General features: G+C 44.8%; 1 pseudogene; it reads left to right on the top strand.

Moving 5' to 3' along the window:
* The first annotated feature begins 31,102 nt into the window (after positions 1 to 31,102).
* Positions 31,103 to 32,969, top strand: LOC142817603 (uncharacterized; annotated as a pseudogene).
* The last annotated feature ends 39,120 nt before the right edge of the window (positions 32,970 to 72,089 follow it).

Raw genomic sequence — 72,089 nt, 5'->3', positions numbered from 1 at the left:
TTTTATTATAACCAAGATGAAATCGATGTACTGGCTGGTTGTCAGTTCTTTTAACTCAATCCTCAAAGCATGGTATAGTCGAATCTCATTATTTCGAACACGCTTAATTCCAACTTCCGGTCAATTCAAACTCATGATGAGCTCCCGTCAAAGCTATGTGTATTCCAATAGGCGAAAACGCCCGGTAATTCAAACGCCCAAGCACTTCTGACAGTTAATTCGAACATACCACACTCCGAAAATGCGCTCAGCCCCCCGCCCAATTTTGCTGCAGCACCTGCAACACCTCAACGCATCCCGCGAAGGAAATGAATGCCCGCAAAGAAAAGAAAATGCCTGCGAAGGAAAGGAAAGGCTGCGGTGAAATGTTTGCTCTCTCAAATGCCGATCTGTGACGCGCCCGTGTCAGGTTTTTGCCTAATCCGTCCCTGCCAAGTATAGACCCTCCTCCTTCCAACGCTGCGCACAAAGAGAGAGAGAGAGAAAAAAGAAAGCCGTCGCTAAACTGAATGATTGTGTGGTTGAAGGAAAGGATAAAGGCACTATCTTTTGCAGCCTTTGCCCCTTGCAGGAGCAAGGTTCTGCACCTTTAGGGGGGGGGGGGGGGGGGGGGCCTCTCATGCACCGGTGCCACACATGCTCTTTTCCCTTCCCTGCCATGTAACCCGTCTCCATTCAACGACGCGCGCGAAAGAGAGCAAAAAAGGAAAAAGAAAAAGCTGCCGTGGAGTGTTGGTTTGCTCTAAAATACCGATCTGCTTCTCTCAGTGCGGAGACGCTCCTCCTTTCTCGTCACGTGCTGGCCATGCTACGGCTGCGTGGCGGAGAGCGGGAGGCTCGGCTACCCAGCGGCCGTTGTCGTCGTCGTCTTTAAAAAGTGTCAGCGCTGGACATTTTCGCGCGCAACTTCTCTTGCCAGGAGAACGCTGAAGCCGAAGTCGAAATGCTTTGCAAGCTGCGTGCGAAATTGACTCACTGCAAGGCAAGCGTGTGATGACACGCATTACCAATTACTTCAATTAATAATGGATGTCCTGTGATTTGTAAATAAATGCAAGTCTTCTTAAACTTCCCCTTCGTGTGCTAGCTCAATGCACATGCACCACTGCATAGAAAGCCCTCCATTTATTTAGGTTTCATTAATTCGAACTTCTTTCAATTCGAACAAATTTTCGGGCCCTTCGAGTTCGAATTACCGAGATTTGACTATACTATACATATGACTGTTAATACTGCCCAGTTTATAAATGTATTGCCACTCACAGCCTACACACAGGATGCAGAACAGTGTGATGCCAGACCCGCATGCTGAAAAGTGCGGCACTGGTGCTATGTTGGAAGTGCCAACAGCATTTTTTCTTCAGCATATGTGAAAACGAACGGCTAGTGAATGTGCACTTGTGTACACAGCAACACAGCGGCAAGATTCCCGCCACTTGTTAGAGGGACACTAAAGTCAAGTAACATTTTACGCGAGAGTGAAAGCTCAACGTATAACGTCTAAAACAACAATATTATCAACAGAAATGCCCTACTTACCAAAAAACTAAGGTAAATGAACGAGAACAGATGCATCAAAATAACACATTGATTCCGATGACATCAGTTACAACCTACAATTATCAATAATAATCAAACTAGCTGTACTAAATAAAAAACCTTCCGTGCATCAAAAGACTTAATATAATGCTGCTTGTTCAATTCTGTTTGATTCACAAAAAAAAAAAAAAAACGCCAGACGTTACTATGGGGAATCGCGCGAGTGGTTCAATAGTTCAATTTTCACCTGGTTAAACTAGATAGGTCATGCAATCTAGCTTTCTAGGTGGTTCGTCTGATGTCACCGGGATCATTTTGAGAATGTCCTACTGCGGCACGTGTATTCTTGTGCATTTACCTTAATTTCTCGGTAAACAGGGCACTGCTGTTGATAATACAGTAATACATCGTTATAAGAAAGTGGGAAATGAACTAGTAGAAATAACGAAGCAATTGTAATTCGCCTTTAAATTCCCATACACGCCCGTGTATATAAAAGTTGTTTTAAAGAAGCGAAAAATTTCTCACAAATGAATATAACGAACCGTTGTTTGTTCCCAACAAGCATTTACTGATAATTTCGATATACGTCAATTCAATATGTTACAGCATGCGACGATTTACATCTCATCGCAGCTGCGGCAATTCTGAACTCGCCCCTTGTGCTGCCCCATACCCGCCTGCTAACACCCGCTTTGGTGCGAGTCGCCTTGCCTCCTCGTTCGTCAGGTACTAATGAACTGGCCCGCGCAGCAACTCGCGCGAGCATGCGCATCAGCCATCCTCCCCTCTTTTGTAGAACTCGTTGGCACACCCGCGCATCTGACCTCCTCAAAGTGGTTTAGATGTTCTCCGACCTCCTTCTCCCTTTCAGCTCCGTGCCGAGATGGCAGGAATTGTAGCTTTGTTCCTTGTCATTGGCTGTGGAATAGTGACACCACCTCTATCAGTTTCTGCACCTAGAGACGAGATGTACAACGGTAGTGTCAAACATAAGTGGAAAATATAACAATCGAGCGGAAGTCGGCAATGATGAGTCTAGCATCAAGAAAAAAGATAGTGGCCGTAGATTTTGGCAATGTCGCCAGTGAGGGTGTCGCGGGCAACCGGGCCCATACGTCGTGGAACACTCTTTTAAACGCTGCCATTGTGCCTGACTGCCACACTTTTTGCACCAACTACGGTGCTAGCACGGCGAATATCGAAGAGCTGTCAGATACGGAAATTGTGCGCACGGTGACGGGGGTGCATGACAACAGTGACGAATGTGTCGACATCCCGGAGCCTAATGCTGACGAACCCGACGTACCGACGCCTGTGCAAGCGCTGGCTGCGACAGACCTTCCGCAGCCGCTTCTTTGGTGCCTACAATGACATCGAGGACGGACTCGAATTAGCTGCTGCTGCTGAAAAAGTCATCCGCCTGAGGAAGATTCGACAAAAGTCTATTGAAGACTATTTTTCTTCGAAGTGATCTGCCAGCTGGTGTGCTGAATTAGGCTGGTGCGCTGAATTAGGCACAAAGTGTGTTGCCCTTTATTATTTTGCTAGTTTTCTGCTTTCTGACAGCTGTTTTTCTCTACGAGGCAGGCTGCTGTGATATTCAGTGGCGAGCACATTCTCTCTTGCTGGCTAGTTGTCGGTAGAAATGAATATGGGCTATAATAAGCTAATGTTATAACGAAGTATTTAAGACTCCCCCTTCAGCTTCGTTATAAAGAGGTTTAACTGTATTGTCGTTTTATCGGCTGTCATACATTGAGCTTTTACTCTGACGTAAATTTTTAGTTGACTTTAATGAAGAAAAACAATTTCGAGTACTTTAACACAGTAATAACACAGGTGTTGTTCACTGAGGTATCTTGTAGAATTACATTATGAATTACTTACGAGGTTCGGGCAACCCCACCACAGGCGATGAACCTGTGGTGGGGGTTGCCCGGGTCTTCCTTGCCTAAAAAGAATGTTTATGCATGTACATTTATTTTAAGCCACTGTCAGATATGAAACAGAGAAGTGGGCCTTTTAAGGTTGCATGAAGTGGCAAAACAAGCTTAAACTGTATTCTTAAAAATAAAATACTGTAATGGAAGCCCCATTTTGTTTCGTGGATTCAATGAGCACTACCCCATTTTTGGGCATTAGGAATTGGAAGCTATCATATGACCACAGGTTCTAACTAGCCTGAAAATTTAGGCACTGTGTTATTCATAAACATTGTTTGTTGTTAACACTTTAACTTGCCAATTGAATCGGTATGGTGCCTTCAGGTTAACCTCCTAGTTAGCTCAATTAGCAAAGTGGTCATCATCTCTTCCGAACTTGTTTCACCTCCTTTAACAGGCATGGTAAGCAGGCACCAGCTTACAATTTTATGTTAGCAAATAATGAATGTAAGCAATTACCTGATTGCTCCGTTGTGTCTGCCGCTAGGCCGTACAGTGCACCAGTGGCACGACGCTCGGCTTTTTCAAGAGTGCCTGCGAACGAAAAATTTATTTTAAAGCAAGTCATAATAAAGGCAACATAAGATCACGCAACTGGTTAAAGAGTGCCGGTCTAATTCTCAGAAAGACAAACGTCCCTAGAAATAAATTATCAACCCTAGAAAATATTGACAGCAAAGTGGCACAGCTATGATTTGAAACTGAAGAATGACACCAAAACAACCGTTTTAAAGCAATGAAACTTGAGCTGTTTATAGAACTTTTTATGGATATTTGAAATATATAATTAGTTTTTTTGCAAGCTGCATACTTTTAGTCCTGCAACGTGACAAAGCAAAAACTTCTAGCCTGCCTTCTCCTCTTTCCACTACTAACTCATAGTTCATAATATTTTAGATGAAGTATAGAATGCAGAAAGCCAATTGGAAAGTGTATACAAATTATGTAATAGACGTAAAAAAATTACAACATAGAAAGCCTCTATTTATCCTAACCTAGTAAAAGGTTACATTGAATTAATTTCTTTACTATATAAAAATACTGAAATTGAAACAAGGTAACCGCATTTCTCGTACTTTGGAACAGATTGGGCGAACTTTATGTAGATCCAAGCACCAGAAGTACCCAAAAAAAGAAGGGCACATTGCCAGAAATGGCAAATTTATTTTGAGAAAAATGAGTTGGTTAAAACTGATTGTTTATTTATTAAAAATGTAATTGAATGAAATGAGATTTCCACACAGAAAACAATAATATTTTTGTAGTGGCAACTTTCACTAAAATGCGTCAGCACCATAAGCTTATCCCTCAAAGCTCTTTCGAGCAGACTCCTTACACACTTCCCTCACAAACAGGGCCATGAAACGCTTCCCAAACATTATCTCGCAGAGCCTTGTGCGGACTGCAAGCTATGCAGAAGTTCGACAGGACTTTGAAATCTAAACAAAATCCAGTGTCGAGAAACAACAATTCTGATGCCTTTGTGGCTCTTGTGGCCGCGTTTGTGCCACGTACCGTCATACATAACGGTAATGTCATCCCCACCAACGTCTCACTGCGAGCCCTCTCGACCTCGCAAGACTGCCACAGACGACGTCTACTGCCAAATCACAGGCTTTCCAGCTCGTGGCTGTGAATGAATTATGATGCATTGGCCAAAATGCAAGCCAAATATTGCCGCAAATCAGACCAACTGCTCATAGCCTATTCCTACAGGGTGCTCTGCCACAACAGCTTTCCCACTGACAGCCCAGCTATCGCTTGAGCTACACTTTTCCGAATCCACACACGAGAAAAGCTTTAAACTGTGCTGCTTGACGAGACATGAACCCCGCAAGTAGGCTCTACATTACACACAGTGGCGGTCCCGATCCGTAACACACAATATAAAAGCCAGTCGCGGCATTAAAAAAACTGGGCAAAAGCAAGCTTCTGTTCATTTCATGCACTGAAGCAGCGCAGAAAACAGTAGTTATTTGAAGAATGAGGCCTGGCTCTTCGCCTCATGCGATCGACAATGGCGAGCGACGGCGCATTATCGGGGTCAAGGTGCTCAAAGACTGCACACTAACAACTTTTCAACAACCAACTTGTGCTCTTTAGACACAATTTTAAAGCCTTTTTGGTTGAGTATCGACATATATATCTTCTTTCGGTACAGTAAGGGTTCTATTCTTAACAGGTGAGAACAAAAATTCCAAATTTTTTAGAAAACTCTTGTTTTTCGACCCACATCTATTCTCAACAGTTTTAAATGTTTCTACATGCTTTAAAAGTTATCAGTCGTACATATTGTTAGCAGTCAGTTTCATGACCCATGGAAATGTCATGTTGCAGTACCTATCTTAATATGTGTTTCTACTATAGCTCCCACTAACTTGAGAAATCTATGTCAACATTCAAATTGGTAAAAGGCTGCAAACCTACCGGTGCACTGCTTTAATAGCACATATTTAAACGTGATCCCCATTTGGTCACTTGTCATAAATTGACACTTCGATGATCAATAAAAAAGTGACCTGTTTAAAAACACCAACAATGTGTACAAATTCCCTAGGCTGGTGCTGCAAGTCCTCAGGATACCGTATTTACTTGCGTAATTCTCACACTCCCATTATTCTCGCACCCCCCACATTACCCAACCAAAATAGGATTTTTTTTTTCCTCGAGTAATTATCGCACCCTCAGAAACTGCTGCAATAATGTTGTCTGCTCGTTCCAGCCGTCGAAGAGGATAGCGCGCCATCTGTCGCCATCTCTTAAGCATCAAGCGTACTATTAATGCACGGAGATTCAATTTAATCCAAGCCTAGCCAAAGTGGCAAGTTCGCGTTGCGGCGTGTGTTATATGTTGTGTCGGCAATCTTGTCACGTTATGGGGCAAAACTGAAGCTACACGGCTGTTTTAAAGTTGAAAGTTATTGATCATGCACTAAAAAACGCCAACAGGGCCGGCGGTAGGCCCTTTGGAGTCGACGAGTTTTGCATTCGCTACTGGTGACGGCAGCTGAAAGCCACCAATACGCGTTGGGCCTGCCGTGTGACTGTGATTGATGGTAAACTATATTGCTTCAGAAGGAAACTGGGGACGATTCTGTTAAATAGCCATCAGCCCAATACTGACACCTACGCTTACCTTTTGAGGGCTCCGGTTGGGTGAAGAACGCTACCGCAACATCCACAAGCTTTGCGTAGGGTATTCCAATACTTGATTATTTGCTTGCGCTTTTTGTGTCTCAAATAAATCTTGCCTTATGTTGAACCTCTGTTTTTATTGTTGAGGTAAATTTTAATCAGTACTGCTCAAAGCTTGCTGTTAGTTGCTGGTGTGAGAATCCCAATTTGCGGTCATTTCGTTTTCTTTTTCGCTCTGTACGATTTCGTGGAAAGTTTTCCCCGCGTAATTCTCGCATCTCCCAACTTTGCATCGGTTTTCCGCCAAAAAAAGTGCAAGACTTATGCGAGTAAATACGGTAGTTTACAAACCAGCCTCAACTCTCTGCATAAAGTCGTAAAGGGGTACTGACATAAAATTTGGCCTCGCATTTTTTTTCTTCAATGTGAGGCTAGTTATACTGAACACTGCACATTGTTTGCTGCAGCGCGCGACAGATAAATAATTCAAGCTCCTCAATATCGACCAGTTTCTATTTGAGAGCTTCGAAAATGACAACTATCGTCATCTAGCATGGGCAGCTCCTGACCACGTCGGCACAACTGTGATGCATGACTTCGATATCTTAGCGCCAAAAAACGGAGACAAAAGAAAAAGAAGTAGACATGAGCGCTAACTTCAAAAGTGGTTTGAAATTAGCACTCATGTTGTCTACGTCTCTTTCTTTTGTCTCCGTTTTTTGGCGCTAAGATATCGAAGTCATGCATCTTTACCAACCCGCCCCACTCGCCGCACTCATCAAGAACTGTGACGTACTTTCGCACGGCCTGCATCAAAAAGTCCTTGCAAACAGAAAACTGCAGTGTCACGAAATACAAAACTTTGTGCATGTTCGCTGCGTCCACGCGTTTACCACTAGCAGCCAAGGAGTACAGACTGCTGAAGTAAACATGGAAAAAAATGGCGGCTCTAACGTCATGACAATTCGTTTTATTGACTGGATTGTGGTGACATGACGGAAGCAAGAGGTCCCCGATGGGTCTCTTTTGATGGCGCCGGTACCCTCAAATTCGAAACTTGAAAATTGCTGTAAAATACCTTTCAAGCTATATTCCCTGTTGATATTCTGCAGATGATATAAGAATGTTCAAGGTATCGATCCTGCAGGCTATCTCGGGCACGAAATTTGGCGTCAGTTTCCCATTAAGTACGAGAATGATCACAAATTGTAGGAGCACACTTTCCAACCACCCCAGTCCATTACATATTGCATCCATGGCCGACATCACACAAGTTCAACTCCAGTTCGATCGTATTGATCTTACAAACGTTAAGAGTAAATTGTCCTATTTATTCTTTATAATTATTGTTTAGATTAATTGCAACACTTTATAATTTGTATGAAGAGAAACAGGAAGAGAACTATAATTCCTCAACTTCTGGCAGATGGGGAGTACAATGACAAGGGCTGTGAAACCAATGTAGAATGACATGGGCTGTGAAACCAATGTAGATCTTAATTTTTCTTGACAGCCCCGCAGGGGCGCCTGTGAAAGCAGGCGTTTGGTGTGTAGCGACACCACGGACCCGAGCTAACGGGGGAGTTTCTACTCCCTCCCACGCCTAGCCGTGCGTGGCTTTGCCGTGTCCGGGGAAAATGGGATCCTGGGGGTTGAGCCGACGCTGGGTGATTGGACCGTTAAGGCCCCCCGGCAGAGGCAACACACCCCTTTTTTTCAATCAATCAATCAATGAAACTTTATTTTTATGAATAGATATATGCAATTACAGGGATTATTTGGACCGATAGCCTAAAGTGGCTAGTGGACGGTCCAATACACTGTGCAACATAAAAAAGTGTACAGGTCAGCACTGAGGTAACAACATAAAAAAAACAAACAAACAATCATATAGTACAGATAACAAAGTAATACATTTTTCCTTCAGATATGCATACTTATTAGCTTGCAGCTAGTTTCTATAGATAGGCACTTATTAAAAAAATACAATGAAAATCGAATCAAACACACACATGCTTACATGTCTTGACTCCACAGAAAAAATGATTTACATGCCATGCTGAAATTACGTGCCGTTTTAATTTCTAGGGGGACCGTGTTTCATATTTTTGTTTCATTAAACTGTATCAGTCTTTCTCCGTAGACATTAAAACATTTGGGCAGATTGAAATTACCATTCGAAGCATGTCGCGTATTGCGTTTAGGAATTAAAAAAAGATCAGCAGGCAAAGGTGAATTTCTATTAAATATGTTATTTACTAGGGCGGCAATTTTGTAGTCACGCAACATCGGAACCGAGAGAATGCGTTGTGATTGGAAAATATTACTTACTGATTCACCATGACTTATAATTTTCAGTGTACGCTTTTGAAGTCGTTCAAGAGTTTTTAGATAACTGTTGTACGTCACACCCCACGATTCCAGACAGTAACCTATGTGACAATGACACAATGAAAAGTAGAGTGTGCGAAGTATAGCTTGTGGAAAATATTGGCGAGCTTTTATTAAAGAATAGCAGCCATAGGCTACCTTTGCGCACACACTCTGTACTTGCTCATGCCAGTGTAAATGTTCATCAAAAGTGACGCCTAAATATTTAAAACAAGGAACTTGTTGAATAGGAGAGATGTTTATTGTTAGGTTAAGAGATTCAGCGTCAATATGTTTCCTACGAGAGTGAAACACCACGTACTTTGTTTTAGTACAGTTAACAGTCAGCTGATTCCTGGCAAACCATTCCGAAATGTTCGATAAATCGGTCATCGCGTCATTTTGTAAATCTGCTAAGGAGTGTCCTGTGAAAACTAAAACAGTTTCGTCCGCGTACATCAGTGCCTTTGACCTCTGTAGGGATCGCGGGACACCATTAATATAAAGAGAGAACAATATAGGGCCCAAAACTGAACCCTCTGGCACCCCGCATTTAATATAACCGTAAGATGACTTGATGTCACCAATGACTACCTTTTGTTTGCGTGCCGATAAATAACTAGAAAAAAAATCAAGCGAGTTACCTTTTATCCCATAGGAATGCATTTTTTCCAGTAAAATGGAATGGCTAATAGCATCAAATGTCTTTCGTATGTCAAAAAATACTGCTATTGCTATGTTGTTTTCATGTAGCGCGGAATTAATATATTGCGTAAGCATCGAAACAGCAGTTGAAGTGGACCTGTTTGCAACAAAGCCGTGTTGCTGGGGACAAAGTACATTCTGTTCACCCAGGAAGCGCCTTAATTGTGACGAAATTAGTTTTTCAAGCGTAGTGTTAATACTACTCAGGACAGATATTGTTCTGTAGCTGTCCGGAAGATTCCGATCACCAGATTTGTACACTGGTATTACTTTGGCGGTCTTAAGTATACTGGGATAAGTTTTAGAGGAAAATGCATGATTAAATATATGGCATAAGGGACCACACAAAACATCAATATTCTCCTTTAAAATCCTTGATGATATGGCGTCATGGCCACCTGCCTTGTTCCCTGGTAACTTAATAATTACTTGTCAGATGTCATCCTCAGTTACATCACATAGATCGAAATTATTGGTAACAGTACAGGGTGCATTTAAATTCGGCATATGATCAGGGAACTTCCTCGCAAGGCTGAGACCAATATTAGTAAGTAATCGTTAAAGTTGTTGGCCCCGGCTTCACGTAGACGGCACCCCTGGGCTGACCCACCCAGGGGAAATCAGCAGTCGCCTTTTCCTATCTCTCTCTCCCTACATCTCCGTCTTTATCTCTTACTATTTATCTGTCCTGTCTTCTACTCTCTTCCGTTTACTTCCAAACTTCCTGGCGGCTAGGGTTAACCCTGTGCAAATAGCCTACCTTGGTCTAGGCGCATTGGGTTATAGTGGCGTTGTATGGCTGGCGTCTGCAGTTTTCAGCATCTGTAAACTTGTAGCGTCCCCTCGTTGGGCTCCGTGGTGGGTGGCCGCCAACGCTGCTGAACAAAAATAAGACCGGCATGCATGGAGCATTTCCTCAACTGTCTGATCGTACCGGCCTAAAGCGGGTACGCACCGACGACATAAACTTCTTCAACCAGCCAATAGAAACTTTTCCCCACTTCCACGTCATTCACTGTGAAAAAATCGGAAAGCAAGCCAGGACCGTATCTCCTTTCGTAGTTGCCAGGTGTCTTACTGAAACTCTCGGGGCTGGATACAAAGTAACCAAAATGGCTAGCGGAGACCTTCTTCTCGAAATTTGGGACAAAGCACAATTTGTAAAGCTAGACAGCCTCTCAACGTTTGGTGACGTGCCGATCACCGTAACACCACACAGATCCATGAACATCACTCGCGGAGTGGTATCTGATGCAGACTTACTTGAACTCACCGAAACTGAACTTTTGGAAGGGTGGAAGAGCCAAAATGTCAATAATGTACAGAGAATATTATCATCAGAAGAAATAATAAGGAAATACCAACGAAACACTTGATACTCACGTTTGCATCCAGTAAACTACTCAAACAGGGTACACAAAGACATCTATGAGGCCGTATATACCAAACCCTCGTCGTTGCTTCCAATGCCAGAGGTATGGCCATGGCTCTAAAACCTGTCGTGGTCGCCAGACTTGTGCACAATGTGGAGTCTTAGGCCACGTGTCTGAGAACTGCAAACAACCGCCACACTGTGTAAACTGCTAAGGAAACCATGCCGCATATTCACGCTCCTGCACATACTGGAAAAAAGAAAAAGAAATAATTACATTGAAGGTGAAGGAGAACATTACGTTTAAGGAAGCACGGCGAAGAGTCGCTCCATTCTATGGACCTACATACGCTGATGCGGCGCGTCAGGGGGCACCGCCGCACCAGCCCTCGCTACTCCTTCGGCCCGCGCATGCCGAGCCGGTGGTTGTGGCACCTGCCCTCAAGGCGGCTGTAGCCCAGGCTACACCGCCTGCTCCCAAACAGAGACCGGAGACTCCAGAGTCTTCGGGTCTCAAGGCCTCCCCTCACCAGGCGAGGCCCGAAATCCGAACTAACAACCCGCACGTGCGGGCATCCAGTGCCTTCGAGGAGGCGATAGATACGTCGGCACCCTTGGTGCCGAAAAAGCGACGTGGCTCCTTGGAGCACGCCAAGAAAACAAAAAAGCAAATAACAGGGCCTCGTGACGGCCCTGTTAAGTGAACTCAAACTCCCCGTCTAAACAGCCACTCGCTTTTCGTACACACAGCATTATTTTACATTCACCATGAACACTCAAATTATACAATGGAACGTCAGGGGCCTTCTCAGAAACCTTGACGACATCCAAGAACTCTTACATGAACACTCACCAAAAGTGCTGTGTGTACAAGAAACACACCTTAATTCGAAACACACAAATTTTCTTCGTAAATACGTTATTTTTCGAAAGGACCGTGATGATGCCATGACATCATCCGGAGGTGTTATCATCATAGTTGCCATGAACTGTTCGCCACCGATAAACAAGCGCTGCCAGTCTACGCTGCGCGCGCCTTCTATCTTATCTCCCTTTTCCCCTTCCCTTACCTTTCGTTCTTATAAAAACCCAAGCCGGACAATAAACGCTCGCTTTTTGCCCTGGCCACTCTGTTCGTGCATTTCGGGGCGCGGCTCAGCCGCGGGGGCCGGTTATAACAGTGGCGACGAGGATTTCAACAAAGAACGAGACCCAGCTGCTTCCTGAAGGCGGGCAAGCAGCCACCACATCGACAGCCATGAGTCACCGCCTCCCGGAATTCAACGACGACACAGATAAGTGGCAAGCGTACCTCGTGAAGGTTGAGGCTTATTTTGAAGCAAACGAAGTCACTGATGATGCCAGAAAAAGAGCCCTGTTGGTAGCCGCACTTGGGTCGCGAACGATTGATGTACTATGCGGTAGAGTGGCACCGCAGAAGCCAAACGCACTCGGCTACGATGCGGTAGTGAAAGTTCTAAGCGAGTATTATGACCCATGACCAAACGAAATTTCAGAAAGCTTCAAGTTTTTCCACCGAAACCAGCAGGAAGAAGAGTCTGTTGACGCATTCATTGTGGAAATACGGCGCCTAGCGCTTAACTGCAACTTCTCGTCCATGCTGGATAGGATGTTAAGAGACCGTATCGTGTGCGGGGTACGTTCAAGAAATTTGCAAAAGCAGCTGCTCGCGAAACCTGAGTTGACATTACAAGAAGCAGAGGCACTTGCGTTGGCGGCAGAAAGGGCAGAGTTAGATGCGGAGAACATAAATCGAGAAAGGCCCCCGGTTACAGAGTCGGCAATGAAAGAGCAACGCTGGGTGCCGCGAGGCCAGAAGAAAAACGAAGACGGAAAGCCATGCGAGTGCTGCGTAATCATAAGCGTGCGACCTGTTCAATGCGTGAGAGGCACTGTTACAAATGTGGAAAACAAGGGCACTTGGCACGCATGTGCCAAAGGATCGACAACGCGTTGAATGTAACAGCCCAAGCCACCGACAGTGATAGCAGCGCGTCGCAACTTTGGTCCGTAACTTCGAAGAATTCATTGGTGCCACCGATTCAGGAAACGTTCATGTGGAACGGCGTAAAGCTGAAGATGGACCTGGATACCGGCTCGTCCGTATGCGTCATTCCTAGAGCAACCTACAAAGCCCACCGTCATCAATGGCCGAAGTTGCAGGAGCCGAAGATAAAGCTGGCGTGCTATTTGGGGAAGCTACCCGTACTCGGAGTACTGTCAATGCGTGTATGCCACAAATTGGCGGAGGTTTATTGCAACCTAATCGTCTTGGACTGCGAAGGTCCTCTCCTGTGCGGTCGTAATTTGCTGCAGAAACTTCAAGAGCAGGGCACAGCAGTACTCCACGTAGCTGCGCCAGCACTCGGGGCGAGCCCGGAGTCTCCGCCCGCGCCTGCTGTGTTGGACCGCTACTCCGACCTGTGCACGGAGGGCGTAGGACTCATGAAAGGCCCACCGGTGCGCCTTCACATCAAGCCTGGAGTGACGCCAAAGTTCTTCAAGGCAAGAAAGGTACCCTACGCTCTGTTGGATAAAGTTTCAGAGGCATTAGATCGACTCGTGGCAGCTGGGATTATATCACCAGTGACGCACTCGGAATGGGCTACGCCCATTGTTCCAGTCTTAAAGAAAGACGGCACAGTTCGCATTTGCGGTGACTTCAAGGTTACCTTGAACTTAGTATGCGAGCTGGAACAATACCCGCTGCCTCTTATTGAGGATATTTTTGCACAATTAGGTGGGGGGGAGCGGTTCAGCATTTTGAATTTGCGCGACGCCTACAACCAGATCCTGCTAGACGAAGAGTCTCGCAAATTGGCCGTGATAAACACCCACAAGGGCCTCTTTTGCTTCAACCGCCTCCCGTTTGGGATTGCTTCGGCACCGGCGATATTTCAAAGGCGGATTGAATCAATCCTACAGGACTTGTCTGGGGTGCAAGCGTACCTAGATGACGTGTTGATAGCGGAAGAGGGTGACAGCGAAAACCGCAATCTGATGGCTGTGCTTGGGCCCTTCTGTGAACATGGCATTAAGCTTCGTGCTGATAAGTGCCGCGTTAGCGAGCCCTCTGTTACATATCTAGGTCACCGTATTGACGCGAATGGACTGCATCCCATGGAAAAGAACGTGTATGCTATCAGGCTAGCCCTTTCTCCACAGAACGTCTGCGAGCTACGCTCATTTCTGGGCATGGTAACCTTTTATAACAAGTTGATGCCCGACTTGTCTACCATTCTAGCGCCGTTGTACAAACTGCTGAAAAAGGGCGCTAAGTGGACGTGGAGCACCAACGAAAAGAAAGCCTTTGCCCAGGTGAAAAATGCGTTGTGCGTGGCACCAATACTCACTCATTTTGATCCGAACCGTGAGCTCTTCTTAGAGTGTGATGCGTCCCCATACGGAGTTGGTGCTACACTTTTTCATCACGCCGAAGGCGAGAAGCGACCCGTAGGCTTTCGATCGAGAACGCTGACAACTGCCGAAAGAAAGTACTCTCAGATCGAGCGCGAGGCGTTAGCCTTGATATTTGGTGTTAATAAGTTTAGGGACTACCTGTTGGGCCGAGAGTTCACTCTGGTTACGGATCACCAGCCGTTGCTGGGCCTGTTAAGGCACGACCGTCAGACCCCCGTCATGGCGGCAGCCAGAATACAAAGATGGGCGCTACTACTTGGTGCATACAAGTATAAACTGCAGTACAGGCCGGGAAAATTTATGTTCAACGCGGATGCATTAGGCCGGTTACCCCAATCTCTTGAACAGGAGCTGCAGGACGACGAGGATGCGGCCGAGTACGTCCTCGTCGTGGACCAGTGGGACGAGCCGGCGGTGCCCATGAAAGAGCTTCAAGCCCTCACGCAGTCAGACGGCGTACTGTCAAGTGTGTGCAGATACGTCATCCAAGGTTGGCCACAACGCACTGCGGAGGAAGGCACAGAGATGCGGGAGTATCACAAAAGGCGGAACGAGCTGTCCGTGCAGCATAACTTGCTTCACTGGGGTCATCGTGTTGTGGTTCCGACGGAAGCCAGGAAGAAGCTACTGAAGTTATTACATGGAGCTCATCAAGGAGTTTCTGCAATGAAGGTAGTTGCACGGTCAAAATTTGGGTGGCCTGGCTTGGACCACGATATTGAGCGCTTAACCGCTGTGTGTCAGCACTGCGTACAGGCGTTGCCCATGCCACCCGCGCAAGCACCCATTCGCTGGCCAGAGACGCAGGAAAGATGGTCGCGATTGCATGTCGACTTCGCGGGTCCGATCCAAAACAAGATGCTTCTTGTCGTCGTGGACTCTCACAGTAAATGGATTGAGGCCATTCCCCTGGCTCACGCGACCTCGCGCAACACAGTCGATGCCCTGCGAACGCTGTTCAGTAGATTCGGTCTGCCACACACAGTAGTGTCTGATAATGGCACGCCATTCACCGGATGGGAGTTCAAGGAGTTCTTGCAACAGAACGGGGTAGTTCACGTGCGGGCCCCCCCGTACCATCCACAGTGTAATGGACTCGCCGAACGTGCGGTGCGAACCATCAAAGACGGACTAAAGAAGTGTGGGGACGCAGACTTGTCAAGGGCGCTGGCTAGAACATTGTGCCGCTATAGAAACACGCCGCTTCCGTCCGGGCGCTCACCATCAGAAATGTTGTTGGGTTACCAGCTCCACACCCGATTAGACATGTGTTTTCCTCCCAGGAGCCGAGCAACAGGGGATGTCCACTCTGCTGACAGCGCCGAGTGGAACTTCGCACCGGGAGATCCTGTGTACCTTCGCAATTACGGCCGTGGTGACAAGTGGACACCTGGGAAGGTCCGGTCAACCTCTGGTGCACGCATCGTGTCTGTCGACACGGAGAACGGGCTTGTTCACCGGCACATGGACCAGCTCAGGCGGAGAAGCATCGAAGAACCGTAGAGTCCAGAGGCTCTCACTAGTCCCCAGATAAGCCCGGACCCTCCAGTACAAGACTGCGAAGCTCCAACGGCTACTGGCCCCGGTCTTCCGGGCCACCCGTCCCCAGAGCTAAGACGTTCCACACGTATCAAGAAGCCAGTGGAGCGTTATGGATTCTAAGGAAGAAGGAATGCCACGAACTGTTCGCCACCGCTAAACAAGCGCTGCCAGTCTACGCTGCGCGCGCCTTCTATCTTATCTCCCTCTTCCCCTTCCCTTACCTTTCGTTCTTATAAAAACCCAAGCCGGACAATAAACGCTCGCTTTTTGCCCTGGCCACTCTGTTCGTGCATTTCGGCGCGCGGCTCAGCCGCGGGGGCCGGTTATAACAATAGTGAATCAAGGAATTGCATGCACACACTTACAACTCCAAACATCCCTTGAGACAGTGGCTGTTCGAGCGGTTTTTTTTATAAACTGATCACAATCTGCACAATTTACATTCCTCCTAGCTATCAGCTGCAAAAACGTGATTTACACTCTTTAAATGATGAACTTCCGGAACCTTATGTTCTCCTTGGAGACTTTAATGCGTATAGCAGGCTATGGGGTGACTCTCGGTATGACGCGCGAGGTCGACTGATCGAACAGTTCCTTCTCTCGTCGAGTGCGTGTCTCCTAAAACAAAAAGAACCAACCTATTATAATCTCGCCAATAACACCTACTCCTCCATAGACCTAAGCATAGTATCTCCATCCCTTGTGTCTCTACTCCAGTGGAAAGTCATCAGTAATCTGTACGGAAGTCACCACTTCCCCGTAGTTTTGAGCACAAATACAGTAACTGAGTGTCCACCACGTGTTCCCAAGTGCCTCATAAACAGAGCCGACTGGGAACAGTTTTATACCATCGCTCATCTAGGTTGGATTGACATATGTACTTTGAACATTGATGTTGCTGTCAACTTCTTCACAGCGTTTTTGATTGATGCTGCAACAAAATGCATCCCACAAACAAATGGACACCCTGGAAAACGGCGTGTGCCATGGTGGAACTCTGAATGCCGAAACGCGCGCAAACAGCAAAACAGAGCTTCGAGACTGCTTCGGAACTCACCGACAGCCGAAAATCTTGACACCTTCAAAAAAATCTTCAAAGAGTCTCAAGCTAGGAGAACGCGTCGGCAGGCCAGAAGAGAAACCTGGCAGAAGTTTTTATCAGAGATCGATTCTTACACACAAGAGGCCAAAGTCTGAAACATGGTCGGTAGGATAGCAGGAAAACAAGTACGCACACTTCCACTCGTAAACACTCAAGGTGATACCTTGGAAGATCAGGCAAACTTCCTCGGGGCACATTTTGAACGGGTATACAGCTCGTCCCACTATACTGACACTTTCCAAAAATACAGAACAAGAGTAGAAAAGCAGAAACTCGAACACAAATCAACTAGATACGAGGCGTATAACCAAGCTTACAGTCTGGCGGAGCTCCGAACTTCTCTAAACTTCTGCAGTACTTCTGCCCCAGGTTCTGACCGTGTGGTGTAAGAAATTTTAAAAAACCTACTAGCCGAAACACGAAAAACCTTACTTTGTTTGTACAATGCTATCTGGTTTTCTGGCACTATCCCTACCTCCTGGAAAGAGGCTATTGCTATTCCCATTTTGAAAGAGGGCAAGGACCCTTCTTTAGCTTCAAGTTATAGGCCTATTGTACTTACAAGCTGCTTGTGCAAAGTATTCGAAAAAATGATAAACTGCCGACTTGTACATATCCTTGAAACAAACAATTCGCTCGACCCATTTCAGTGCGGGTTTCGAGAAAGTAGATCAACCACAGACCACCTTGTTCGTATCGAGGCACAGATCAGAGACGCCTTCGTCCATAAACAATATTTTCTCTCTGTGTTCCTCGATATCGAAAAGGCGTATGATACAACATGGCGTTTCGGAATTCTAAGAGACCTGTCCCACCTTGGTGTGCGCGGAAGAATGTTTCATATAATCGAAAGTTACCTGTCAAACCAGACATTCCGTGTCCGTCTGGGCAGTGTGCTCTCCCAAACATTTGTCCAGGAAACAGGCGTGCCACAAGGTGGCGTGCTTAGTTGCACACTTTTTATTATCAAAATGAATTCTTTGCACTTGTCCATTCCCTGCAATATGTTCTATTGTACGTATGTTGACGACGTCCAGCTTGGCTTCAAGTCATGCAACTTGGCCATGTGTGAGCGGCAGGTTCAGCTGGGTTTAAATAAGGTCTCCAAATGGGCAGCTGAAAACGGATTTCAACTTAACCTACAAAAAATCACGTGTGTCTTGTTCTCTCGAAAGACAGGCATGCACTCGGAACCTGACATTCGACTGAACGGGCAACGTCTGTCCGTCAAAGCCGAGCATAAATTCTTAGGCTTAATCTTGGACAACAAGTTGACCTTCGTACCGTACATCAAGTATTTAAAAACAAAATGTTTAAAAGCCATGAATGTTATAAAAGTGTTGTCACGTACTACGTGGGGTAGTGATAGGCAATGCCTCATGAACCTCTATAGAAGCCTCATTCGCACCCGCTTAGATTATGGGGCCGTTGTCTATCAGTCTGCTACTCAAAGTGCCTTGAAGATTCTGGACCCCGTGCACCATTTGGGCATCCGCCTTTCTACGGGTGCTTTTCGCACCAGCCCCGTAGAAAGCCTTTATGTTGAGTCAAATGAGTGGTCGCTTCATCTGCAGATAACTTACATGTCCTTTGTTTATTTCCTTAAGGTGAAATCAGACAAGAAGCACCCCTCATACTCTACAATTAATGAATTGTCGAGCTCAACTCTGTGTCCAAACAGGCCTTCGATGAGGCAGCCCTCCTCAGTTCGCCTGAAGTATCTCGCTGAAGAAACTGCAGTGTCACTTGAACACAGTTTAATGGCTCCTGTAGCATACCCGCCACCGTGGCAGTGGCAGACTATAGACTGCGATGTGTCTTTCCTAGAAGTTACAAAACATGCACCAATTGCCCATATCCGAACATACTTTTTGGAACTTCAACACAAATACACACGTCCTGAGTTCTTCACAGATGCCTCCAAGACTAACTCCTCTGTGTCCTACGCTGCTTTCGGCCCATTCTTTTCGGATGCTGGCCCTCTACATCCACGCACAAGTATCTTCACAGCGGAAGCTTACGCGATACTTGTGGCAGATAAACACATCAAACAATTACAAATACAAAAAGCAGTAATTTATACAGACTCCCTCAGTGTGGTAACGGCTCTGCACAGTCTTAAAAAACAAAAAACCCGGTCCTTGTCTCACTTTACTCCATTTTGTGCACACTCTACACACTCAAACAACATGTTGTAGTGTGCTGGGTGCCAGGGCACCGTGAGATTCCAAGGCAACGTGAGGGCGGATCAGCTCGCTGCATCCGTTCATGAGAGCACCGCCATTACATCCATATCAATCCCGGCCCTTGATCTTAAGCCGTCTCTCAAACGAAACCTCGGGGACTACTGGCAGAGCAAGTGGGATACACACACACAAAACAAACTACACGTTATCAAGCCACACCTCGGTTACCAGTATCAAAATCGCGTATAACAGAGGTAACACTAACAAGACTCAGGATAGGACACACATACACGACACACACACATCTTTTGTCCGGTGGTGATCCACCATTGTGTGATAAATGTGGTGAGGCATTAACAGTTCTTCACGTTTTAATTCAATGCAAACAGTTAGACACTCTAAGAAGACAACACTTTCCATTATCCTACCGACAACATATACCTTTACACCCTTCAATGTTCGTTGGCAGGGAACCGCTTTTTAGTAATAAATTATTGTTAGCGTTTTTAAAAGAAATTCATAATTTTCATATCATATACCCAGGCATTCCGTAGCACAACCTCTCCAGAGAGGTTTTTGCTGCGGTGGCTACACACGAAAGCACTTGCCTCACGGCCCTTGGACGCTAGGGTACCAACGTGTGAGGTACTTGTGCTAATGCCATACATGTTCACCATCGTTTTTCATTATCACCAACTTTTGTCACCTATTCACACCACACACACCTTTCACGGCATGGTCATGATTTTATTACTTGTATGTATTTACCGGCCTTACTGCGAGGAATTTTATGGCCCTTATACAGCCGCTAATCACAATCATTGTCCACATTCCTTGTCCCTTGAACTGGCGCTCTTGGGCCATCAAATGGCCCTTGCGCCAAAAAACACCATATATCATCATGAATTTTTCTTGACAGTAGCACTATCGATCACAATACAATCAAACCCCGCTACAACGAAACTGAAGGGGCGTGGAAAAAATTTGTTAAAGCAAAAATTTTGTTGTAGTGAAAGCGAAAAAATATAGCCAATCTATACTAGTAAAACGAAGAAACGTTTTTTCTCCAAATTCAAAAAGTGTCCGCTGCTTATTATTCTATCCCAGCAGCGTCAGACACGATTCTCACCCATGAATATCTGGTCACGGTGAAAAGCACGCTGAAACAGTGCCTATAACTGCTTTCGTGAACGAACCAAACAGTTGCATTAACACCAGCAGCTGTCCGCCGTCAAAACGCCGAGATGGCAGCAGGGTATCGTGAAGCAGTGACTTTTGCCTTATATTATGCCATTCTTATCATCCATCACTCGCAACTAGCTGATTTTGTTGATAATGCGGATGATCAGCTGCTCTGATTAGTCACCACACTCGCCAAGCGCAAACAAAAAGATAAGCATTGAAATCGAAAAAGGCCTCATTCTGCAGATGCACCCAGCAGCTGCGCGAAGGAAAGCATGAACTAAGCAACTGAGCCTCAGCTTTGAATCGTCTGCGGCTATACAGTAAATCCAAATTTGAACATTTTGATGAATTTTTAGAAAACTGAAAATACGTTGACAAAGTCTAAACTACGCGTTGGCAGTATCAGAAACCACACCGCTGTTCAGCAAGTGTGGGCGCCGCAATTCCTCAATAGCGATAGCAATGAGGCTGCCCTCCTTTTGGCAAAGCAGATCAGCCTCATTGCCAACGCTAGCGAGCAATGGCGGCGCCTATGCTTCCTTAACAGTGGTGATTTCTGGTAGTACCAACGCGTACTTTAGATTTCGTCGACGTATTTTCAGTTTCTGAAAATGCATCAAAGTGTTAAAAATTGGATTCACTTTAGCAATAAATACTGAGCCTGGAATCGTGTTGTGAAATTTCGTTGAAGTGGGATGGCAAAAAAAAGTGTTCGTTGTGGCGAACTTCTATAGACTGCTGACTGGGAACCGTGAATTGTTCGTTGTAGCGGAAATTTCGTTAAAGGGGTGTTTGTTGTAGCGGGGTTCAACTGTAGACGGCATGCTGGGCCAGTTGGCTGCAATTACTTTTTAACTTGAATTACAGCAAAGCTCAAGATGAGGGCAACAGGAAGAAAAACAACAACACAGTGCCGTGTTGTTAATTTACTCCCTGTTGCTTTCGTTTTGTGTTGCACTGCAAGCATTGTAAGGATAGATCACAGTATTGCAAAGCGGGCGGCAAACCTAGCAAATGGCGACAAGATAAAGCTAAGACATAGTCTGTCTGTGTAAGGCAACTATTCAGAAGTTGCCACAGCAGATTATCACAATGTGCTCTCACTCTCCAATAAGCACCCAGCGCAACACATTTTCAGCAGCAACTTCACCCCAAAAATATCAGCACAACTAAAAGCATCACGAGCATGGACCGAGCACCTGCCTTTGGTTTTACTAGGTCTTCACACAGCGTTGAAAGAAAACACGCAGCGCTCGTCTGCGGAGCTAGTTTTTGGCACTACACTTTGTGTACCTAGCGAATTCTTTACTTCAGAATTGAGATTTGCTGAAGTACACTGCTATGCCGATTGCCTGCGAAGTACTATGGCTACTCCCGGAGTACCGCCACTTCGTCATGATTGCAAGACAGCTTATACGAGCCCACTACCACTTCATCCAGCCGCATCTTCATCCACTACGATGTTACTCATGCTCCCCTACAAGCACCTTATAACGACCCTATTAAAGTCCTCAAGTGCGACTTGAAGTACTTTATACTTTTAGTTAACGAACACAATTAGACAATCCCTATAGACTGTTTGAAGCTAACTCATGTGGACATGTCAAGCAGATAGACTGCTTGATGGCAACATCTTGCTTGCTATGGTGGGTAGCCATTTAGTGGACCGTGTGGATGGTGTCCACGAAAAGGATCAATAGTCTGAGAAGCTCCGACTTCATGACAGTGACATCAGTTCAGTCGCCCAAATAATTTGTTTTGAGCCTTCTGTTCCCGCATGGCAATAGCTACGCCGAACGTCGGTGCCACAAGGTGTCCAAACTAATTTTTAACCAATTCATATATATTCTGAAGAATTCAAGCCCAGTACTTTTTCAAAGCGTGGATTCAGCATCACGAAAAATTATCATAGAGTAAGTTGCATGCGTCAGAATGAGAAGGCTGCGCATTACACAGACGCATGATGCACGCCAGTCTCCGGGGGTATGTACGACTAATTACTTGGCAGTGTTGGTCCCCTTTCTTCTGCTGGCATCGGCTACAGCCTCAAAGAAAGTAAAAGTGTTAGGTGACTATGTGCCTAGTGAAAAATCTATGAACATTGGTTGTCACTGTACCGAATGGTTTTACTTGCAGTCTCTTTACATAAGTGCCTACCATAGCAGGTTTATATTAAGCTTTCTATGCCCTCCCGAAACAAGAGTGGCAAAGGAAAGGGCAAATGGAAAAATGAGCTGAGAAAAGAATTAAGGCAGCTTAGCCCTGCTATTGCTAAGCCTGAAAGAAGTGTGGAGCCTTTTTGTTTCTCTTTGTTTTTTATTTTTCCTCCTCTCCCTTTCCCTCACCTTTTTCTGTATTTATCTTTCTGTTTCTAATTCTTTTAATATGTATCCTTTCTTTCCTTTTTTTATTTTTGCCGGCCTCTCGTAATTTTCACACATGGTTTGCATTGTCGTGTTTGTGGAGCGATAAGAAAGAAGTGTACGCTTGAGGGCTCATTTTTTGTTAGGAAGAATATTAACGCTGCACCTAGCCATAGTAGTAACGTACCGCCTTAATATCACCGTCAAAACACTCAGAGAAGAGGAAGAAGACTTCCTTTAAGTGTGAGCATGCGCTCAATATGCTGTATGTAGATTTGCAGGTGTCAGACCAAGCAACAGTGACAGCATACAACAGCCTCACCACCTGAAGTGCTTTGCATTAAAGAAAAAGTTTGAAGAGATACTGAGATAAAGTGGCATGCCTAATTTGGTGTGTGAAGGAAAAATAACAATAAAACAAAGAAAACTAAAGGACAAGAAAGGTGGCACTTCTTAATGTGCCCAAATTTCGGGTTTTTCCTAGGTGAAAAATTTTTCTATTTTGTTATAATTAGTCTGATGTGCCTAAGGTAAACACAAAAAGCTCGGAAACTTCACTTCTTGCAACGAGCCACAAGACAGACTGGGTACTTTTGCCAGGCTGCAGTTGGGTCCACCCGGTCTCGAACCAAGTCTTGCACACGAACACCCCTCCTCTTTGGAGGCCAGTAGCACTGGGCCCGGTATTCCGTTAGCCACGAGAGTGGCACAACGGCCACTTTATCCTGTTCTTCAGTAAATGTCACGACAGCAAAAAGCTTTGGCATGCTGTAAACAAAGTGGTAAAGTTTGTAGCCAAGATACTGCGTCAATTTTGTTCATTCACTGATAATGAACTACATGTCAAGTCCAGAGCAGCTCTAATAAAAAAGACGCCCCAAATTTCAAAAAAGATTCAATGTTTCTGAAAAATGAGAAGGGGTACTAAGTGCCTTACATGTTATGTTGTAACCACAGATGGCAACATACACTGGAAAATAATAGCCTATAATTTACATGAATGAAAACAAGAATTTATAGTGAATAGAGTGCTGAAAATGAAAAAAAAACTGACATCGTTCACATTTTGCTACAAGGCTTTTTAATTGATCTCTGCAATGTGCCTAATGTAAATCAGGATGTATGGTATATATAATGATATTGGATAAAACTGCGCACTGATGAAATGTGACAGCACTGTCTGTACGAAATAGCATAGATTTTTCCTGAACACACTGCAGCTGACAGCTTGTTCGACCTTGTCTAGTGTGCCATACAAAGTACTGCCACATGCAACAATGATCTATTCTGTGCCTAATAGCCACATGGACATTGTGGTACAGCACAATAATTGGTAGTCTTAGATGAACAATGAATACGTGGAAGCTATTCAAAATGATTTATTGCTGCCACAGGTGCTCTGCTATGTAGATGCACCATTCAACTAATATTTTTGATCAACTGTGCATTTCAGAAGTTTACCTTGCAAGTACGTGAAACTGGCATGCTTTTTGATCTACAATACACATGTGGCTTGTCTCACTTTGAAGGAGAAGTTAACATACAATGGTGTAAATGCTGAGAATCTGAAGTATTGAGGCAGTAGCACACTGGAGATGATCACATGATAAAGAAATGAATGCTGCCTTATTGCTTGGTAAGTTGTCACTTATATGTACAAATAAATTTTGCAAGCTAAAAAAAGTACAAAAGCACAGCAAGAAAGTGATGTGGTTCAACCTGTGGATTCACTTCATTTATCACGCCATATGATGAAGCTTCTTTTGGTAAAACTGTCCAGATAAGAAAAAAAGTTTGCTTTCCAATACAGCAACTACACAAAGTGTGCACGTGCATCACGCAGCGCCCCTACGTCACTTCCGAAATGCGCCACCGACATGCCCGGGCACCTACCGACTCTATCGCCTACCACTGCCGTGTTGTCTCCTCGTGCTTGTGCTCGTTTAGTTTTGGCTCACAATGCAAGTTTAAGAAATTATGAGCTGCTAGTGAGGCAAGTTGATTTAGTAGTTTTTGAAGGGGGAGCAGAGCTTAGCGTGTTTTTTCGCTGAAAGTTATTACTTAAAATTGAGAACGCACATTGCGATTTTTCTAAAAGTACCAGCGTATTTGGCTGGTGCAGATTAACAAAAGCTACTTGAAGAAACTTTGCGATATTTGCGTCTTCAGGTGCAACTTCATTACGTGTAAGTGCCATAGCCAAGTACTTACCTGCAAACAGATATAGCTCACCAAGATACTGTACATACAAACTTGTCCGCAGTTAAAATCATGATGGTGAGGAAGGCGGTTAAAATTATGATGGCGATCGCGGAAATTTGCGTATTGCATTGAAACAAACTGATAAAGAATGGGAAACAATACTAGTTCACTTTGAAGTATAGCCGATCGGTTCAAGTTAGAGGGTCAGGATTTTTAAAAATTAGTCAATAATTCTATACATGGTCTCCATCATGTTCAGCAACTCCACTGCACATTAGCATTCAACAAGAGTAAAATACAAAGTGAAAAAGGTGTTAAAACATACGCGAGAAAAAAAAGTGATGACCGGCATTACCGTGGCACACATCACGCAAAGTCTCTATCTGCCTTGTATATTATTTTTCTCGACTGTTTCCACAAATTGCAATCAAAGAGGCTAACATCAGCGCTGTTTAAAATACTTGGCGGGGGGGGGGGGCATTGCTACCTTGGTGGCGTGGGCCACGACAATATATTCATATTAATATTATATCTCTTGTAAACTTGCCTAGCTCTGCACGACTAGTTTTTGCTGGGAGCTGCTGTGCTTCGCTCATCCACTCTTAAAATTGCGGCTCAAGAGATTTTGAGCTTTCACTTGTTTTTGGCCCAGGCAATTTGTAGTGAAAGCGAGATAATAGGCCCTCATAGGTTGTGGCAGGCAGCCGGTAACGCGGTGGCTGGTGTATGTGTCGCACATCTTCATTATCTGGTCTTGTATCGAGTGAACGTGCGAGGCGTCGCTGATCCAATGAGCTCGTTAAAGTGCGACAACAAAAAACCACAATGCTTCCCTTTCAACATCGTTCACAGCAACAGATGTCGAGCCCTCAACAAACCGTGCTGCAGCACGTGAACTGCCGTAGATACCCGGGGAGTTACACGGGCATAGCGGGAGAGGGCGATAACGGCAGAAGTGACATCACATGAACACTATGTATAAAGGGGACATTTAAAGACTTTTTTTCCCATTTTTAAACTTCATGCACTGTTCTGTCTCAATTTCTTGCTCACAATAGTTGTATTTTGAAAACGGCACTAATTCATAAGCCCAATGGTTCAAGGATAGGCGCGTTTAGGGGGCCCATTCTTTCTTTTACTTATGCCCTTCAAGAATTTGCTTACAGGGCCAATGTCCTGTTTCAAAAGGAACACGCTTGTGCGTGGCCAGCAGTCCGTCAAGCACTAGTGCTGGTGAGATTTGGAAATGCAGTACATGCGCATCCTCATCTGCTACTTTTCTGCTCATGCTCTCGGGGCTTACTTGCGAGGCACGGTCCTTCGCACTTTTCATTTTCACACTGTAAATCAACTGATACCAACTCTGCCTTCCATTATTTAATAAACCAATATTTCATGGTCAAAAGGACGAGCTTAGAATGTTTGCTACATAAGACCTGAACAGCATTTTCAGTCATCGATACTTGCCAGTTGCAGCGAGCATTATGTGAAAAATATGATGTGCTTTACGGTGACAACTTGCAAAACACTGCAGCAATGACTAAAATCATGCATTTTTTGTGCTAACTGGAAATCCCTGAAGCAGGAGGCACTGGACTAGATAAATTGCACAGCCAAAATACGGATGCGCTTTCCAATACTGTCATGCGTAAAGGCGGAGAAATAGTAGACAAAACTGGGCGCAACCCAATTGTATGCGCATGCGTCACATTCACAAGCCTTGCTGCCAGTTAGCACCACATGGGTCACCATCCATGAGCTCGCTTGTTTCCTGTAACAGTGGACCATACGGTACAACCTTTTGAAAACGAGGATAGAGTGTATATAATGCAGCATCTGATGAAGCCATGATGATGTGTTGCTGATGAAATCCGGAACTCCAGTTAGTACCCTTATTGTTAACCAGCCGACCAACTAGCAAAAAGATTTGCGACTGAAATGATGGCACCTACACCTGCCCTTAAAGGGACACTGAACAAAATTTTTGCCGCTGAGATTTTCAACCAGATTGAAAGATTGGGCCATGAAATGTATAGACAATATTATTTCAAGCAGAAACTACGGGAAAATATTCAATTTAATGAGCCCTTCACAAAATGCCACGTCTAGCCCTTAGACACGGCGTTTTCTCAAAGGTCGTGACATTTATTTCTCCAGGTTTTTTTGTTGTTGTTGTTGTCGTTATTCAAGACAAATCTACGGTGCATTGTTCACAGAAAACAAAATTGCCTCGGTGAGATTTCTTTGCGAGCAGCTAACTAATTTTAAGGCAGGCGCGTTGATTCGTGAACTGAAAAATGCGAGTGATCGATCTTGGCTGCTAGTGGCTGGGCGACAAAGGCCTTACCTTACGTCCTTGTATAGCTAAGTCACGCAAATGGAGCAGAAAATGTACATTATCATTTATTTCACCTCAATGTCACACGTATGTGACTTATCACCGGCGACAGGTGATCAGGATGAAGTCAACAAGTTGCAAACCTGAACAAGAATTCACTCGTATACTGAAGTGCACGGTGAAGTCGAACACGTTGTCCGTCAATGTTGTCGCTGATGCCCGAAGGAGAAGAAGAGGACAAGCGACGGGGTCGTCTCTTTTTATACTGTCGGCGGAAGTGCCAGAACGGCCAACACAAAAGGCCTCGGGTTGACATTCCTCCATCTGGGCATCAGTCGCTCCACCCGGGCATGCAGCTGCTACTGGTGCTACTACTATCCTCTTCCCGACATTGCAGTGTTGCTGCGATACTCACGAACCTTTTTAAGTTAATGCACGCAACCATGCGTTATCGTGCGCCATACTAAACTTAATAACAGTGCGCCGGTACAAGAGATCACGAAGCGCGGTCCACGCCATTACAAAAGCAATTAGAGAAATGAAACAAAGAAAACAAAAATTTATCAAAGAATCTGTTTCACTCTTATCCACAATCCAGTCTTCTGCAGCGGCTTTTGGCTCAGTATGAACGGCCAAGCCAGCGCCAAGCCAAGCTTGCATCCTTGATCAGCTGTTTGTTTCCATCGAGCATTCAAAGCCTAGTGAACTGGCAATTTGTCGAGATGATATTGCTAAAGGGCTTGAAATTGAATATTTCTCTACTTACTACTGTTGTAATTTTCCTCTCTGTTTCCTGATCACAGTGATGAGATTGAGGAGGTTACAATTTCGAAAACAGCAAGTGCAGCTCAAGCATTGCTAGTATCGCTGTTTCGCTAATAAAATGTTACAAAGATTTTTCCCCGCGGCCTGCATGCCATGTTCGAGCACCCATTAGAAATTTACGGTGTCCGCGTTTGAGAGAGTTGAATAAAATTGCAATATCTCTAAAGCGAGGCTCTGAAGCAACGTCGCATTTTATCAGACCTACACCTCTCACACCTAGACGAGTAAAACTCGTGGATATTATCTTGAAAAGCTGTGTATAATAATTAAAACACATTATTTAGCCCACGATGAATTGTGCTCTCGTGTGGCTTCTCCATTTGGTACTGTCATGCTAACTTACAAAGGCAAATTTCCATATTTAGTCTCTTCAGATGTTGTAAATGCTTGACACGTTAAGTGTTTGCCATACTGATAATTCTCCTCGTAGCCTTGGTCCGCCTCTTTAAGCAGCACCGCATTTTATTGCTCGCAATTGTGTTTTATACTGTAAGCGAGCTGTGTGATTTCATCAATATTCACGAGTTTTCCCTGACTATACAAACACGTGCGTCTTATTTGGTGCGGTGCACGTTTGTATGTAGCAAAAAATGTCATTTCGTCAGCGTGTGTCTGCATACACTCGCATGCCCTGCAGTACGTGTACATAATTAATGCAGTAAGGACTGCAATGCATAGCCTTGCATGGGACATATATTCCATGCACCCTCAGAGAAATGTTGTTTGTTATGAGCCTACTGTTTATCATTACATTTTTTTTTCGTTAAAGTTTCACCTCCATATAAAGCAGCTGTATACCGGCATAAACTTCCGCAGCTTCATCGTTGTTCCATTTTAAATCAAAACACCAAGCCTACCCTAATCAAGGATCTGTTTGCTATCATTACTGTTATGTGTTCTACAATGTACACAAGGGCAGTAGTATACAAAAAATAGGGAGGGGATTGAATGCCCTGCCTCCATGGCTGCGCCGTTTCACAAGACCAGGCGCTGCGCTGTGAAGGTTCCTACCGGGCTGCAGAAATTAGGCGCCTCGTTCTTGTGCTAACTACTACCACCACCACGACGTGCACCAAAACATATAACAAGATCGCATTTTTTTTCTAAGTACACATGAACTGAACCAAGCTGTACAGACGTGTATATGAAATCGACTGCGAACTTGGTTGAAGGGAATCATCTTGTTCCTGAATACCAAGAATATCGATCGTAGTTTGTCCTCGAAGTGTTCCCATGCATGCTGCTCTGCCAACAAGATATTATATTCTTCATTTGTGCGTTTATGGGTCACATACAGCGCAAGAACATGGACTGCACGTGCAAACGCAGACACAGGAAAGATAAGAAACACATCTTTCTTGTGTCCGTATTTACACATCCAGTCTTTTATAATAAATACCTGCCAACTAACTCGCTTCTTTGTTATTGTAACCAGAGAGGCTGCATTTAGGTGTTAGTCGGTTAGCTGAGGTGGGGTACGTCAGATATTGCTCCTTAATTGTTAATCACGACTCTCAGCTGCGCATAATTCTTTCTAGCGCATGCCATGCTTGCGAATTTCAACCCCTGGTTCTTTGTGAACGTGAATCCTCATGTTGTTTTGGGCTCTCCACATTTCTCGCGAAGAGTGTTGAAAATTTGGACTGACTTCCCGTTATGAAATCTTCACGTCCTGACCACACAAACTTTCTAGAAATAATATAAAAACTGAATTACACCACCACAGAGCAAACTACCATATAGGTTTATTATTCAGCCCACCTCATCTGAAAGTTCACCTACAAACCAGCATTTGATAACATATTTCCAAGTATAACTAAACATTTACCGCATAAATCTAAATATTTATCTATAGTTGATAATCAAGTGATCGTTTCGAAAAAAGTTTGTTAGATCCCTAGACTAATTGTGAACCTCTTCTCACATTTTATTATTCACAACTGAACCATTTATGGAACAACAATTACACTCCTCACGACGGACAGACATAAATTACATGGGTTGAAGCAGAGACGGCGAATTGAACCATCAAACCTAATATTTGCAAGTCTGGGCTGGCTCAGATTAATCACTGAAATCTGTCAAATGTAGATACAACCACAACCACTGGACTAAAAAAAAAACAGCGGCCGTGGTGCCAAACACGCAGAAAAAAATCACAAGACATAATGATAGATAACGACATGACCTAACGATAGACTATGTAATGGAGCGTGGCTTGCTAAAAAAATAATTCACTTGCCAAAGCAAAAGTTTTCATAATGAATATTTAAGCCATATTCGCGGTGCCGTGTTACGGAAACAAGATGTTGAAGTTATCTCACTTTATCTTCATTTCAATAAAAACGGCTCAGCACCAATTTTGTTTACACCAGTATTGAGCTGTTTTAAACATGTTTAGTTACTAATGAATGATTTCTGCCTTCTAGCCTGACCTAGCCGCACCCAACGTGCCAGGTTCCAGTAACGTTGGCCATGCCGGTGTTGCCTATTTAGAGTAGCCCAAAAAAGCCTTTCTGCCATGCTCTCTGTCCTCTGGCTTGTTCCTCCAAGCCTGGTCAGGTAGATTTTCTGGTTCCACCGTTGAATTGTTTGCTCGGGTTGTGGCTTGCAAACGTTGCGGTGTTAGGCTTCCGTATCAACTAGTTCCATCATCATGTCCTCCAAATGGAGGACATGTCGCAGTGTGAGGAGGGACTACGACAAGGCGCTGAGCGAACTCAGAATCACGCGGTATGTCGTGGGACGTCGTTGCGATTTCCTGCACATCGACGGAGTGCGTGCTGATCGCGTGGCACCATTTAATCCTTCGTAGCCGGTGAGCCGCAGAAAGCTGGCAAATAAAACTTCCATGGACAACGCAGGTGAGCCTGCGCCCAAGCGGTCCAACGCAGTTTCAGAGAGCGAAGACGACTGCATTTGCGAAGAAGATGCTGATCTTGTCCAGTGCGACGAAGAGTCTGAAGGGGTGCCACTATGTATGCAAAGTGGCCCTGAGTGTGGCTCAAGTGACGAAGATGACGCTTGGCTGCAAATCGAGTGATGACGGCGTCACTTCAACAGCCGCACAGGGTCGGGCGAGGGTGCAGCATTAACTAGCAGCGCAAGGCTTTCCGTTGAATCGGCGGAAGTGCCTGCAAGCGAAGAGTTTGCTCTCATTGCAGGCAAGCATACCTGCATTAACGATGCCCTTGACTTCTGTCAACGTAGAGGCGTCGCTGACCTTCCCAAAGATACAAGAATCATTTTGAAAACCGAGCGTAAAGCTCAGGTGGAGCAGAATGGTTCGTTTGTTCACTTTGGTCTTGAAGAAGGCATCCGTCAAGTGTTGCGTAAGGTGCAAGCACTTCTCTGTGAACTGAAACTGCAAGGCAACATTGATGGAGTACCACTGTACAAAAGCAGCCAGCTTGCTTTCTGGCCCATTTTGTGCCACATAACTAATGTGCAGGCATCGCCGCCGTTTGTTGTCAGTGTGTACTGCGGTGCAGGGAAGCCACCGTGTCTAGAGGATTATTTGCGGCCATTTGTGCAAGAAGTTGCCAAGCTAACCTCTGAGGGGTTGAGCATAGGAGACATTCACGTACATGTGCAAATTGAAGCCATGGTGTGTTACACCCCTGCAAGAAGCTACATCGTGTATTATTGGCCACACTGGGTATTCTTCATGTGAGCGGTGCATCCAGAAAGGAAAGCATGTCGAAAACAGGGTCACATTTCCCAGACTCCATGCACCAGCACGGACTGATGCATCGTTTTGTTCTCAAGAGAGCAAACCCCATCATACTGCTGCTTCACCTTTTCTGTCACTTGATGTTGACATGGTTGCATTCTTTCCAACAGAATACATGCACCTTGTCTGCTTAGGAGTCATGCGTCGGCTTCTCAGAAACTGGATATGCCAAGGCCACAGCAATAGAGTGAGCCGAGCTCATTGTTGCCAACTAAATGAGAGCTTGTGAGAGGCATCCAAGGCCTTTCCAATTCATTTCCAGCGAAAGCCAAGGGGCACAGAAGAACTTGATCGATGGAAGGCAACAGAGTTCCGCACATTTCTCCTATATGTGGGGCCTGTTGCCTTGAAGCCTGTTCTGTCTGTGTCTCAATACAAGCATTTTTTTATGTTTCATGTGGCCATCAGAATTTTAGCGTCACCAAAGCACTACCTTGAGTACAATGACTTTGCAAAAGAAGTGCTCAGGTATTTTGTGCAACAATTTGGTGAGCTATATAGGAAAAAGCAGCTGGTGGACAATGTACACACAGTTGTTCACCTTGCCGACCAGTGAAGGGAGCATGGCCCGTTAGATCAGTTTAGTGCATTTCCTTTTGAAAGCTACCTCAGACAAATGAAGAAGTTGCTGCAATCTTCTAACAAGGCACTTTTGCAGTTAAACAGGAGGATCTCTGAACTGAGATACGCATTTCATAATGATGCTAAATAGACGCAGCAACAAGTGCAACCTGGAGACTGCTTCCTGTTGAAGGATGGCCCTGCTCTTGAAGAGATTATGGGAGGCCAGTTCAAGGAAGGAATTCTTTCTTATGCCAGAGATTTTTTCAAGGTTCCTCTCAAGTCTTCCCAGCTTGACATATGGCGCTGTGACACCTTTAGTGATAAAACTAAGGTGTGGCCCCTTCAAGAGCTCCAGAACGCAGTTCAGTGTCTGAGGCTGTGCTACAAACGAGGACACGTTCTGCCACATTTGCACACTTGAAAGGAGGAACGTAGAATACACAGTCGAACCTCAATATATCGAACGGCGCGGCGATCGCGAAATAGTTCGATATATCCAGAATTCAATATAAAAAACACGAAAAAATGCGTCAGCAGCTTGCTGAAAACGACCAACAAACCGTTCAAGCGTGGTGCAGTAAATACTCACTTGAAAATTGAAACATAGTATTTATTATGTTGGTTTAAAATATTGAAAAAAAGTAGCCTGCTTTTTGTTAGCCATGGCGTGTTTGACGACTGCGTCCTCAATATAGTCCAGGCGATCCGTAAGCCTTCAATCCGGTGCCTTCAATCGCGCCGCAGTGGCGGCGCACAAGGGCCAACGCAGCTACGACCTCAGCTGATGTCGGGAGCGGGGCACCATCAGCGCTTGCGGAATACACCTCGGCAGAGTCTTCATTTGGCTGCTCAGCAGTAGCTTCGGCGACAAAATCCACATCCGTGAGCTCCGCCGTTCGGATTTAGGCCTGTCGCGCACGCACGAACACTGCGAGCGCAACGACTGATGCCTGCCGACGCTACGGGGAGGAGCTTGCAACAAGTGCGCAGTGTGCCGTTGACACCATAGAGACTGCAACGCTTGCAAGCTGCAAGGCTGCGGCGTGAGTCCAGGTGTAAAGCGCGCACATGGCGCACCCATGCCGCCTCGCCTGACTAGGTGTTCTGTGGCCTGACCACAGAACACCTACCAGTGGCCTGACTGCTTTCTCTTTCCCGGCGGCAGCGCGGGCCGCGTCCGACACAGTCGTCTGCGTCCTTTCTCTCCTATACTTTCCTCCTCAATCTTTATCTCCCACTCTCCCTTACCCCGCGCGAAGCCGTGTCGGTGCCTTCGCATTGAAAAAAAAATAACAGCGCCGCGCTTTTCTTTTCACATTCCTCATTCAAGAACCTTAACGTAGCGGCGCACGTACGCCGCTACGTTAAAGTGGCGCTCTCGGCGCCATCGATGTGTGCAGCATTCGTAAACGCCCGCCGCTCTGCCGCTACTTTAGAGAGTTGCGGGAAAGCTCGCCGCCTATCAATGGAGCGCGGGCGGTTTGGGTGGCTGAGTTCGATATATCTATTATATGTCAAACTTTGTTCGAAATAAAAAATCTATAAGGCATGCGATTTCCGGCGTGATATAGGAACCGTTCGATATAGGCAATAGTTCGATATATCCGTGTTCGATATATTGAGGTTTGACTGTATTAATGTTGAAGAATGTTGCATTGGGTGGTGAGCTGCTCGGCCAATAAGATCTTGAGTATGTTGATGCGTCAAGCCTATTTGCCTGTTCCCTAATTGGATTGAGACCCAAACAAGTTCAATGCAAGGAGATTCGTTCTGATGCAAAGGGGGTGTGAAAAATGGAAGGTGGAAGGATAGACAGTACTCTGAGCAAAGTTTGTGAGGGAAACCTTAGAAAATGAAAAGAAATGAATGGAAGTAGAGCACGAGTATTCGCCAGGGATACCGGCTTGCTCAGTTGCTTCCTTTCTCTCGTACACAGACGAGACAAGCATACACTTGCAACCGAGCCACATTCTACAACTCTTCCAGCACCCTCCATGACCACGGCAAGACCCCATGGTAAGCCATTCGCTAGGAGACCACAACGTGCTACCACTTCAGCATTGCCAGGCTTTTATATGTGAAGTTTACCTGCCAAACGTTGTGAGGAGCAAGGCTTCTCAGACTAATTCAGAGCAAACATTCACACCAATCCTTCACTAGCCAAGATAGAAATATTTGAATGTGTCCTCGTTCACTTGACAGGATTGGCAAAAATGGGAATTTAAAGCTGCGACATTTCTATTCAGGTATTGTCTGACCATTTCAGATGCCGCAGTATGATCATCAATGGCCACATTGAGCACTTACTTGCTGTGGCAACAGTTTGCAGTTGAGTTGATATTGTTACGGGGAGAAAAGCATCTGAGAATATATTTAGAGTGAGGTCCTCCCAGAATCAACAACCACGACGATTCTACGCAGTGGACGTTCATTGGCTGCCTCTGAGGTGGCCGATAACGACGAGAGTGTGCCTTCTCTTGTCCCTGTACTTTGTTTGCACTACCGTGCAAAGGCTGCCGAACCGGGGGGGTATTGTGCTGTGTTCACTTAGACCACTCCTGGCTGGGCAGAGTGTCAATCGGTGAGCATGGCAACGTGAGCCCGAATGTATGCACCGTGTTCTTTTTTTTAAGAGAAAGGTTTGATTCATGGAGTGGAAGCGGAACAGGGGCAATGCTGCAGAGCAATGTCATCTTGACTGTTATGTTATGCTGATGTGGCGACTAGTCTGACTACCACATGCAAATTCGTACTTGGGCACAGCGCTACCCTGCTATGGCAGTGCATAATGGCGGAGCTGCGACTCTGGGGAGGAGTCAAAGGAAAAGGTTACAGACCTCTTTTATTCAGGTAAATCTCGACCACGCTCACCTGGCGACCAGCACCATTTGTGAACGTATGGTCAAGGGGTCATTCAGTCTGGCCGCCGTGTTGGACCCGCACAGGCCATCGAGGAAGATCTTGCATCTTCCGGCGGGTTTTGGGGTGGTTGCGGTGGACAAAGACCTTGATGCCGCAGTAATATATCAACAACCGTTGTTCGACGTATGCCCCCCGGCTCGTGGTTGGAGTATACTGTCAGGGCCGAGACCCTGACTTTGTATATGAATTAATTGTACTTAACAATTCGAATTCACGTCCCACATACAAGTTTTGATACGCTGCCAGCTGGATCGACGTTACGGTGGCCACGTCGTCTGCTATTCAGGCTGGGTTTCAATGGCAAGTTTGTGAGGACGTCACTTGTTCAGAACAGCGGAACATCGAGGCATACATTGGAGCAGACGAAGCTAAGCCCAGGAAGCGGCTGACGCGCTTCACCTAGGCCGAACTCCTCAGGGTGCTTGGTAGGGACGTCTGGTTCGACCGGGTGGTGGGGGACAACCACAGGCCACCGACAGCACTGGATTGTGTAATGTAGGGTTTATACAAAGTGTATCATGGCCATTTACAGAAAAATCCCCTGTGAAGTAGAGGGCTGCTGGGAAATTCTGGTGGATGTCGCAGCTGGGTGGACGAAAGGACACGTGTTAACGCAAACAGAAGGAGTTTCCATGTTGTCGTGACCGGGACCTCAAGGCGTTTTATCATGATATACGACAATTCCAAGGTGTTGGCACTATTCTATTCTGAAGTAAGGGCAGCAAAAGACCAATATGGGGCAGAATGCAACTCGGCCTGCTCAAGGCGAAGCGTCTTTTCGGCCACTTTCAGGGGGCCTTTGGTCGCATGCGGGTACCGAAGTTTCTGCTGCCCTTGGAGGGCCCGGACGGATCGGTGACGAGCGCTCATTTGGAGTCGACGACCCTGCTCCTGCATATGCAGGTGGCCATTGATGATTCCAGTACTGATCTTTCGGCACTCGCACCGGTCAGACAATTGGCAGCCTCACCCTACTAGTCTCAGTTGGAGGACGTTTCTTCACTCCGGGGGAGATGAAGGATGGTAATTGCCATGGTGTCACCCTACGGGGGAACAGATCTGGATAGGTGGCGCGCCGAAAAAGAGCACCTGGTGGTGAGTTGCGACACAAATCAGCTGGTCGCGCCCAGACGACCAGCGGCAGTGTAGTATTGGTAGTATATAGGTAGTATATAGGTGCTGTGTGGTACCACTGTGAGAGCACGCGCGTGCGCCTCTGCAGTGCTTCATTTTGGAACGAACAGCTCGAAAAGCCATTGTGCCGGTAATACTACACCGTGGTTTAAAAAAATAAGTTTGTCCCAAGGATACTCTCACATAAAAAGCACTCAAAAACAGAGAGAAGCTCTGCATAGCGGACTGCGTCTATGCATATAGTACCGAAGGGACAGTGCTCTGCCGTGATTGTAGCTCCCTCGTCCTCATTTTTTCGTTGCGTGCTGGGTTTTGGGCTAATGCTAGCACAGGCTGAAATGCCCCCATTATTAAGTCCGTGCTGTGATCATACCTAGCTGCTAACATCGATCTCCAGTAAAATGAAACAAAAGCAGAGGAAATGATAGCTGCATCATTTTTTTTGGCATCGTTTGTACGGCCTGTCCGTGCTATGTATGCACGCGAACGTTGATCAAGCAAACCACTGTGGCAGCATAGCACGTGTGGTGTCGCGCTACTATTCTTCAGGTCGCGGAATAGATTAGCGAACACGGCCGCCGCACTTCGATGGGAATGAAATATAAAAAGAACACCTATGAACCAAGATATATGTGCGCATTGGAGAACCCCAAGCGGTCACACCCTTGATACGCACACTACAGTGTACCTCAATATTATATCTTGTTTAGCACATGAAAGCCTAGCAATTATTGATGTTGAACAGACTCCTTCATTTTAGGCCGACATAGGCAAGCAGAAAAAAATGAAACTGTGTTGTTAGGCGAACTAAACAACGAAAGCAGATCGAAGACATTTGATACTTATCTAGCAAGGCATAAAATCTGTTACTTAGCCACGGCAGCCAGTGAGAAAAACGCTTACCGCATCGGCTGACTCTAGAAAGCTAAGCGTCGAGTAGTCTACTGCTTTGTTTGTAACGAGAACCTTCTCTTTTGCACAAATTATGTTAAACAGGGGCATCTCTGCATCCAGTGTTCACCGCGAGAGCATCTTTTATTACAGCTCAGAGGCGTATGTGAATGTGGCTTCGCACAAGTATTTTGGACAAGGGAGCTTCCCTTTACACATAAATGTTTACAAAAAAAAGACTACCTGTCTATTGTATCATTCACTTCACGCGGTGGCATCGGAGTTTGGTGGTGGTGGTCAGATGGATGGACGCATAAAAAGTTTGTGAGTCCTCAAGTGCACAGCTCAACACTCAGTGGGCCAGATGAAAAAAAAAGTTTATATAGGCCGTTTGTTGCATAATACGCTCGTTTTATTTCCGGCAAAACGCCCTTCAAACTCGACTCTTTGGCCCTGGTTTCCACTGGTGGCTGTCTTCACTATCGAATAAATATAGCAGACAAGCGCCGTTCAGTTTAGAAATGAGCCCATCAGCACTAGACAGGAGAGCGAAAGCAGAATTTTTCTCGCCTGACCACTTCAATGCAACGCCGCTTTCTATTTCTACGTTCTCTCTTTCCTCTATACATCCGCTCTCTTTTTATTTATGATTGCACTAGAATACGCAGCGGTACCCTTTCGTTTCGTTACGGTGATGTGTGCATCCACTGCCTCTACCAGCCGCCACTCTCATCTGCGGGAGCAGCTGAGAAGTGCGCACGCTCACAGCCAGGGTGGTCGTGCAAACTCCAGCGCTGGTTCCCTATAGGCGCCCGATCCCGGTGGCATTACGCCGACCATAGTAAAGGGGCTCTTTGCAGTTTGGCCGGAGTTCGTAATGTTTGTTTTATACCCGGCTCTAAGCCTTCGATACTTCCCTCGATGCTGGAGGTGGGGTCATATCACCTTCATTCTAAAGCCCAATCAACCTCGGCAGATCATCAATTCATACAGGCCAACTTGTGTGAATTTCGTCTTCGGAAAAGTACTAGAACAATTGCTGCACGGGCGACTGTACAGTGTTCTGTTTCGGAACAGTCACGTGCACGCAAATCAATTCAGTTTCTTGCCCGCCTGAAGTGTTGTTCTTGCGTTGCATTCTCTAAAAACTAGGCTCGTTCAACTAAAGGCTTCAAAAAACCCTGCCATCCTCTTGTGTCTGAAATTTCAGGGAGCCTTTGACAGTGTGTGGCACCTGAAGGTTCTCCGCTTCCTCAGGGAACGACAAGTCCAGGCTAATCTATACCATTTATTGCGCACGTTTCAAAGTGACAGATGAGTAGTGTTTTGGGCATAAGGTGGGGAGGTGGAGGTGCATCCCACTTTGGGTAGCCCGAAGAGTTCGCTTCTGTCACTGTTACTCTGGAATATCATCGTGCACGATTTGCTCCGCTTGTTGATGCCAAAAGGTGTCACGACGCAAGCGTACACACAGTACACTCCTCATCATCATTCCTGCAGAGTCGAAAAAGCGACTCGAAAAACTCGGCTCCGAGGTACTCCTAGAGTGTTGGACTGGGCACAGGTTGCAAAGGTCCAAATCAATAAGGAGAAAACTTTCTGCGTCCTTTTCGTGCACGGGCAAGGGAGATTGGGCATGAAAAGCCGTCTTACCATTCGGGCAGAAAGAGCTAGCGGACGGAGGCCTCACATTCAAGGACTCAATCCACATGCTGGGCGTGATGTTCGATCAGCCTTTCTCCTTCTTCCTTCACGCCGATGACCTGAAGACGAAAGTAGAGTAGCTGTAGACGAGCGATAGCACCCTCACTCGCTTGCAAGGCGACAAGCGAGCGAGGGGGTTGCTCCCGCAATAGACGAAGCTTTGCTTACTGAATTCCATTTTGTGCACTGGAAATTGCCTCTACCTTTCTCAAACTGGTTGATTAACTGAGCACTTCAATTTTTCTTTTGGTCAGAGAACGCTGCCACTCAGTATCGACTAGTACAACGGATAGAACACTTCCAGCCGAATCGGCTGAACTAAATTTTAGGTCGTTTGGGAGGACACTCTGCTACACCTGATCAGACTGCCAGACCTACACTTTAGGTCACCCTCTTTTTGTGACGCATAGAATGTATGTTGCACTTCACTTGGGTTGAGCATACTGCATTTTTATCATGAGGCTCTGTAACTCACTGCCTGGTGGCAAGGTGATGATGAACATGCACATGAATGCTGTCGGGTAAAATCTCAAAGCTTTTGGCTAGCATGCAAGGAAGAGAAATCCCCTGGTCAGCTTGTTGCCTAAGTTAGCAGGTTGAAATCGAACCATGCTGAAATGGCCTAGAGTTCTGGAAAACTCCTGTAATTCAACTTCTTGAAGGTCTCTGCATCGTATTCTGTTCCTTGTGAGAGAGTTAACCGCTGTGCTGTCACGCTGCGAAAATGAACGAGCCCAGGTAATCTGGCCTACAGGAGCCTGCAGCACAACTGTTGGACCTGGTAGATGCTTTCGAATTGAAAATTTCCAACACCATTCATGATTCAAAGGTTTTACACAGTGTGGGTGGTTGCATACCTATGTAATCTAGCTAGGGTGGAGCCATGGTCTTTAAATTGGAGCGCTCCCCACCTCCACATGGTGCGTCACGGGCAACGTGTGCGTGGACAAGGATTCCCACGCGGCTAAGAGGGAGAGTTCATGCATTTGGCCTGGAAATGGAGGGCCATGGCGGCAATGAGAGCAATAAAGAGAATTTAATAGATCGTAGGCACTTTGTAAACTGAGAGTGTATTCTCTATAGCCTTCTGCTCAGCTGATGTGAGGAATCTTGCAAAACAATGCAGTACAATGACTGCTGTAAGCAGCATACAGTAGGCCATTTGAGGTTCTCTGCCATGAGCTGAAGAAACTATTTACAAGAAGTTGTATTATTGTACAGGGTAAAGCATGCATCCATTGAAACGAACCAGTTAAGGACACCCTACCTGTTGATCCAAATGCGCTTACTTTTAAATGCCCCTGATCTGGACAAAGACTTGGATCCGAATCTCGCATTCAGGAGGTAGAACAGGCTCTTGCTTATATTACCTGGTATTGCATAATATACAAGGTCCTCCAAAACTTAGGTGATATAGGTCATGATTCTCTTTAACAAACGTCAAGCGGGTGTGTAAAACAAGGAGTTTGGAAAAATTCCCAGAATAATTCAATTTCTAAATCTGGCATGTCATTACTTCTCCAGAATTTGCGACCCATCTCCTTCGTAAGTTGTGTAGGCAAACTTTTTGTGCACGTCATTTTTTAGCGACTTCAAACACATTTGGAAGCTAGGAATTTGTGTCCCAACACCTAGTTTGGATTTCGCCCCTACCTATTGGCACAGCTTGTCCTTCTGCATTTCAAGGAGACTCCATTTATTCCAAAATGATACAGCCTGAACCACAACTATTCTTGCTTGGACATGTAAAAGCATTTGACGATGTAGGGCAAGAATATATCCTTGTGACACAAGCCATCACTGGTTGTGGCCATAGAACCGGACATTATGACAGAGCTTTTTTTGAAAATTGCACTGCCAAGGTTAGGTTAGGTTCACTGACATACACCTTTTGCCTTCTTGAACAGGGGCACATCCCAGGGAGCTGCCCTATCACCGCTCTTATTCAATGTAGCTATGGCCCTGTTCGCCAAACAAGTCACAGATACTAGTAAATTACAGCACGAATTTCATGATATGACTCTGGGGGGGTGCCAGGACTCCTTTGGGGAGGCCAACTGCTGTCATTGCATGGAGCGGCATATAGCACAAAAAAACAGAATTACTTACAAATGAACCTCACACGTGCAACCTAAGCTTTGACTTGTACCTGTTTGCACATGGTCAACCTGTGCCAAGAGTACTCAAAATCAGGATCTTGGGTCTATAAATGAAATACATCTGAGGCACAACGTTCACTTTGAACCATTTGAGTAAGGAAATAAAGCAAAAAACTTAGGAGACACTTAAGCTTCGCCTTTACAAGTTGAAATGCGATAAAATATCATGTCCCTAGTGCATACTTCAACCACTTAGTGCATAGCTTTTATTGTATGATGCTACAATAGAAGTTTAAATTGTGAAATACTACAATGTAAATAATGAAGTTGTAAATGGCATATGTCAGTGAAGCTTTCTCATATGGCTGCAGTCTGTGTAATGGGTAGCATGCTTCCAAACGCAAGAACTTATTCATGTGAAAGGTTTTTGTACTTGCTATTCACCTACTATGTGGTATTAAGAAGCATGCACAGTGTGTGCCTCTTGTTGTGAGAGACTGGCTTTAAATCACAAATTCATTATGATACACGTGTTTTAATGCCCAGTCACTTGTACCACGCACTATTAATTTAATATTACATGAATCATTGTTAAGTCTGTGTACAGAAGACGTGCTAAGCATGACAATTGCCTTTCCAAGCAGAGGAAGTTGTTTTTATTGTATTCCAAAGCAGAGGCGGGGCTATCTGGTAGAACACCTGCTTGCCATGCAAGCGATCTGGGTTCTATCTCTACACAAAATTGAAATGTTTTATTATTTATTTTATTGGTATCCTTCTCAATTTTTTCATCACTGACAAGATAATGATTTTTCACTCTCAATAAAGGTGATGCTGAAATTACTGCAAAATAAGTTCTTTAGCTCTCCTGTGTTAATATCAGGACTGATTCATCAGATTGCATCATACTATCACAGTCTCACTGAAAGGGACACTAGGCAAGTTGTTGAAGCTTTGATGGTAAATCGCCTCACTCATTTTCTATTTCACCACATTGCTCAAAATTAAATAGAATGAGCTATCAGTCTTACCAGGCAGGTGGTTAAGAGTGCACCGAGACAGCTGACGCACACCAGCACTACCCGCTTCCTGTATAATACAGTCTAGGGAATTATAGAAACACAGAGCAGAAATCTACTCTTGTGCCTCTCTCGGACACTCACAAGGCGGAACCTGCTTCGAACACTGAGGACCGAGCTAAGCAACACCATGCGTAACGATAAATCATGGTCTCCTATTTCAGTAATGATTACGGCACGCATGCAAATTAAACCATTGTCACGCAACATGAATTCACAACACCATCGAAGTAAACCCAAGGCACGTGCTGATTATTATGCACGGTACTAGCGCTTAATTCATGCAGACGTTTATGTTGACGCCGCAGTAGGCCTACTTGAAGGAATAGCCACAGCTACTGCCGTGATGGGGAATGGGCTCATTAACATCTTTATGTAGATTAAAATGGCTTACCCCGAAATGGCTGGGAGTGTCACGCTATCCCTAGCAGTGGCACATGCAGTGGCATATTTTACGATTACAGAAGTGGTGTACCTATTCCCAATGCACCTACCGATACTTCTGTGCAGGCGTAGCACCAAACACTTTATCGCACATTTTGAGAAACATTCTTTCACCTCCCCATCTGGTGGCTAGGCATGACTACGCCCAGGAATAGGCATATTAGTATGCATGTCGGAGGTGTTTCCATCTAAACCCTGAAAAACCATTTGCCTAAACCCATGGAAAAAAAAGAAAATGCAAGTCGCACCTGTCATCACATTGCGCTCCATCACAGGAACGGGAGATCAGATTGGCCTGGCGCTCAATACTCCCTTACACTTATTCAGAGCTTAGTCTGGCACCAGCTCCTGACAAAACCATTTATAATCTCCTGTCTGGCACATCTATTTTACTCTGCTCTCGCTCAACCAGAGTGCATTACTTGTGGTTCACTCCTGGTGGATCTTTTTCACTGTTTGTGATTTGCAAACAAAGCCCTTGGTGGTAGATCCTATTCCCAATTCTTTACTATTCTCGTGCGAGGCCACTCTTTGGGCAGCTTACATCACGACATGCGCATGTTATGATGTCAGTGCCGTCTTTTCCAGAGTTGGTGCCGTCTTTCTTTCTCTTTTGCTCCTTCCCTGTCCTGTGTTTCTGGTGTTGTGCTGTAAACAAGTGAACATGTTAAAGAACACGAGATGTTTAAAATTTGCTTCTCATTAATATATCCTAGTTTCGGAAACTAAAACGCCAGATATATTGAAAGAGGATGCATGAAAAAGGAAGGATGATATTGAAAACTGGCAAAAAAGGGATGACAAACTTCTGAATCTATGCTGCCATTGAGATTTTCAGCTGTTCATACATTTCTCACACGTGGCTCTGATGCAGCTATGCACATATCACACAAGCGTGTTGACTATACAATTAGTACAACTACAACCTTCATGTACCCAGCCTTCATGTACCCTCTATGACATTTCTGAACATCTGAGTCAATGTTAGCATCAAGTTATGTTCTTCATGCTGGGGAACCAGTGTGGTGTGTTACCATTTCTACAGAATGAAGCCCTGTCTACCTAGAACAAGCTGCAAGATATAAGACTAAATGGCCCTTTTCAGTGCCAGTCAATCTCTGTCTGGCTTGGATGTGCCAACGAATTCCCTTTTTCATCAACCTTCAATAAAACTAGCAAATGTTTGTACATGTGCAAGCAGTCTCATTCAATATTTTATTTATTTATTTATTTAAATACCTTAAGAGCCCGGAGGGCACAACATAAGGGGGGATACATACAAGAGGTTACTATAGCATCAGTAAAACAACATGTCAGGGAGTAATACTAGTAATCAAACAGACCGATAGCCCAAGCAACATTACTAATAACACAATAAGCAAAAAACACAGTAAGCAGCCCACCATAACAGGAAACATATTTCATGAAATAGCAATAAACATTCTCTAAGCATGCGTTACACATTAAATGTCAATGGTGGTTCCAAATTATTGTCAACTTCTAAGTAAGTTTGTACTGCAGACTGTAAAAGGGAGGGTTCTGTAATAGCGACGATGTTTGAGGGCAGCGCGTTCCACTCGTTAATGGATAACAGCAGAGGTGAAAATTGGTATTTCTTAGTGCGTGAATATATTGTATTGACCTTATGTGCATGACCAACGCGATCAGAAACGTAGGAAGCTGGGTGAATGAATGATCGGGAAAATGACGAGTCACTATGATATAAACTATGAAAAAAACATAGGCGGGACAACTTTCTGCGCGTGGCAAGCAATGGAAGGTTCAGAGAACGCTTAAGACATGTTACGCTTTGGTGGCGAGAATGACAGGAGGTGATAAACCAAGCTGCTTTATTTTGTATCGATTCTAGCATATCAGATAACATTGCCGTGTGTGGATGCCAGATGGTTGACGCATACTCTAGTGAAGGCCTGATCAGAGCTTGATATGCGTGAAGTTTAGTTTTCAAGTTTGCGCATCTGAGGCGGCGTTTCAAAAGACCGAGTTTTTTTGATGATTTGCTGGTGATGTATTCAATGTGACTGTTCCAGGTTAGGTCGAAACTAAAGAAAATGCCGAGGTATTTTGTGGATGAAATGGTCTCAATTACGGTGCTATTGACTATGTATATGACGGATGATGAGGGGTTGGCTACGGAAGTAAATCTAATATGTTTGTTTTTTTCAGCGTTGATGTGCATCTGCCACAAATTGCACCACTCTGCGAGTTTTAACAAATCTGACTGTAGAATGCTACTGTCATTCGGTTCGGTAATCTCCTTATATATAACGCAATAATCTGCGAATAGGCGTAGAGAAGAAACAGTATTAGATCCAATGTCATTGATGTAGACCAAAAATAATAATAGTCCGAGCATGGAGCCCTGGGGGACACCGGATTTTACCATGCACTTTCTGGAAATTATGTGGTTAAGTTTGACCGATTGCGACCGGTTACAGAGGAACTCTTGAATCCATTGGATTGTTTTCTGATCAAGCTTGAGGTTACGGACTTTAGTTATTAATCGGTTATGTTGGACGCGATCAAAAGCCTTTGAAAGGTCTATAAAAATAGCATCTGTAGGAGCATAGCTATTCATGGATTTGTGCAAGTCTGTCAACAATTCGAATAGTTGGGTGTTGCAAGAGCGTTTTTCCAGAAAGCAGTGTTGGTTTGGGATGAGGATGTTGTTTCTGTTCAAGTGAGATATAATTTTCGAGTAAATGATATGTTCTAATAGCTTGCAAGATATACAGGTTAGAGAGATTGGACGGTAATTGTTCGGACTTGACTTTTGGCCGGATTTGTATATGGGTTTAACAAAGGCATATTTCCAGTCTTCCGGTACACAGTCCATGTCAAGCGACTGCTGAAAGATCAGCGACAATAAATACGCTGATCTGTGGCAGGTTAATTTTAGGAGTTTGGCACTAATTCCGTCGGGCCCCGGGCTAGTCTTATGAGGAAGGCGTTGTACAGCTTGTGCGACACCATTTTCAGTTATTGTAATTGAAGAAAAAGGGTCGTGAATGGTAGGTTTTAACAGTGCCAGTGAGTCTAGTGGAAGTTCTTCTGTGAACACTGATGCAAAAAATTCGTTGAAGCATTCAGCACTTTCCTCTGGCGACAACGCTATGCCTTGATCACTCAGTAGAGTTGGCTCAGAAGGGTAGGCTGAACCCTGTTTGGAAATATCATAGGAAATGCTTGTGAAGCATTTTCAAGGAGAATTGTTTTTCTGATCTCGTAGTGAGGCATTAGTAACACCTTAGTCACACCAAATGTCATTATTCAATTAAAGGAGCAAGAGAAGTACTTCACTGGGAACTATGAAGTAAACAAAAAAACGAGTGTTTTCAGATACTCCGAGATCATTTCAGAAAAAGCTCAAAAGTTGCTATGTGTGGCCACATTTAATCTGTACAAGCATCGAGTCGTTACAAAATTCTGTACCGAACATTGGTTCAGGTTTCTGGAATAGACAGCACTGCACAAGCTAGCTCACTGCATGCACTTCTGTACCCTGCCAGAGAATATATTTACCACCAGTATGTTATAACGTGAAGTGAAATGGTGATTGTATACTAGGGCGCGTCCTGCAGAACCCCAATGAAGTTGTTTCACTTGATCGGTTGGTGTGCTGTAAGCAGAACGTTTCTAAAAAAAACTTGTATAGTACGGAGGAGGACTTAAGCAAGGAAAGGTGTAGATAAAACACTAGATTCACTGGCATTACCCTCACCAAGTCTAACATTGTTTTTCTGATGAAGCTTTGTGTCTGAACAGCGAGCAGGATAAGCTGGTAAAAACAGATGCAAAATGGGAAGTCTAGTACAGCAATCTGTACAGTACTGCTCATTTCATGGGAGCATTATTTTCACAGGCTTTGCTCATTGTTATCGTTAAGCCTATATTATGTCTACTGCAGGGTGGAAGTCCAACCAATGTTCCCTGTCCTGTATGAGCCAATTTCATATTACGGCTGTAATTCCCCGATCTCATCGCAACTAATCACCTGCCATCCTCTGCTACATTTTATGTGCCCCAAGATAAATTGACATTACTGATCTGTCATCCACCTTTTTTTCTCATTGCCAACTAATACATTCATTTTTCGATAAACTCTGCTTTCTTCCCATGTCTTAATTATATGCTCATCTTTTTTTTTCATTTTTCTGAAACATCACCTTTGCTCAGAAGCTAGAAGTTAATCAGAAAGAACATAACGACATTCTACCTTCTGTGCACATGGCATCATCAATACGAAAATGTCATAAAAGTGAGAAAACATCCTATCAATATAGGATGCCCTAAAATACTGCAGGAGGCAACAAACAAACTGGTATGTATTTGTATAAAGGCAGTGACAAGAGCTTTGACTACTCTCACTTATTCTGATTCTTATTCTGATCTTTTTAGCACATCATAACACACAATTACACATTTACACAAAGTTTACCATGTCAAATTTGGTACTTCAATATCAAAATAGTATTCTAAAATCAGGCAAAAAGGGCATAACGTGCAATAGTGGTTCTGACAAAATTAGAGTTTTCATTTTGGATAGGTTTCAGAACTGATCATTTGTAGCTATGCTAATACAAATTTTGATAATTATTGTTTTCTTGAGGGTTGCTCATGTATTCTTTTTAGTTGCAAAGGGAAGAAGCTATTTTAACATTTAATGGGGTGCACTAGTATTAAACTTTTCAGGGCAGACTTCAATTTACCCTTTTATGTGAGTTGGAAACTGGCAGCCAATTATAACTTAATCAATACTCAGGCAATATTCTAAATGCCAGTAATTCTCGTCAACATGCCTAACAGGTGGCATTGTCACACATTGTCAGCTCAATTTCTACAGTTGTGTGAGTCTTTCCCACATCAATGACGCATTGTACTCTTATTCCCGTGGATAAAAAAAAGACTAATGCTCAAGCATCCTGGCATTTATTTGCTAACTAGATTGAAGAATGCCAACTCTGCCACATACCAATGGGCTCAGCGAACGGTTTGAGAGTCATGTCTTGCTGTACAGCAGGTCTTGAATTGTGTAAAACAGCTGTATAATACTGAAAGTATGCTCGAATTGACTGAATGGAACACTCATTCAGAAAAATTAAGTTAGAGGACAGTGTCGGCCCTTTTCGTATCGAAAAATTTATGTGCAGAAATTCATCAGATTTTTAACAAGGCTATATAAATTGAGGAATGTGCGAGCCGAGTCTGACAGGGAAAGACAGCACGACTATCTTCATTGAGCTGATCTGCTTCCAAGCCTCCCTGTAGCTGAAGCAAGCCTGGTCACTGCCACTCATGTGGAAAGATAGCAGAAATATATTATAAATATTTACATATGAAATATACACAATATCATTAGACCAACATTTTTAAGATTTATTTCTAGCACACTGTAACTACTACAATAATTTAGAGATATCTGAAAGTTGCCACAAATTTTACTATTCTCTATATTCGTCCTTCATGACTTTCACTTAGCGCAACTAAATGAAAATGTCAATGTGATTATCACGAATAGGACAGAAGTAGAAGCTGGTGAAAGAGAACCATGCAGGTCATTGCTTCTTTATTCGAATTACATCGTGTGCATATGCTCCTGCCAATATCCTCTGTCTCCTTTACCGAACACACTCCTAGCAATAAAGATGGTGAGCTTACAGTGAGGAATTAGGTGAGTCAGTGTCTATAGCCTGGACTTTCTCTCGTTCATTCATTCTCGCTGTACTCATGATCTCGCCCATCAAAATAATTGCACCTCACACCGAACTGATCAGTTCATGTCAGGGCTGTACCCAGGATTTTTTTATACGATTCTATTTCTGGAATGGTTGAATTTGGCGACTCTTGATCAATGAGAAGGCGTGTATATGCTTTAGTGTCACATGAAAAGTCTCATGGTTGTGTTCTAGTAACAGCACGAGAACTGCAGGAAGAGACAAAAAGAACAGAAAAGAGCACTGACTGTCAACTGAATTTTATTGAAGGTGCTACAACCGCTTTTATACAGAGTACAACAGTGCTCATGCACGACGACACCTTTTAGACCATGATAATAGTAATCTTAACTGAAATAAGAACACTCTTTCTCCGAAAGAATAAGTGAAGGTGTACTGATGCACTGATCCTTGGCTTTCCTGATAAAGAAATCCTTCCACAATCTCCATTTTATTTCTTATTCTTGCTTTTTTTCAAAAACCGTGTTTTATGAAACATATTGGACTGCACTTCCATTCTTTACAGTGTACAGCCATTAGACTACCATAGCCATTGTGAAAATTTAAAGCATGCTGTTTTGCTCGATCATTGAAGCATTGAGCACTTTGTTTTATGTTTACTTTTCCACATGTCAATGGTATCTCATGCACGACATTCGATTGGCATTCAGTAAACCTATTCTCATCACGAATGGCACAAGATTGGCTATTCCTGTTGCTGTTAAGTACACACACTTTTGAAAGCTTGCGAGGGGCGGAAAACAACAAGTTATTATCATATCTGCTCCCTATGTTTTTTTACTTTTGAAACACCTTTTGTACGTACGGTATAGCATTCAAAGGTCTTTGATCATACTGTTTTTCCTTTGGTCCTGTTTTGTTTAACTCTACTTTTTGCAGGAGGGTTTCGCACATGGGTGTGATAATGCTGTTGGGACATCCAGCATCTTTTAGTTTTTTAATCTGGTTTTTATTTCTGACCTCACCCTTGCGCTCACATGAATTCTGAAGGGTGGCCTGAATGCACGTCGTGGGAATTCCTCTTTTACTAATTTTCCTTACTAATTTTCCGGAGGGAAGGCCGCTGTGATAGCTAAGTGGTTAGAACATCGAACGCGTTATTCGAAGGTCGTAGGTTCGATTCCTGCTCACGGCTGGTTATTTTTTCAGCCACTTTTCTTTCCTCTTTCTTCTTATTTACATTCCATTGGTTCTAATAACTTCCCCTGTACATTCCTTGGCATTACTGTCTGTTAGATCTCAATAATATTGTGTTAAAACACGGAAAAACGAGCCCTTAGGTATACACTTCTTTCCCTTATGTATATATATATATATATATATATATACATATATATTGATAACTTGATAAACAAGGCCTCTTTACGTTAGGTGCACATCAGGTGGGAAGAGTACTACTATTACTTACCAAGATTGTAGCCCCTTCAGGTGGGTGATTATCATGCACTGTTGATGTGCCAATTTCACATAGCGTAATTCAAAGGCACACGATATCCAAGGAAGAAAGTGATGTTCTTTTGCGTGAGTTTCAGTAAGTCATTGTAATTTGTACGTAAATGACTGCTTCATCATTCTGGGCTGTCATGTTTTATGGAAGCACAGTGCAGTGAGCGTGCGTTCTTCTTTTTTTTGTTATTAACAATTTGCCCTACGTATTCACGTTTTTTTTTGTGTCATACTGCTCGTATCACGTGGCCTACTGTTTTGTGCATACATAAAAAAGTAAGTGAAAAAGAAGCATTCCACGCCGAGATTCGCGCTCGCAACGAGCTGGGCGCAGACAGGTTGCCCTACGACGCCCACACACCTTACCAACCGTTCACTGCGATGTTGTTGAGAATTCGTGTGGTTGTTGCATGAATATAGCGCGTGCGTGCGCACGCGCGTCTGTGTTAAATCACGGCAACTGCATATGTTGTATGATTCAGGGAAACCCCCCTGGCAGCAACACCTACTCCTCATCTCCTTCAACTACTGCGGCCGCCGAGCAAACGGCATCCGCCTCCAGTGAGCGCGGCGTGCCCCCAAGTACGCCTCCATGTTCTGAACTTCCTCCAATTGAATGTGCGGCCACCATCATCTTTCGGCCTGTCGGCAAGAAGGCTAACTTCCTGGCTGCTTCAAGGGATGCGATCGCCGCCTTCCTTTCGGGGTTCCGAGCCACCCAGCCCAGTGAACCACCGATATCCTGGCAACGTAGAAATAAGATCCATACGTCTATGTCTATCGATAACATCTAATCAACATCCTCATAATGTGCCATCTTTACACTCTAGAGAGCCGACGTATTATTACCGTCGCATGCACTTCTTCCTTTGACAAAAACTAGGCGTTGCAAATGATGTCGCCTATACGGGCTCACAACATCAAATGCATCGCCGAACTTTCTGCCATCTAAAACCCCTTAAGATAACTTTTATAACGCTAAATTTATTCTGGCATGTAAAATCTAGAAAGTGCTCGGAAATAAATTGACATGTAATGTTCAAGCGTACGTAATATGCATACACTTACGTGTGTGACCATAAAATTAGCATGCGTGGCGTTAGTGCTGCTCTACATGATAGCTCAAAATCATGCACACTGAAGGTGCTTTTAGGTGTGAAGCACTTTAGGTGCCTGTGTGGTAGTCGCTTGGTGTACAATCAGAAAAGAGGTAGCAAGCGAGAATTGGAAAGAGATGGAAGAAGAAGAAAAATAGAAAGGGCAAGGGAAATAGATAATTAGAGTAGCAATAAAGACAGAAAAAAACTAAAAAGAAAGAGAAGAGGCAAGAGATAGCTCAAGAAAAAGGCTTCTTGGTACCACTAGTGCAAAGCTGCATTATTTATGTTTTTAACCCCTGTACTGCCCCGTTTGAGCAAACATACAAGGTTGACCACATCCAGAATTCAAGTCAGTATATCCAGAATGTTTGTTCGACTCCACGACGGAAACATATATGTCCTCTGATCAAAGTAACAATAAACACGCTATCAATTTTTTTACAGTTATGTATACAACAGCAGCTTCTTCAGTCAAGGGCTTCAATACAAGCTAGAATGAGGTGTTCACCTTGGATATAGACGAGCGTGCAGGGCATGGCTGCAGCTGCCCTTTGAGGCGAAAAAATGTTGGAGAGTCCAAAGGTATGTTCTTTCTCGAAACGCTATGCATTAATTCAATACAACGTTACTATACAGTTTACACATCACACTCTAAATGAACACATGGCTGTCGAGAACACTATAAAGAATGCCGGGGTGCCGGAGAATACATTGAATATATTTTTATTACCACCACATTAAAACTTATTTTGGTTTCGGTATCGAAAGGCAGGCTTTGCTGTGACGTGTAAAGTCTTCCTATGACGTCACGGGCAAACTGCAACTCGTGAAAGATGCACCTGCTGTCCTTTGCTGTCAGTCACACGTGGTTCATGATGAGTGAACAGTTGTTCAGCACCCCCAAAAAGTGATTTCTGCAATTTAAGCTGCATGCTGGACGCAGATTTCGCAAACCTACTGAGCTAATTCGAAAACGCATATCACCATGATGGTGGTGGAGGAGCTGCTTTGCACATGCTGGGAGGCATGGGCGTAACCAGGGGGTGGCACACCGAGCCCGTGCTCCCCCCCCCTCCAAAATTTTTTTCCGCCATAGCACAGAGAGAAAAAAATGACCATTTCAAAGGGGTGATCTTCCAGAAATAAAGGTGGTGCCCCCCCCCCCCCCCGTAAGAAAATATCTGGAGTCCCCCGTGGACACCCTGGTGGCTTAAAGCTTAAACTCCTCAAGACCGTATAATAAAGTTCTTGACTGACTGACTGACACGCCTGCTGGGAGGTAAAAACATTGAAATAGAAGTGACATATTTTATAAGTGTTTCCCAGCTTCTGTTCGGGAAAGTGTTAACTCTCAATGTGAAGGATACTAAAAACGTCTGTTTTGCTTCACCTCAAAATCGTGTCGGTAATCCTTTAGGCTTTTCGCTGTGCCAGGCAGAGCAAACAGAAATGATGAATTCTTTAATTATTGGCTCACACCCACTCTGGGAGATCAGCCAAGAAACTATTTAATTATATCTAAATGGAATCGCATGGACTAATGAATTATAGAATTGTTGGAGTGAATTACCATTGCTAATATGAACTTTTGAAATGATCATCACCATAAGTTGGCACGCGCTCTCCTCGTCCTTTTTAATCTCTCAGTGCTTTTCATTTTCTGCTTCGCTTTCAAAACCAATCCCCCCTACACGTACGCCGATTTCTCCAGTGGGGCCTGTAATAAATTTAATGGGTGACAGGAGAAAATTAACTGGGAGTGAAAGAAAGAGAGCCAGGACGAAAGATATGAAAAAACGTAAATTATTGCAAAAAGACAGAACCAAGAAAAGAGAACAAAATAGAAGAAAACGTGGAAATAAAATGAAGCAAGTGAGAAATAGGGGAGACGGTGACACAAAGGTAGGAAAGAAAAAGAAAGAAATAAAGAGAAAAAACTTAAATGGAATGAAAAAAAAACAATGAATGGGTCTATTATGACCAGCTATATAATAACACTATTGTAGCAGCAGGTAGGTAATATTGTTTGAAACCAACTCAATTCAGCCCACGTATGGAGACCATGCAGCTTAGACACACGCGAACACACGGAGAAATCGTTAAGGCTGTCCCCCCCCCCCCCCAAAAAAAAAAGGGTGGTCAACCAGTTTCTTGCCATCATTTTCCTCCGCCTCATCTAGTAGGCGCACCGAATACGCAGCACGAAACCTTGCTCTTCCACTCAGTGTACCGTAACCGCTTGAATTTACAGCTTTACGAGGTTGTATCATTATAGGTAGGCGTAAATCGGCTTCTTTGTAATCCCTGAGAACGCGGGGCAGTAATTGGCAGACTAAGTTGCTGCGAACTATTGACTTGTCACTGTGTTGCTCACGGCAATCAGCATTTTATAAACGACGCCCACAGCTAACCGCATTAGCCCACCTAACTATATTACACTGCCGAACAATTTGTCTGCTTTGCCGACTGACACGACCTGACAGCACTGAAGTACTTCCGCACTTCGCTAAAAAGCTAGCAATGCGCGCAGGTGACAGCGTTGAAGTACTTACACACACTTTGCTAGAAAGCTAGCAATGAAGGAGCAATGGCCGCCGGAGATGACGGGCTCAGTAACAACATTTCGCAGCACTACTTTTTCATGGGCGTCCAAATTCTCGCCAGACGTTTACGTGCACGGAGAGTGCAACATTTATTTAATCGTCAATTTCGCGAATCGCGACAACCAAAATGAGGTACTCAGAAGCAAAGACAGTTTCACCTTCGACAAAACACCACACGCAGACGGGAACAGCAGCAAATAAACTCAAGGCACAGCGCTGATGCACCACCTTTTAACATCGCATGCTACAAAACGCAGTAGTTCCAACAGTACAGTGGCTAGAATATTCTAGCCACTGTATATTCTAGCCACTGTACCAACTGCAACCCGCCCCTACGAACATGCACATTTAGCCAGCTGCCATCTTTGCCAGTGTGATGATGATTATAATGATAGTGAGACCATTTTTTTGTTACAGTGTTGTAAACTGTACCTTTGTAGCGGGTGGGCACTGCGTAATAAGAAATAAATATTACAGTAAAACAAAAAAAATTAAAAAACAGCAAACGGGCACTTTTAATTTTTTTACTGCTTGCGGCGTGGCACGCGTGATTAGCTAGAATGCTTACGTCTAGTTCGTATCTTCTGCCGCTAGGGCCGTAACCTACGAGCGACGTGGCTCTAGTTAAGGTCCCTCCATAATTATTAAGGGACTTTAATGTCGCTACCTTTAAAATTATGGAGGGACCTTAGTCAGCACCTGTTCACTCAAATTCAGCGATTGTGGTGATATTGTGGCCAACAGAGCCCTCATATTGCATAAGTTTTATGCAAAATACTTCAAAAATACATATACTAAAAGTAATTCAGAAACATGGGTTGCCCTACACAATTCAACGGGTTTCTACGTTTTTCAACCAGTCTGCAATAAATACTTAACCTGCTCACACGACCAGTCATTTAAGCGAAGCTATAGTTACATACGCGTATATTCCATTACTTAATCACAAAATAAACAGACTGCAGGCGTTCTTAATCAAATCAAATCAAATCATTTTAATTTCCCAGAAAGAAACAGGTTCTGGAGAGGTTCACTGGCTAAAAGCTCTTTATGGACAGCTTGACGAGGCCAGTGAACCCTATACAAGGCAGGTGGGACAATGACAAAGATGTGTGTATCAATAAAGACCATAAGCTAACATAACAATACCAAATACGGTGTAATAAAAACATATATGTACGTTCTTACGATACATCCTGATACCAGCATAGCACAGAAGATTACATGGACGCGAGCAAAAAGAAAAAAAAACAAAGAAAGAAGACAAAAGAAAAATCCAGCAACCATAACACCATTACTGCAAAAAATAAAATAATAAAATTAAATAAATGATGAAAATATCAGGAAACATGTATGCAAATTCGCTCCTTGTGTATGTGCTGCATCATACAATGTACATCACATGTCAGACAAACAAAAGTATACAGACAGACTTATATCATGTAACCTATTCGGTACAGCATGGATGCACGCACTGAAAGAAAAATGAAATTGTACTATCGTACAGACACCACATTTTACAACGTGAAAAAGTTAGCCTATATTTGCAAAAAAGGATCGTAGTTCTTTTAATGAGAAACTGTTTACATGACTGCATTTATTGAGAATCATTGGTAAATTGTATTGTAATGTTTGAGATTTGTAATTATTGCGAAACCTCGGAACAAACCAAACATCACTGCTTCTTGTTCCTAACAAAACATTTTTTGCAGTTAGACATGCGGTATTTTTAATGAATTGTTTAAACGAAATGGAAGAGAAATAGTAGGATCGCAGAATGCGAAAGATATACATATATTTCACTTTAATAATACCGCAGTCCCGACACACAAGTTGTGTTGATGACAAATAATCTAAATTAGCGACATGTCTAATAATTTTTTTCTGCATGGTCTGAAGCTTCATTATGTTCGTTTTTGTCGTGGTTGCCCACACCAAATTGCAGTAATTTATGTGCGAAAGAAAAAGAGCATGGTATATTTGCAGTTTCACTTTTGCGGGTAAGATATATCTACAATGAGCTAGCACACCAACTACACTAGAGGCTTTTTTGCAGATGTCAACGACGTGTTGGTTCCAGCTGAGGTTTGATGAAAACGTGACGCCAAGTATTTTTTGTTCATCCACAAAACGAATCCAATGCCATCCGCAAAGTAGCAAAAAAAAAACAGGTTATATAGGTAGCGTCGCCAACGGCAAGCGGTTGAATGAGAGCGGAGACACGTGCTCCCGTAGAAACCGCGTTATCTGGGCAAATCAGGAGTACAGTAGGTCGTGCCTGCGAGGCCTACTTCCAGCACGTTTCGAGCAGGCTCTCGTCACCCGGCATTTGTTTCCGATTTGTCCACTCTGAGCAGATTTTCCCCCATCTTTTTCGCTGCATGGAAAGATCGGCAAGGTTTCGTTTGGCGTTGCATAAGTCAGTTGCCAGACTTTGGGGTGGTTGTTGCCAGACTGCTGCTAAATTTGGCTGAAATGTTTTTTTACAGTTGTGGCTTTTTTGTAAGAGTTTGGTGCCATCCGCGGTGCATTTCGCGAGTGCATGAGTCACGCTGGCCGTTTTAATTAACGGAATGAACCTAGCCTAGCAGAAGTCGAGCGTGGTGCTGCTGTGAAATTAGGAGGCCGTTTTAATTTCGTTTTAATCAACGGAATGAACCACGCATTACAGAATTCGTTTTAATTACCGGAATGAACCGAGCCTAGCAGAAGTCGAGCAGGGCGCTGCCGTGCCATTAGGAGGCAAATTTATTTTTCCCGTCATCCCTGATACTGAGACGCAATATCTTAATCGTACAGCTGCGCACACAGCAAGAGAACGCACCTCGGCTTCTGCTAGGCGCGGTTCATTCCGTTAATTAAATTGGCCTCTTCATTGCGCAGCAGCGCCGCACTCGACTTCTGCTAGGCGCAATTCATTCCGTTAATTAAATTGGTCTCTTAATTGCGCGGCAGCGCCATTCTCGACTTCTGCTAGGCATGGTTCATTCTGTTAATCAAAACGGCCAGCGTCGCTCGTTCGCGAAATGCACCGCGGATGGCACCAAATTCTCACGGAGAAGCCACAACTACAGAAAAACTTTTGCAGTCAAATTTAGTGGTAGTCTGGCAACATTGACTCTCCCAGTCTGGCAACCACTTATGCAACGCCAAAAGGAACCTTGCCGGAAGATCATCAGGAAAGTTGTTTCTGAATATGCGCCGTGGTATTGCTTGTGTAGCGTTCGTAGCTTAAAGTTAACGTGTTGTTAAACGCACTTAGTGTTGCCGACTATGCCATCAGTGTTTCGTGGTGAACAATGAAGGCATAGTCCTAATATGCCCCGCCGAAGTGGTCTAGTGGCTAAGGTACTCGGCTGCTGACCCGCAGGTCGCGGGTTCGATTCCCGGCTGCGGCGGCTGCATTTCCGATGGAGGCGGAAATGTTGTAGGCCCGTGTGCTCAGATTTGGGCGCACGTTAAAGAACCCCCCCTATCGGAAAAATTGCCATGGTGGATACTGGAAAACATGGTGGGAGTAGTGGAAATAATAGTGGGCATGGTGGAAATAATAGTGGGCATGGTGGAAATTATTATGGCTATGGTGGGACGTAGTGGAAAATATGGTGGTTATGCTGGGACATACTGGGTGATATGGTGTACACATGATGGGTAAAGTGCAAATAATGGTGGAAAGCAGAGGCTAGATAGTAGGCAATAATGGGACACTCTGCCCACCATTGCGATAATGCTGGGAAGCCCTAAGTATATGGTGGGTGGTGCTTATTATGGTGGGTTACATGGTGTACCAAGTTGAGAAACTCTTCCCACCATTGCGATAATGCTGGGAAGCACTAAGCAGATGATGGGTGCTGCTTGTGATGGTGGGCCACATGGTGTACCAAGCTGAGAAGCTCTGCCCACCATCGTGATAATGCTGGGAAGCAGTAAGCAGATGATGGGTGGGCTTATAATGGCGTGCAATTTTATAGTGTACAAAGCTGGGATCTGTACACTACATGTTCTACCACCATGTTTTCCACCAAAGGTTAGGCCTACTGACCGAGCCCGTACAATTGTGTTATCCGTGCTTCCGGGTTTCAGAATACATGATTACGACGATTAAGTATGACAATACAGCGCAGCCATATGGCATCAATTAACCTAAATGAAGCATTTTTCATTGTGTATGGTGTCCACTCAAGAAGCAACAAACATCGATACGATGCGATTAAAGCACTCCCGGAGAACGTAATTAAGTGTCTTCTCACCGACAGCCGCCAGTCACTATCGCTGGCACTTCTCTAGCTTTTGTACGAGAACTCAGACGTGCAATTCGTGTGCTTGGTGAACCAATATGATAGCGTAATGTTTCCGGCACACTGCATTCGTTTTGGCCAAGCCGTTATGTAGTTGTTGCTTTAGCGAAAGAGCTACAGCATTGCGCTGGCGCGACCGCCCTCTACATTGCGCGAAAAGCATCCAAATACTCAATCAAATAAATTAGGCGGGCGTATCTATGGAATGAGCCTAGAAGCGTCATAAAGCGTGAGCAGATGTCGCCCTTTAGAACGAGCGCGAAACGGATATTAAACTTGGCAGACCCCGCCGGTAAACTGTTGCTGCTCCCCAGTCCACTTGGTTTTTTTTTTCTTGAAGTTGTGAATTGTAAAAGAAAAAATAGCACTAGTGCCATTAACATAGTGGCGATCGTTACAGGCCGTAGTTGCTTGTGTTTAATAAATGTGCAATATTTAGTAGCAGGTGTAGATCTTGTCTATGTTGTGTACACGACAAACATAACTAAGTTGAACCTTAGGTTTGTATGGGAACTAAGTCTTTAACACGCAATCAACGTCATGTTGGTGTGGCACAGTGGTTAGCGTCTTCGAATGGGAATCCGCAGGTTGCAAGTTCGATCCTCCGTGGTGCCGTGTTTTTTTTTTTTACGGGACGGGTGTTTTTTATACCGTTTTTATAGAATTCTTTTTTTATTTTTTCTGGCAGCTCGTCACGGTGATTCTGACGTCATTTCAGGCTCAAGTGTTGCCGGCACTGCAGCACCCACCATACCCACCATGCGCCATGGTGGGCGTTTCCCACCATTCACCCACTACATTAATCCACTATAATGGTGGGTGGTGGTTTCCACCATGCCCACCATTCGTCTTTTTCCAATAGGGCCAGGTGGTCGAAATTTCCGGAGCCCTCCACTACGGCGTCTCTCATAATCATATGGTGGTTTTGGGACGTTAAACCCCACAAAATCAAATCAAATAGTCCTAATATACCTTTGTGTCGCGGTATTGCATGTGTAGCGTTAGTAGCTGCTGTAGTTGGCGTACTTCGCGGGCTGTGATGTGAATGAAATCATACCTAGAGTGTTTCATGTGTTGGTCACAAAGAAGTGTGTGTAGTGCACGTGTCGAGCTCTTAATCACGAAAGTCTTTTTTGCTTGTTACATTGTAGTGCCGTGCTGGTGTTATAATGTAACAATTTATTTCTCACAGTCATGTTCGGAAAAAGGCCTGTTGTGAGGTTGACAGTCTGTTTGAAGCTTTAGCAGAGTGTGACTCTGTAGCATCACATGCATGGGTTCATGGAAGCCCAGACACGGTTGCATATCTATACCAACAAATGGAAATATATATATATATATATATATATATATATATATATATATATATATATATATATATATATATATATATATATATATATATATGTATACCAAAAACAAAAGTGATGCTGGGTCCGTGAAATATTATTCGTATAGGAAAGAAGACGCACGTACGAAGTTATTTTATTGACGTTTCGGCCGTGGGTCCGGCCTTCATCAGAATACAGTTTATGGCACGAGTGCTGTTTATATACATGTGCATATCAGTAAGATACAAATGTCAAAACCGACATGAAAGGCTATATATGGACATATATATATATATATATATATATGCAAGTCACACAATATAAAGAGCACCTGATCTACGAGTAAAAAGATATTGCTTCCATGCGCGAGCACGTTGTTTACAAATAAAAGATGAAACGCATAAAAGATAAAGCACATACCATGAAGAGTAGTCCGACCGGTAAAAGCAAGAGAAGAAAAAAACTATAAAATACTAATAAAAATGACAAAGACGTTACAAAGCTTCTACGTAATCAACGGATACAGACAATGTAGTGCGACTTGCTGAGCAAGGTTGAAAAAAGTTGGACAGGGTGATACAAGTTACGCAGATAGGCAACTAAGTTTTCCTACGTTTTCATTCAGAGCAGATGCGACGGCGTTGAACTTATAAATGAGGAATGATTCACGGGCTTCTCTATCATAATTTGTGCGGAAACCAGATTCTAGTAATGTAACTTGTAGGTTTTCAAAAGAGTGGCCAGGGAGGTGCACGTGTCTTGAAATGGGCAAGTGGGGCAAGGTGTTAGCATGAGATTTATGGTTGTTAAAACGCAGTCTAAAAGGCCCTTCTGTTTGACCAATGTACTGTATTTCACATAGCGCACATTCTATCATGTATATCACGTTCTTAGAATCGCAGTCAAGATTGCCTTTGATTTTTAAGGAAAAGTTGGAACCAGTACTGGTGACCTGTTGGCAAGTGCGCATGTAAGGGCATACTTTGCATCGCGGTTTTTGGCAAGGATGGCACCCGATCGTGTCAGGACTGTTTGCTTTCGATGATGATGACGATGAGAGTATGTCTCGAATAGTTTTAGCTTTGCGATACACTGCTTTAGGTGGTTCGTTCAAAATGTTCCTTAAGCGTTCACTTTGCATTAAAATATTGTGGTGCTTTCTCAGCACATTCGAAACACGCGGAACTGACGCAGAATGGGTAAGGACTAAGTTTGTCTGCGGTGAGGGAGTCGAGTTTTTAGCAGCGCACAACAGCGTTCTACGTTTATGCATGTCGGCACGTTTAATTGCGTCATCAATTAATTGCGGCGGATATTTTGGTTTGACTAGAGCATCCTTTTGTGTTCTGCAATTTTTTTGAAACTCTGATTGCTCTTAGCAGATTCTTTTAAAGCGTAAGGCCTGACTGTAAGGGATGCTAGTTTTGCAATGTTTCACGTGGCTACTGTCAAAGTGCAAATATTGTTGCCGGTCTGTAGGCTTCCTGTATAGAGCAGTGGATAGCTTATCATTTACAATCGAAATGCTTACATGAAGAAAACTAAGAGTTGATGCGGAATAGGTATCAGAAAATGATATTTATCTATGGGCATCATTAAAGTCAGATATGAAGGAAAGCAACTCCTGTTCACTATGCGGCCAAATAAGGAAAATGTCACCAATGTAACGTTTATAATAAAAAGGTTTTAGCGCGCGGGTTTGCAAAAATTCACTTTCAAGCTGGCCCATGAATATATTGGCGTAGTTGGGTCCAATACGCGTACCCATTGACGTGCCGCTAACTTGAACATAGTGTTGCCCTTCAAATTGAAAGTTATTTAGCTCTAAAATGAGCCTGAGCAATACTGCTAGTGTGTTGCTGTCGATAAATTTACCCGGTGATGCTGCTTCATAGGACCTGGCGACTGCCGCTATTCCGCCTACATGCGGAATGTTGGTGTATAAAGACGCTACGTCTAGCGTGACCAAAAAGGAACCTTGAGGAACAATCAGATCAATTATACCAGAAACAAAGTCGGTATAGTGTCCCTTACGTAAGATGGAAGCGATGCTGGGATTCTACTGATCAGAGAATCGACATAGCTGGACAATTTTTCTGTGACAGTACCTATACCTGAAATAATGGGACGGCCGGGGTTGTTTATCTTGTGTATTTTAGGAAAAAGGTAAAAACGACCAGGAACAGGACTTAGGGGAATAAGAGAATGAATCGCATTGTCAGGCATCTTTTTGTTTTCCCGAAGCTCTAGCAAAGTGCTCTGGACAAGAGATTTAAATTGTTCAGTGGGGTCGTGATCCAGACTCTTGTAAAAACTCGTGTCTGCGAGCTGTCTTTGGGCCTCTGCTTCATAATCAGTTATCGTTCATTACGACAACAGCCCCACCTTTGTCTGCAGGCTTGATGACGATGTCATTGCGACAGGACAAGGCATTTAATGCTTTCATTTCACTGGTTGTTAGGTTACGGCGAAACGGCGTTTGCTTTCGATACGACTGTAGTACGTCTCGTTGTACAGCTTTGATTTACATATCTAAGCATCTGTCTCGTTGTGAGGGAGGTACCCAACGTTTTCTAGAAGGTAATGCGTTGGTGGAACTATTTGTATTTTGCCGGTCATGAAAAAACTCGCGCAAGCGTAAGTTGCGGGCAAAATTATCCAAGTCTTTCAGTAATTGAAATTCGCTGTGTCCGCCTGTGGCAGGACAGAAATTAAGACCGCGGCACAGAACACTGCGCTCCTCAGCAGTTAGTACAATGTCCGAAATATTTACTATATTGTTCTGCTCCTTGACGATATGTTTGTTAATGGAAGGTGACAAAGAAGTATCGGGGTAAGCTTGTACCGGATTCGTTAGCAAAGGGACGTAATTGCATGCATTGTTCTGGCTAGGGCACCAAACACCGTCACGCGACATTTTCTTGACTTTCAATGCGTAAATTTCACGATGCTTTTTATATGCGAATGCCTCTAGTGCGGCGGATTCATTAGACGAGAGGCTTAAATTTGCTGACATTTGATTTTGTTGGTGCAAGATATTTTTGCTTGAAGAACGATAATGATCAAGGGTAACTCGGGTGAGTTGTAGTGAAGCATTTCTTAATATGTCGTCCCACCTATCTATATTTTGCTGAGACATGTTAGATAGGGCTGGTTTCACAATGATACGTAGACCCTTAGGTGCAACAGACGCGGTTAAGTAGGTGTTCAAAGTATCTACATGTAGGTCGTTGCGAACACGTTTTTCTACAACTTTCCGTAACTTTAAAAATTCTTTTGAACAGAGGCAAGAAGTGTTTTTACCGGGTGACAATGTCTGTAGTCAATCAGCAGGTCCCTGTCGCACGGTTTGGGTATGGCTGCGAAGCTTGTAGCGGTGACCACTGGCTGAGGGATCTGGAGGGTCCTTTGCTGAATGCGAAGGTCCAATTGACGAACCTCTCGTAGCGGAGTCTGTCGGGCAACTTTTGGAAGAAACCTTGTTGCGATAGTCCTGCGTCACTCGCTCGTGGGGCGATGGTGGCTTCTGAGGGGAAGCACAACTTCTTGTTTGGCCAGTCACCAGTGCTGTGTCAGACGACTCGCGCACAACGGTAGGCCTCCTTGCGTGATGCTGAGGGGGATCGGTGGGCACACTGTCCAACCAGGAGTGGGACCTAGCGCTGGATGGCTTGTAACAAATGTGCCGAATATGGCTCGCCATGAGCGAAACCCCTTGAAAATTAGGATGCAAGCCATCAGCGGCCAGTACGCGGTGCGAAGGCAACCATTCGAAGCCGTGATCCAGGAAAGATACCAGTCGAGAGCGGCGACACAAATTCTTTAGCAGAGCGTTGAAATAACACGCTTCACGGACCCAGCATCACTTTTGTTTTTGGTATACTGAAACAATGGCTCCGGAGCAGACTACGTCGAAGCACAATTACTGGAGGTACCCAAAGAATGTACCTTCTATGACTGTCGTAGGAGACTCTCAGACGAAGCACATTCATCAGTACTTTGATCCAGCGCTGGCTGATACTCCAGCATTTGTGTCCCAGTGTGGTGCCTTAATCACTGACGTGCCAGCTCTATTGGATTTCGTGCCTCGGAACACCACTAAAATCGTCCTACACGTGGGTACCAACGACCTACTTCGAGTCTCAGCACAGAAAGCTTTCGACAGCTACTGTAAGGTTATCAACCATATTGCCAAGGAACGACCCGAAGTCACCTTGATCTACGCCACCCTCATCCTACCAAGGACCAGAAACCGCCGACGATGGCACCCCAGTGAAACTTTCGTGCGTTGCTTCAACCGTGAAGCGTGTTATTTCAACGCTCTGCTAAAGAATTTGTGTCGCCGCTCTCGACTGGTATCTTTCCTGGATCACGGCTTCGAATGGTTGCCTTCGCACCGCGTACTGGCCGCTGATGGCTTGCATCCTAATTTTGAAGGGGTTTCGCTCATGGCGAGCCATATTCGGCACATTTGTTACAAGCCATCCAGCGCTAGGTCCCACTCCTGGTTGGACAGTGTGCCCACCGATCCCCCTCAGCATCACGCAAGGAGGCCTACCGTTGTGCGCGAGTCGTCTGACACAGCACTGGTGACTGGCCAAACAAGAAGTTGTGCTTCCCCTCAGAAGCCACCATCGCCCCACGAGCGAGTGACGCAGGACTATCGCAACAAGGTTTCTTCCAAAAGTTGCCCGACAGACTCCGCTACGAGAGGTTCGTCAATTGGACCTTCGCATTCAGCAAAGGACCCTCCAGATCCCTCAGCCAGTGGTCACCGCTACAAGCTTCGCAGCCATACCCAAACCGTGCGACAGGGACCTGCTGATTGACTACAGACATTGTCACCCGGTAAAAACACTTCTTGCCTCTGTTCAAAAGAATTTTTAAAGTTACGGAAAGTTGTAGAAAAACGTGTTCGCAACGACCTACATGTAGATACTTTGAACACCTACTTAACCGCGTCTGTTGCACCTAAGGGTCTACGTATCATTGTGAAACCAGCCCTATCTAACATGTCTCAGCAAAATATAGATAGGTGGGACGACATATTAAGAAATGCTTCACTACAACTCACCCGAGTTACCCATGATCATTATCGTTCTTCAAGCAAAAATATCTTGCACCAACAAAATCAAATGTCAGCAAATTTAAGCCTCTCGTCTAATGAATCCGCCGCACTAGAGGCATTCGCATATAAAAAGCATCGTGAAATTTACGCATTGAAGTCAAGAAAATGTCGCGTGACGGTGTTTGGTGCCTTAGCCAGAACAATGCATGCAATTACGTCCCTTTGCTAACGAATCCGGTACAAGCTTACCCCGATACTTCTTTGTCACCTTCCTTTAACAAACATATCGTCAAGGAGCAGAACAATATAGTAAATATTTCGGACATTGTACTAACTGCTGAGGAGCGCAGTGTTCTGTGCCGCAGTCTTAATTTCTGTCCTGCCACAGGCGGACACAGCGAATTTCAATTACTGAAAGAGTTGGATAATTTTGCCCGCAACTTACGCTTGCACGAGTTTTTTCATGACCGGCAAAATACAAATAGTTCCACCAACGCATTACCTTCTGGAAAACGTTGGGTACCTCCCTCACAACGAGACAGATGCTTAGATAAGTATATCAAAGCTGTACAACGAGACGTACTACAGTCGAATCGAAAGCGAACGCCGTTTCGCCGTAACCTAACCACCAGTGAAATTAAAGCTTTAAACTCCTTGTCCTGTCGCAATGACATCGTCATCAAGCCTGCAGACAAAGGTGGGGCTGTTGTCGTAATGAACGATGTCTGATTATGAAGCAGAGGCCCAAAGACAGCTCGCAGACACGAGTTTTTACAAGCGTCTGGATCACGACCCCACTGAACAATTTAAATCTCTTGTCCAGAGCACTTTGCTAGAGCTTCGGGAAAACAAAAAGATGCCTGACAATGCGATTCATTCTCTTATTCACCTAAGTCTTGTTCCTGGTCGTTTTTACCTTTTGCCTAAAATACACAAGATAAACAACCCCGGCCGTCCCATTATTTCAGGTATAGGTACTGTCACAGAAAAATTGTCCAGCTATGTCGATTCTCTGATCAGTAGTATCCCAGCATCGCTTCCATCTTACGTAAGGGACACTACCGACTTTGTTTCTGGTATAATTGATCTGATTGTTCCTCAAGGTTTCTTTTTGGTCACGCTAGACGTAGCGTCTTTATACACCAACATTCCGCATGTAGACGGAATAGCGGCAGTCGCCAGGTCCTATGAAGCAGCATCACCGGGTAAATTTATCGACAGCAACACATTAGCAGTATTGCTCAGGCTCATTTTAGAGCTAAATAACTTTCAATTTGAAGGGCAACACTATGTTCAAGTTAGCGGCACGTCAATGGGTACGCGTATTGGACCCAACTACGCCAATATATTCATGGGGCAGCTTGAAAGTGAATTTTTGCAAACCCGCGCGCTAAGACCTTTTTAATATAAACGTTACATTGATGACATTTTTCTTATTTGGCCGCATAGTGAACAGGAGTTGCTTTCCTTCATATCTGATTTTAATGATGCCCTTCCATCAATATCATTTTCTCATACCTATTCCGCATCAACTCTTAGTTTTCTTGATGTAAGCATTTCGATTGTAAATGATAAGCTATCCACTGCTCTATACAGGAAGCCTACAGACCGGCAACAGTATTTGCACTTTGACAGTAGCCACGTGAAACATTGCAAAACTAGCATCCCTTACAGTCAGGCCTTACGCTTTAAAAGAATCTCCTCAGAGCAATCAGAGTTTCAAAAAAATTGCAGAACTCTAAAGGATGCTCTAGTCAAACAAAAATATTCGCCGCAAATAATTGATGACGCAATAAAACGTGCCGACATGCATAATCGTAGAACGCTGTTGTGCGCTGCTAAAAACTCGACTCCCTCACCGCAGACAAACTTAGTCCTTACCCATTCTGCGTCAGTTCCGCGTGTTTCGAATGTGCTGAGAAAGCACCACAATATTATAATGCAAAGTGAACACTTAAGAAACATTTTGAACGAACCACCTAAAGCAGTGTATCGCAAAGCTAAAACTATTCGAGACATACTCTCATCGTCATCATCATCGAAAGCAAACAGTCCTGACACGATCGGGTGCCATCCTTGCCAAAAACCGCGATGCAAAGTATGCCCTTACATGCGCACTTGCCAACAGGTCACCAGTACTGGTTCCAACTTTTCCTTAAAAATCAAAGGCAATCTTGACTGCGATTCTAAGAACGTGATATACATGATAGAATGTGCGCTATGTGAAATACAGTACATTGGTCAAACAGAAGGGCCTTTTAGACTGCGTTTTAACAACCATAAATCTCATGCTAACACCTTGCCCCACTTGCCCATTTCAAGACACGTGCACCTCCCTGGCCACTCTTTTGAAAACCTACAAGTTACATTACTAGAATCTGGTTTCCGCACAAATTATGATAGAGAAGCCCGTGAATCATTCCTCATTTATAAGTTCAACGCCGTCGCATCTGCTCTGAATGAAAACGTAGGAAAACTTAGTTGCCTATCTGCGTAACTTGTATCACCCTGTCCAACTTTTTTCAACCTTGCTCAGCAAGTCGCACTACATTGTCTGTATCCGTTGATTACGTAGAAGCTTTGTAACGTCTTTGTCATTTTTATTAGTATTTTATAGTTTTTTCTTCTCTTGCTTTTACCGGTCGGACTACTCTTCATGTTATGTGCTTTATCTTTTATGCGTTTCATCTTTTATTTGTAAACAACGTGCTCGCGCATGGAAGCAATATCTTTTTACTCGTAGATCAGGTGCTCTTTATATTGTGTGACTTGCATATATATATATATATATATATATATATATATATATATATATATATATATGTCCATATATAGCCTTTCATGTCGGTTTTGACATTTGTATCTTACTGATATGCACATGTATATAAACAGCACTCGTGCCATAAACTGTATTCTGATGAAGGCCGGACCCACGGCCGAAACGTCAATAAAATAACTTCGTACGTGCGTCTTCTTTCCTATACGAAGTATATATATATATATATATATATATATATATATATATATATATATATATATATATATATATTGTAAAGAAGAGGAAGTACTCCGGCGCAGAGGCAGCAGCATCGAGTGTGCAGCAGCGGCTCGAGCTCGGAAATTGCGGCTGGTGCATCGCCTTCCAAGCACCAACCTTTCTGCTTAATAAATCTCCTTTATAATTGGTGGAGACGTGCCGGGTACCGTCCCTTACACCTTCCCGCTACCATCCTGGAACTCCGTTCTCGACGGCTACCTTCTGCTATGCCGGACGCCGATCAGCAGACGCTTCCATCTCTTCCGGCCACCTGTCCAGGCAGTGTTCCTCAGCGGGAGCCTCCAATCTTCAGTGGAACAGATGACAACGACGTTGAAGAGTGGCTCTCGACTTTCGAACGGGTGAGCGCTTTAAACAGATGGACGGACGCGGACAAGTTGACACGCGTTTCGTTATATCTCGCGGGTGTAGCCAGCCTTTGGCTTAGAAACCACCAGGCAGACGTCCGAACGTGGCCGCAATTTAAAACGTCGATTGTGGCAGTCTTCGATCGACCTGCCGTCCGAAAACTTCGTGCCGAGCAACGTTTACGCACACGCGCACAAGAAACGGGTGAAACCTTCACAAGTTACATAGAGGACGTCGTCGATTTGTGCCGACGCGTGAACGCCGAAATGACGGAAGCTGAAAAATGTAAGCACATCCTCAAAGGGATTGACGACGACGCTTTTCAAATGCTCTTGGCGAAAAGCCCGACCACTGTTAACGACGTAATTAGCCTCTGCCAAAGCTACGATGAATTGCGGAAGCAGCGAGCTCTGACAAGACGTCCTCCAGCGCACGATTTGGCATCGCTGTCTAGTGTGATCAGTGGTGATGACCACGCGTCACTAATGGCCGAAATAAAAGCATTTGTCCGCGAAGAAGTTGCACGACAGCTTTCCTTGGTGCCTTTCACACCAGAAGCTACCACAACTTTACCATCGTCTCTACGTGACGTCATTCAAGGAGAGGTCGCCGAGGCCTTACCAGCTGCTCGCGAGCCTAATCTTGTGGCTGCTCCTCTCACCTACGCCGCGGCTGCAGCCATGCCGACTCGCAAGGCGCCTGCGCCTCCGTTCCAGCCTCGCGCGAGCTATCCCCCAGCTCCAGTTTACTGGACCAGCACTAACACCACCAACCCGTGGCGCACCCTCGATAATCGCCCGATATGTTACGCTTGTCGATACCCCGGACACGTCGCAAGGTATTGCCGCCGCCGGACACATATCACCAATGAAAACCGCCGTGAGCCTTTCTTCCCGCTTGACTCCAACGCGCGATACGGTTCCTCCACTCCAATGCCAGCCCGCTACCAGGACGACCACCGCCCTCGGCCGGGACGTCTTCGCTCGCCCTCTCCACGCCGCCGCTCGCCTTCTCCTATGCGTCGCCGGCCCGCACCTAACGAGGAGGAAAACTAGACGACGCAGTTCCTGAGGCAAGAACTGCGCAAGTTTCGGTTAGCCCAAGTCCTCATTTGTCACCTACCAATGTTATTGATGTGTTCGTCGAAAATATCCCTACTGTCGCTCTTGTAGATACCGGTGCAGCTGTTTCGGTTATAGATGCTGGATTTTGTCGCTCAATTCGTAAGGTTACGACGCCTTTCCCCGGATTATCGCTTCGCACAGCCAGTGCTCAACCTGTTCAACCAACTGCAGTATGTACAGCCCGCGTGACAATCCAGGACGTTCTGTATACGATAGAGTTCGTGGTTCTTTCATCATGTTCCCATAATATTATTTTAGGATGGGACTTTTTGTCGCGTCATAACGCCGTAATCGACTGTGCTAGAACTGAGGTAGAATTTTGCTCACTGGATGACCAAGCGTCCGTCGACACCCAGTTTGGCGCTAAACTTGTCGTTAGCGATGACACATACATCCCTCCATGCTCTTTTGCGTTCGTGCCAGTTTCATGCAGCGCCATATCCGACGGCACGGTCTTTTTCACACCATCTCCAATATTCGTCGCCCGAAGAGCCCTCCCCCTGCCTTTTGCTGCTCTCGATCTTGTAGAAGGCTCAACCACAATGCCAATTTATATTCATGAGTCGTCGTCTTTATCCCTACTTTGTCACGAGTGCCTTGGCCACGTCGAGACAATCTGTTCTTCCAGAATTATATCCGTCCCCGATGAGGTGCCTTCTACCTCCGTCTGTGAACTGGCTGTCGTCTCAGCGCCTGACTCAACGTCGGCAAACATATTTCAACCATTCATCGCTGCAGATTTGGCATCTTCGCAGCGTTCACAACTCCTCACCATTCTTGAGAGCTACCGCCACTCTTTCGACGTTGAACAAACATCTCTCGGCCGTGCCCTAGCAGTAGAACACCACATCGACACTGGGTCCCACTCACCACTGCGACAACGACCATATCGCGTCTCCGCTACAGAACGCCGCGTCATTGCTGACCAAGTAGACGACATGCTTCGCAGAGGCGTCATTCGACCTTCACAGAGCCCATGGGCGTCTCCGGTGGTTCTCGTCAAAAAGAAAGACGGTTCTATTCGTTTCTGTGTCGATTTCCGGCGATTGAACAAGATCACGCTGAAGGATGTCTATCCACTACCGCGCATTGACGATGCTTTGGACAGTTTGCAGGGTGCCGAGTTCTTTTCCTCGTTAGACTTGCGGTCAGGATACTGGCAGGTGCCTATGGCGGAGGCCGATCGCCCCAAAACCGCTTTTGTCACGCCAGACGGCTTATATGAATTCACCGTCATGCCCTTCGGACTTTGCAATGCACCTGCAACGTTCGAACGAATGATGGACAACATCCTGCGTGGACTAAAATGGAAGATATGCTTGTGTTACCTCGATGATATCGTGGTCTTCGCCCCTAACTTTGACATACACTTACGTCGCCTTCAGCACGTCCTTACTTGCCTAACTAACGCTGGTTTGCAATTAAACCTCAAAAAATGTCGATTTGCCATGCGTCAACTGAACATTTTGGGCCACGTTGTTTCCAAGGAAGGCATCCTCCCGGATCCCGAGAAATTGCGAGCTGTTACGGCGTTTCCTAAACCTGCCACCATCAAAGAACTTCGAAGTGTCATCGGCTTGTGTTCGTATTTCCGGCGATGCGTCCGAAACTTCGCGTCTATTATATCACCTCTCACGCAACTTCTCAGCAGCTGTAAAGACCTCTTATCGTGGTCCCCTGCCTGCGACGAGGCTTTCACCACCCTGCGACGGCTTCTTACGACGCCACCCATTCTACGCGATTTCGATCCTGGAGCTCCAACTGAAATCCACACCGACGCCAGTGGTGTAGGCCTGGGTGCTGTGCTCGCACAGCGTAAACCGGAACATCAGGAATACGTCGTGGCATACGCTAGTCGCACACTTACCAAAGCTGAGAGCAACTACAGCGTCACAGAAAAGGAGTGCTTGGCCATTGTGTGGGCCCTTGGAAAGTTTCACCCATATCTATATGGTCGTTCTTTTGACGTCGTGACTGACCACCACGCGCTGTGCTGGCTTTCGACGTTAAAAGACCCATCTGGCCGCCTCGCTCGCTGGGCGTTGAAAATTCAAGATTACGACATACGCGTGGTTTATCGGTCAGGACGGAAGCATGCTGACGCCGACGCCCTTTCCCGTTCCCCCCTGTCCCAGAATGCCACAGCTGATTCCGCTTGCGAGTCCACATTGTCATTGCTCGATTTTGACACCATTGCTATCGAACAACGCAATGACCCGTGGACTGCGTCTCTCCTCAATCATCTCTCCGACACTTCTGAACTCCCAAAGACGCGAACGCTTCGGCGCCAAGTTCCACACTTCTCGATACGTGACACGCTTCTCTATCGACGTAACTACGCACCAGAGGGACGCAAGTGGCTGCTCGTCGTTCCACGAACCCTGAGGTCGCAGATTTGTTCCTCTTTTCACGCTGACCCACAATGTGGCCACGCAGGAGTCTTCAAGACCTACGAAAGGCTTCGACATCGCTACTACTGGCGTGGCATGTATACCTTCGTCCGCAACTTCGTCCGCTCTTGTGCCGAATGTCAGCGCCGAAAATCTCCACCACACGCCTCCGCCGGTGAACTGCAGCCTTTACCATGCCCTTCCCGACCCTTCGAACGGGTTGGAATAGATATTTATGGGCCACTTCCATTGACTCCGACTGGCAACAGGTGGATAATAGTTGCTATCGACCACCTAACGCGCTATGCTGAGACCGCTGCTCTTAAAACGGCTACAGCACAGGAAGTTGCCACTTTCCTACTCCGTCATTTTGTGTTGCGTCATGGAGGCCCTCAAGAACTCCTCAGTGACCGCGGCCGCGCCTTCTTGTCCGAGGTCATTGAAAAATTGCTCGCTGAGTGTGCTATTGTACATCGCACATGTACCGCTTACCACCCACAAACCAATGGGGCTACCGAGCGCTTTAATCGTACTCTCGGTGACATGCTATCTATGTATGTGACGCCCGACCACTCTAACTGGGACTTAGTTCTCCCATTCATTACATACGCCTATAATACGGCAACGCAAGCGACAACAGGCTTCTCCCCTTTTTACCTCCTCTATGGCCGTCACCCCTCCCACACCATTGACACCATTTTGCCCTATCGACCAGACGCGTCCGAGTGCTGCCGATCTTGGACGCC

The sequence above is a fragment of the Rhipicephalus microplus genome, chromosome 5 (genome assembly GCF_043290135.1).
Source record: "Rhipicephalus microplus isolate Deutch F79 chromosome 5, USDA_Rmic, whole genome shotgun sequence".
NCBI lineage: Eukaryota > Metazoa > Arthropoda > Arachnida > Ixodida > Ixodidae > Rhipicephalus > Rhipicephalus microplus.
Note: the sequence above shows the minus strand (reverse complement) of the source record. Positions and strands in the feature narration are given on the sequence as shown.